This window comes from Elaeis guineensis, chromosome 4, assembly GCF_000442705.2.
Source record: "Elaeis guineensis isolate ETL-2024a chromosome 4, EG11, whole genome shotgun sequence".
Classification (NCBI taxonomy): Eukaryota; Viridiplantae; Streptophyta; class Magnoliopsida; order Arecales; family Arecaceae; genus Elaeis; species Elaeis guineensis.
Genome location: NC_025996.2, coordinates 17,118,275 through 17,190,208, shown reverse-complemented (window position 1 = coordinate 17,190,208; position 71,934 = coordinate 17,118,275). Strand labels below are relative to the sequence as shown.

General features: G+C 39.4%; 5 protein-coding genes across 15 annotated transcripts; 2 read left to right on the top strand and 3 right to left on the bottom strand.

The window, feature by feature from the left end:
• Positions 1-18,799: 18,799 nt before the first annotated feature.
• Positions 18,800-27,730, top strand: LOC105043635 (putative glucuronosyltransferase PGSIP8). Its single transcript, XM_010921256.4, is given in 6 exon segments — positions 18,800-19,424; positions 21,969-22,227; positions 25,987-26,188; positions 26,386-26,533; positions 26,781-27,100; positions 27,103-27,730. Coding segments are annotated over 6 exon segments (1,425 nt in total). The 5' UTR covers positions 18,800-19,149; the 3' UTR covers positions 27,324-27,730.
• Positions 27,731-28,899: 1,169 nt separating this feature from the next.
• On the bottom strand, positions 28,900-42,499 carry LOC105043636 (uncharacterized). 6 transcript variants are annotated; one of them, XM_010921258.4, is made up of 6 exons: positions 42,104-42,494; positions 41,963-42,022; positions 41,768-41,877; positions 30,772-30,840; positions 29,303-29,354; positions 28,900-29,225 (listed from the first exon to the last, which is right to left on the bottom strand). In XM_010921258.4, the coding sequence occupies exons 1-6, from the start codon at positions 42,416-42,418 to the stop codon at positions 29,118-29,120; spliced, it is 714 nt and encodes a 237-aa protein (XP_010919560.1). In that variant the 5' UTR covers positions 42,419-42,494; the 3' UTR covers positions 28,900-29,117. The 6 variants fall into 6 exon arrangements, with proteins under 6 accessions (XP_010919560.1, XP_010919559.1, XP_010919563.1 ...); XM_010921257.4 differs by having other exon boundaries at positions 41,768-41,880; positions 42,104-42,490; XM_010921261.4 differs by lacking the exon at positions 30,772-30,840 and having other exon boundaries at positions 42,104-42,496.
• A 2,630-nt stretch (positions 42,500-45,129) lies between these two features.
• LOC140857175 (probable pectinesterase 68) lies at positions 45,130-47,115 on the top strand. The gene is made up of 5 exons (XM_073255730.1): positions 45,130-45,553; positions 45,669-45,858; positions 46,134-46,340; positions 46,456-46,694; positions 46,896-47,115. The coding sequence occupies exons 1-5, from the start codon at positions 45,309-45,311 to the stop codon at positions 47,050-47,052; spliced, it is 1,038 nt and encodes a 345-aa protein (XP_073111831.1). The 5' UTR covers positions 45,130-45,308; the 3' UTR covers positions 47,053-47,115.
• Positions 47,116-47,247: 132 nt separating this feature from the next.
• Positions 47,248-53,372, bottom strand: LOC105043637 (peroxisome biogenesis protein 19-2). Of its 6 annotated transcripts, none has more exons than XR_012140688.1 (7): positions 53,136-53,372; positions 53,007-53,052; positions 52,614-52,938; positions 49,194-49,510; positions 48,583-48,958; positions 48,101-48,428; positions 47,248-47,567 (listed from the first exon to the last, which is right to left on the bottom strand). XR_012140688.1 is itself a non-coding variant. In XM_010921262.4 (5 exons), the coding sequence occupies exons 1-5, from the start codon at positions 53,173-53,175 to the stop codon at positions 47,522-47,524; spliced, it is 774 nt and encodes a 257-aa protein (XP_010919564.1). In that variant the 5' UTR covers positions 53,176-53,370; the 3' UTR covers positions 47,248-47,521. The 6 variants fall into 6 exon arrangements, 1 of the variants encoding a protein (XP_010919564.1); XR_012140689.1 differs by having other exon boundaries at positions 48,271-48,428; XR_012140692.1 differs by having other exon boundaries at positions 48,583-48,963; positions 53,136-53,371.
• A 2,377-nt stretch (positions 53,373-55,749) lies between these two features.
• LOC105043639 (uncharacterized) lies at positions 55,750-68,899 on the bottom strand. Its single transcript, XM_010921264.4, has 2 exons — positions 68,188-68,899; positions 55,750-57,716 (listed from the first exon to the last, which is right to left on the bottom strand). The coding sequence occupies exons 1-2, from the start codon at positions 68,833-68,835 to the stop codon at positions 56,040-56,042; spliced, it is 2,325 nt and encodes a 774-aa protein (XP_010919566.2). The 5' UTR covers positions 68,836-68,899; the 3' UTR covers positions 55,750-56,039.
• Between the last annotated feature and the right edge of the window lie 3,035 nt (positions 68,900-71,934).

The window sequence follows — 71,934 nt, the reverse complement described above, 5'->3', positions numbered from 1 at the left end:
CTCCATTGAGAATAGGATGAGAACCTCGTCCTGACCTGAGCTGAGATCGACTACGTCAAGAATAGAAGGAGAACCTCGTCCCGACGATGACAAAAACTCGACCGCCCAACCAAATTGGATAAAGAAAAAAGTTTCCTCAATGGCACCTCTACACTTCTGTGCGACCCCCCAAAAAGCAAGGGGGACCCTCACTCGAAAAGAGGAGAAAAATTAAAAAGGAAAGCGACGAATTATGCCGGCAACAGACAAAAAATAAACCACACCAAAGACCTAAGGAATCTCGTCTCAACAAAGACGGGAAGTTCCTACCAAACATCCCTGGCCTCTAAGAAGGCTCTCGACACAGGTCAAGAAAACAGCGACACCTTCGAGGTAATGCGGAGTTCGGACCACCAAGCTCGAGCCTACGGTCATGGACGATGAGAAAAGCAAATCAGCGTGGCGATGACTGGGCACCTCCAAACGACGTCAACGTCGGACAAGTCAAAAGACAAAAGAAGTTCGGCGGACGATAATTTAATACAATACGTGGACGAGGTAACACAAAATCTCCTTTTCATTCCATTTGCGAAATATACATCACGAAGCCCAGAAGGCCAAAGGAAGAAAAGCAAAACGACAAAAGCAAGACAAAACAACAAAAGAGAAAATGTATGCATGGAAAGACGGAAGGCCAAAAAGAGCCCTAGGGAAGCTCTGCTCCTTCCGACCTCGAATTATCTGCTTCACCCCTTATGCAGGACTGCCTCAGATTTTCAACTTCTTCTTCTAGCTCTCTCTTTTTCAGCAGCGCGTCCTGGAGCGCCCGACGGAGTCGCTGGCTTTCGTTCTCCGCCTCTCGATGCCTCTTTCTCAGGACCTCAGATTTCGCCTCCGCGTCCTTGACGGCCTGCTGCTCGCATGCCAGCTGGATCTTCAATTGCTGCAGCTCAGCCGTCCTCTCTCCAAGGGCGACAGAAAGCCCTTCGGCAGTTCTTCTTAGGGACTGGAGTTCATTGAAATCTCGAGAAGAAGCGAGCTGAGCCCTGTCAGCCAGCTGCCCTTGAAGACGGGCGACTTCGTCGGTCGCCACCCTGAGTCTCCCTTTATATTCATCCACCTGCCTGCGCCAGCCGGCCCGATGCACGTCATAGCTCACCTCGGCATCCTGAAGCTGCTGCTGAAGGTCGGAGACCTTCTTCGACCACTCTCGATCGCCGTCGGCCCGAGCCAAGAGCCGGGACGAACTTCCCTCCAGCTGGCCAATCCTCTCCTGCGCAGCTGACTGTTCCACCCTGAGAGAACTGATCTCGGCAGCTTGAGCCCAAATTCGATCGCTGGCGCTCTTCTTGTGTTCCTCAAGCTCCTTCGTGAAGTTCGCCTTCCTCCGACTGTACTCCATGATCCCCTTCACGTAGAGATTCCGAAAGCGGGTGGCCTCCGAGGTGGCTTCAGAGTAACCCTCCCTCAACCTGCGAAGCTCGCCTTCCATCTTCTTCGACCTTTTTGTCAAATGAAGAGCTTCCTTCTTCAGCCGCTGGATCGTGGACTTCAGCGGAATTTCCTGGGGCAGGGAAAGTGCTTCGGCAGGACACTACCATCGAGATACAAAAGCGTCAAGGCACGTCTCATTGCAGAAAGAAAAACAAAAAAGGGGAAGGAAGAAAGGAGAAGCCATCCACGATGAGAAATTCGACTTTATTGAGTGAATATTTCTTAAAGACAAAAAGAAAAGAAAAATTACAGTAAAAAAAAAATAAAAATACAAGGTCGGAGGTCTCAGACCTCTGCGGTAGGAGTTGGGGAGCTCGGTGTCCCTGGAAAGGGGGCTGCGGCAGCAGTAGCGATAGGAGAGGGACCGGCCTCATCTTCAGACTCCTCGCCCAAGAAGCTGAGGTCGAGCTCGAAAAATTTTCTGGCCACCTTCTCCTAGCAGAGCTCGAACCCCTTGATGAATGCTTCCTGGCCAAATCGGACGTTCAGGTCTCTCATCTCCGCGGAGGCCTTGAACTCCTCTACCGTAAGAACCCTAGCGTCCGAGACCAGGACTGGAATCTGCTCCGTCAAATTGGCGACCTCGGCCTCTGCCTTTCTCACCACCTCCTCTGAGGTCTGCTTCTCTTCCGCCCGGGCCTGTTTTTCTTTCTCCAGGGCCTCTTGGAGGGTAACTACTTCGGCGGCCTTTTCTTTGAGACGAGCGACTTCGGCCCGGTGATGCTCCTCTGTCTGGATGACGTCCCTCCTCGCCTGGTTCGTCGCCTCGATGTTGGCAAGGAGCTGGTGCCCAATCTACAAGGGCGGCTAGGGGGTCAGAACAAGGGTCGAAAAGCCAATTAAATGAAGATTTGTTTACCTCGAGAAAGGATCCCAGGGAGTCCCAAACCCGCTGCTCAGGATCGGCGCGGTCAATCTTCTCGACGACTTCGGGCAGAATGCAGCCATCGATCAGTCGCTTGATCAAGTCCCTGTCATTAAAGGGATTCTCCGGCTCTTCTTCAGAATCAAGGGACTCTTCAACGGTGGCTCGGCGGCTACTCCCCCTACGGGCCACCGACTTCCTCCTCATCCCCCTCTCAACTCCGGGCGCCTCCGTGGAACGGACCCCCGAAACGGGAGCCCCAGTCGGCGAACTCCTTGAAGAGGCCTGAGGGGCCGTTGGTTCGGCGTCCGAAGGAACGTCGATCGCGGGAGCCGCCTGGACAGGCGCGACCGGGCTCGTCTCCCCCACCTTGGCCTTCTTTGCTAATCCGGAGGCCGTGGCACCTTTTCTTTTGTGGGCCTTGAGGCCCCTGGCGAGCATCCGTGCTGCTTCGGCGTCCATTCCTAAAAAAAAAAAATTGAAAATTAGTAATGGGGTGAAAAAGGAAGAAGTGACACGCAAAAAAAAAAAAAGGAGAAGAAAAGAAGAGAGAAGAGAAAGAAAGAAAAAGAAGAAGGACGGAAGAAAAGAAGAGAAAAGAAAAGATGGAGTACTCGCAGGATCCTGGGGGCTCAGGCTGATGTTGAACAAAAATTGCTCCCTCAGAAGGTTGGGAAGGGAGGAGCAGAATAGTCAAGAAGCTTCCGGGTGGCCTGGAGGTCATCCTCCCCCAGGCTGGGAGCCCGGCGGACAGAGTCCCTCAGAGAGCCCCAAGGGGGCAGGCCCAGCCTCAAGGTCGAGCAGTGGACGAAGAGGTATTTACTCTTTCAGTTGTGGATTGAAGAGGAGGCACCTTTCAGCAACCCCTTCTTGCCAAACTGAGGGGACAAGTACCACCAGTCCTTTGTCGAAGGGTGATGCTTGAAGGTATAGAAATGCCTAAACAGAGAGAGGGACGGCTGGACCTCGACTACGTGGCAAAGGGAAAGAAACCCTATCAAAAACCTAAAGAAATTCGGAGCAACTGAAGCCAAAGAGACATCTAAGAAGCGGAAGAGGGCAACAACAAAGGACGGAAGCCAGAGTCCGGCACGAAACGCCTCCTGATACAGGCAAAAACGATCGGGTGGGGGAGTGCTAGCCCGGTCGGAGGGGCCAGGAAGCTCCAGGTCGTACTCCGGAGGAACTCCATACTGAACCCTTATCAGTAGGAGTTCATCCGGAGTCAGGGAGCAGGGAATGGCGCTCGGTGCAAAAATCGAGCGAAGTCCAGTCCCAAATGTGGGTTCGTCTACAAAATGAGGGTCCTGGGGGGCTGAGACGGAAGAACTCCCTGAACCGCTAGAGGCGGAGGTGCCGGAAGATATTTCGAATGACTTCAAACGAAGACCCTAAAGATCCCAGAAAAATCAGATGGGACAAAGGACGAGAGGTTGCGGGAGACCAAATCGGAGGAATACGACAGAAGAAAATGGAAGAGACAAGCCCCCTAAGAGGCAAGAAGAAAAATGAAGGTCCTGGGACTAACCTAGATCGCTCTGGAGGATGCGGAAGGGCGAGGACAGGGATGACTCGAAAGACGCCTAAGGCCAAAGAAGACGCCAAGGAAGGTCAGGCTCTCGAAGAAAAGGCGGATACCGATAGAACTTTCAGGCAGAAAGACGGGTTTAAATAGACCCTGGGATCCGGCGCCATAATGATCGCGAATCCCTCAGGCCGACCCGCGCTCGACGCGTGTCCCACTCGCCTCGACAGGCGGCTAAAAATGGCTGACAGCTGACGGAGCCATTACTGCATCGTACCTGGGCCAACGTACCAGTGGAAATTCCGAAAGGTCCCTTCAAATCGCCCCGATTCGAAAAGACTCCAGCACGCGCGCATTTAATGCCAAAATATCAGGGGGCGATCGTACACGGGATTCAAGGGGATAACTTCGGCTGCGAAAATTTCTCTGTACTTCCTTCATTCGAAATTCGAACTCGGAAGTAGGGGGACTGGTGTTGGGTATAAAATACCCCCCCAGCCAAAGTTCGTGATGGGAGTGACCCTCTCGGGATCCAACTAACTTTCGACCTCCGGCAACGTCTCTTCAAACCTTCCAGACGGTTGAGCCTCCGCCACACTCCCAAGTTTTGTCGACGAGCAGGACCTCGCCAGCGTCGACCGGATTCTTCGCGACGTCCGGACTCCTACGGGAGCCAGATCCCGTCTCCGACTCCAGCTACAGGTAAACTTCGACCGGACTCCTACGGGAGCCAGATCTCGTCTCTGACTCCAGCTGCAGGCAGGCTTCGTCCGGACTCCTACGGGAGCCGAGCTCCGCCCGCGACTTCACTTACAGGTAAACTCCATCCGGACTCCTACGGGAGCCGGACTTCGTCCCTGACCTTGATTGCAGGTGGACTTCGACCGGACTCCTACGGGAGCCAGATCTCGTCTCCGACTCCAGCTGCAGGCAGGCTTCGTCCGGACTCCTACGGGAGCCGAGCTCCGTCCGCGACTTCACTTACAGGTAAACTCCGTCCGGACTCCTACGGGAGCCGGACTTTGTCCCTGACCTTGATTGCAGGTGGACTTCGACCGGACTCCTACGGGAGCCAGATCTCGTCTCCGACTCCAGCTACAGGTAAACTTCGTCCGGACTCCTAGGGAGCCGGACTTCGTCCCTGACCTTGATTGCAGGTGGACTTCGACCGGACTCCTAGGGAGCCAGATCTCGTCTCTGACTCCAGCCACAGGCAGACTTCGTCCGGACTCCTACGGGAGCCGAACTTCGTCCCCAACCTCAACTGCTGGAAGGCTTCACCCGGACTCCTACGGGAGCCAGATCTCGTCTCCGACTCTAGCTGCAGGCAGGCTTCGTCCGGACTCCTACGGGAGCCGAGCTCCGCCCGCGACTTCACTTACAGGTAAACTCCGTCCGGACTCCTACGGGAGCTGGACTTCGTCCCTGACCTTGATTGCAGGTGGACTTCGACCGGACTCCTACGGGAGCCAGATCTCGTCTCCGACTCCAGCTACAGGTAAACTCCGTCCGGACTCCTACGGGAGTCGAACTTCGTCCCTGATCTTAATTGCAGGTGGACTTCGACCGGACTCCTACGGGAGCCAGATCTCGTCTCCGACTCCAGCTACAGGTAAACTCCGTCCGGACTCCTACGGGAGTCGGACTTCGTCCCTGACCTTGATTGCAGGTGGATTTTGATCAGATTCCTACGGGAGCCGGGCTTTGTCCCCGACTTTGACTGTTGGTGAGCTTCGTCCGGACTCCTACGGGAGCCGGACTCCGAGCTCCACTCAGACGGGTGGCTAGCCACCTCTCCCCGCCAGACACTCCAGCCGAACTTCGGCCGACAGGCCTGGGCCCACTGGTGGGCCGCGCAATAGCCATGACCCTGCTCCACCTCCTGCAACAGATTCCGCGCGGCTCCATCACTCTCTGGCAGGCCGCAGTAACGACCACCACACTGCTCCACCCCCTGCGACGGATTCCGCGCGGCTCCATCACTCCCTGACGGATCGCCATAATGACCACGATGCTGCTCCACTCCTTGCGATGGATACCGCGCGATTCCTCCCACCGCCTGGCAAGTTGCGACAACGGACGCCGTTCCACTACCCGCAACCGACCCCACGTGGCACGTCCCGACGGTGGCCACGATCCCACTCCACTGCTCTTCGCAACAAACTCTGCCTGACTCTGGGCAGCCCACTGCTAGACGGTTACGGATATCACTATCAGTCTGCTGCCTCCTTTCGCCTATAAAAGGGAGCCCCAGATACGTTATTCTCGAGCTCTCATTTTTATCTAGAAACTCTGTTAAAATTTTCGTTCGAGCACTCCATTCTTGTTGAGGCAGAGAACTGACTTGAGCGTCGGAGGGTCTTGCCGGAGCAACCCCACCTCCGGTTTAGACTTCTTTTGCAGGTCCCGGTGGCGACCGCGACTCCAGCTTCTCCGGCGCAAGCGGATTTTTGCACCAACAGAGCGTATTTTGACGGTCTAAGTATGGCATCTAAAAATGATATCTGATCTATTGATCCTCGATAGTACTGGAGTGACGTACTCATCCGTTGGATTTATCCATATGGTAGGGAGGGAGCCGTCTATTCACTCAAACTCGATTTCGAATCGAATATTTTCTAATGGGAGTTGAAATTCTATGATCACACTCAGAAGCGGTAGATGCATCCGATCGGCTCCCTCTAATTTTTTTTTTTTACAGAAAAAAAAAGAACAGTTCCAGTACCTTTCAGAACCAAAGTTTTAGATAAAATCGACATACTTAACGTACAATTTTGATAAATATTTTTTTTTTTTGGGTGAAAGATAAATGTTCCTTTTCTCTGGTATCAACATAGCTCATTGATCCATCTTGGCTCCTTTATTTCTTGTGCTGCTGCTGCCTGGTATAAAATTAGCGGAAGATCGCGGCGTTATTTGCTGCTGCATGTGACCGTTGCGCCGCAATTCTAGGTTTTGACTTCATATTGTATATTTTTGGACGAAAAATATGTACTTGAGTCATATATGACCGCTAATGTACAGCTGCAGGGAGTTCACATGTGGGTGGTGATTTGGCCCATGATAGATTACAGAGAGATCCAGATCATGTTTGCTCGGAGAGATTCGGAAATCAGAATGAAAATAAAAATAAAAATAAAAATAAATAAAATGAGTCAATTTCATTTCAGCTCTCTGATTGGAGTGAGTCTTATTTTTATTTAAATTATAAAATAAAATAAAAATAACTCATTCTTTCAAAATTTAATTCTAATTTTTTTAATATTTAAATTTTATTTTGATTATAATTTTAATTTCGATCACGAATAAAAGATGTCAAAAAAAAATGATCTTTATTGCTGTGTTTGTTTGCTCTATTCATATTTTGTGTCACCTCATGGCTCAATAATAATACAAATGGACATATATAATCCAGTTGTTGCATTATTTTCTCAGTTTTGGTGGATCTGCATTTGAACAATATGGAATGTGAGAAAAAATGATAAGAAAAAAACAAATGCCAAAGCTTGCTCAGTTTTTCTACATGCCATGGAGTCGGCTGGTTTTAGTCAACGCAAATGACAAACTTCTACCGACCTGTCATGTTTTCATAATTAATTCCACGAGGCTTAATTTAATTTCAAACCAAGAAAATGGTATTTGCCATTCGATTCCTCTTGAGAAAAGTAGACATGTCGGTTAGCGGAGAAAATAATGCGTGGTCGTGGTTTGAGATGGTAGTAGAAATCAGAATAAATTAGAATAAAAATTAAAATGATGATATTTTTTTTAAATTTATTTGATTCAGGATCGAAAATGAAGTAACAATTAAATAAAAAAAATATTTTTTAAAAAATCAATGAAATAAAAAATTATTTTTAATTTATTTTTAAATAAATTAAATAATATTGAAAAGAGTCATGATTAAATTATAGAGAATTAAGATATTCTTATTCTCTTTTTAAATAAAAATAAAAGTAAAACTTCTTCCAACTTAATGGCTGGAGTGAAAATAGCACCAGCAATTGAAAAAAAGAAAAAAAATGATGGCTCCATCTAGATAGCGTCTGCAATTGGCCCGTGCATTGAAAGCGCCATCTCACTAACCGCGGGACTGTGTGCAACGAGTCCAAGTTGATTATCACCGTCAGCATCATCATAGCTCATTTTTATGAATGATAACTTCTTGTATCTTCATGTACTTTAATCTAACAGATGATCAGCTTAATTGGTCGTCTCTTTTCATTTATAGTGACATGTAATTTGGAAGAACAAATTCTTTAATTGACAGCAAGGAGTGGACATAGCATTTAGCGGAAGTCTAGAACTTGGCCAGTCCGGACGATTGATGCACTTCTCTACTTCGATATCATGAGTTGTAAATCCTGCTTGGATTCTCGTAACTCTCCATGTTTGACAGGGGAGTTTCCATTAAAAAAGGTACGAGTTGGTGGTTCCGTGAGTCGGTCAACAGGATATTGTGGCATGCCTGCACAACATGAGTTGGCTTGGGCAATAGAAAACCATGCCAATTAACTAGGCTTATGTGAAAGGACCTTGTTGCCGCCAAGGAGTTGATCTGGTTGAGATCGTCGAGCTGGAGTCAAACAGTGGAAACACGACGGTCACAGCATGACTGGATGAGACATCTAAGAGAGGTGTTGGCACCCGATTCTTGATCAACCTCATAAGTTAGATCCTGTAAAATTATCAAAGATTAAAAAATTTATATGCTAGAAAATTTTATGATGGTGGACCTTCGATGTTTAAATCAATCTGTTACGTAAGCAAACATAAGAGACCTGAGCTCTCAGAAATAATTTAACAGTGGAGTCGAGTACGAAGTGAAATACATCCAAGATGGACAGAGAAGATAGAGGTCTAGTGGATGTCACGTAGAGTATGATGTGTTCTAAAAGGATCAGAATTGCTTAGAATTTTGTCGAAAAATAGATTTAGTTCATATAAAATTAATTTTTGAGAGAAAATATGTGAAGTAAGTCTTTAATTAGAGGATTTTGGAACGTTTGATATTTATAGGAAAAAATGAATATCTGTTGTCTGAGGAAACACGAGATATATTCTGATTGTCAGATGATAACGACTTTGTATGTTTCAAGATTTGTTGAGATTACGGATTTTACTGTACGGAAGAGTGAAATAGTAAAATTGAGGGCGATCGATCATTTATTGCCTAACGGGTCAAAAACTTTGTACCTCTCAATGAAGACGCGTGCTGGGTTACCATTGATCGTCTGTGCCACGATGGATGAGACAATTCTGATGTACCAGATCTCATCAATAAAATAAATTATGCTAATTAGTATAACAAACACAACACTAACTGAGGTAAGTCTACTTAGCAATAGTAACTAGTTTATGGTAATGAAATTTGACCGGATGGAATTCCACCAAGCAATACTTGATGGTACCATCCTCTGCTACTCGGTTAAAAAGGTACAGTACGATTCCGAAATTAAAGTCAGCTCCCAAGAGATTGAAATATGTAATGTAGTCGTATCTGTGCACTAGATGTGCATGTCACTAGATGTGCCTACGCACTAGATGTACATGCCACCGGAAATGCATGTCACTCATCTCAATTTATAATAAAAGATCGGCATTGAAAGTGAGGTCTTGTTCCATTTGTGTTATATAAATCTTTTTTTTTTTTTTTTTACATCCATTTGTGTAATATAGAACTAATCAAGATTAATTAGTAATATAAAACTGATGCAGAGGGTGTGGGGCCATGGTCGGCGACGATCAGATCGCTAAGATTTTATTTTGATTTCCAAGTCCGACTCGGTCCACTACTAGTGCCCTCGTGGCTTTTTGTTGGCGTGCGTGACAAAGTCACACATCCACGAGCTGGTCAATAGGTGCAGAAGAGTCCGCAAGCTGTAGGTAATTGGAGTCGCTGGATGCCATCCGAAGGCAACGTCTCTCTCAACACGCATTCGAGGTGCGAACAGACCCCCCAACCTCTCCTCTTAGTGGCTGTTTCCGCATCTCCACAACGACCATTCTTTTATTTGCTTTCATGAGCGCCTTTCTTCCCTTCTTCTTTACCTTGGCGCGTCTCTATCCGGGGTCGGTTCTGTCAGTAAAATATTTTGGAGAGGTGGACCAAAGTGATGTGTACTCCTGCACCTCAGCCATAATAATTCTCAAGCTTTAAATAATGCTGTGTTGGTGCTTCTAAGAAGCAACACTTGCTGCATATCTTATTTATTTTTTTGAAACCAAAGTCTAAGCTTCTCCTTAGTTTCTCTTCTTTTTAAATGAAATTGTTCTGGTATATCCAAGGACCAACTCCTACTATATATATATATATATATATATATATATATATATATATATATATATATATATATATATATATATATATATATATATAGTATTATTTGGTGCCGATCATAAGAGGTGCGAGGAAAGCAAACACATTAGAGATAATCTGTGCACCGAGCTTATTTATATTCTTCATTTTATTTTTTAATTACCAAATCTAATGGTTTTGATTTTAAAATATGAGATATTATTGCTAACCCTTCTTCTTTTTTTTGGGGAGATTGGGAGAGAGTCTTAAGCTTAAGCTTGCCCTATACTTGCTATTATCAGGCTGACCAATCTTAGTACTCATAGAACAAGAGGTTCCGAGTAATAAAAATATAAAAGGAGAGTGACTCGAAATCTTTTAGAGCCTGTTTTTTTATGGATAAATATCATGAAAAAATTAATCAATTTTTTCATCGACCAATTTACTTATGTTCTCATTCTTTTTAAAATCAAAAAATTATTTTTTATATATAGCATTTACCTATGAAATGAGAGAAAATTTTATCCATTTATGGTTGACTAAATCATTTTTCTCATCAGTCAGTAAAATAGGTATTTAATTTTATTCTTAAAATATCCTATCTTCATTTCTAATACTTCCATCATTCAATGTCCAATAACTTAATCATCAACCTTCTCTAAATCTATAAAGTATAAAGAATATTGTAAAAATTATGGATAAATTTTAGCAACTTATCCAGAAAAATAGTAATGTAAAAAAATATAAGTAATAGATTTTGAAATCATTTTTTCATATACAAGAGAATCTGAATAATTTTTTTTTATTTAAATATTATTTAAAAATATTTATTTAAAAATATATAAATTTTTAGATAAATTTTTTATTTATAAAAAAATAAATATTTAGAGTAATGTCGGCTTCATTGTGGCAAGCCTTATATGGAACCAAATGAAATGAGCCTTCTATGTCCCGCTTGAAAAGGTTATGCCTTTCCTTTTGTGGTGGGCTTTAGAAAATATATTGCTTTTTAGATTTAAGAGACCCCTCCTGCAACGCCAAAGAGTAACGACTAGATAGTGTAACGTGCCTGGGGCTCGCATATCATTACCCATCCGACATTGGCATGGTATAACCAGTTGAATGCCATATATATACTTTTCTAGCTGCCCGCGAAAACTCCTCCATTGCGTACAATGCTACGTTGCGCCGATCTAATATATATATATAATAAAAAAATAAAATAATCAAATAAACTATTCACATCAGCAATAAATTTTCATCCATTAATATAATATGAGTCAAAATCAATTTTTCATATGCTAGATATCAGAATTCTCCCATCTAACCATTCTTTCAGCATTAAATGTAAGTATTATGTCATTAATGGGTGACATTAAAATCTATTTATGTTTATTTAATTAGATGATTAAAATCTGTTGTTATTAATATTTAAAATATAAATAAATATATTTTTATTATTAATTTAAAATATTTTTTTAATAAATTATTTTTTATCATATAATTAATGATTTGATTTTATAATTCACATGTAACTCGTTTGATAAAAAATTAATATAATATATAAAAGAAAAGTCCTCATTTTGATGGCATCGTTCAGGATAGAGATAATTTTGCTGGAGACATATGGCATCGTTATCGGAAGTAGTGCTAGCTGTATGCTGGCGGCAATAAATGGTATTAGATTATACGTTATCGATGGCAGAGTTATGTGTTACATGAAAAGACCTACTATATGCTATATCGAAGGCTTCTTATATTGTTGTTGGCGAGGATTTTTCTGTTTTTCATAAGTTTAAATTTTTTTTGATAAAATTAAATTTATTAAATTAATTTAAAATAAATAATATCTATAAAAATTAATAAATAAAATATTAATAAATACAGTAGAAGCAACTAACAATATCGTCGATAGCATTAATCTGATATGGCAACCACATATTTGCTGATATAAGAAATATTTCGACTGACCTCAAGATGATTTGAGATGGAGAAGCTCGATATGATCGACCTCGACATCTCGGATATAGACAATTTAATAGCATGATTAATCATTATTGCATGATTAAGGCATTTATACCTTCCGAAGAAGATGGCTAGCTATTGCGATCCACTTAAGCCACAAACCAACTGTTGTATATAGTTACTACATGTACCGCTTATCATGAAAAGAACTACCAACCTTCTATAAATAGAGAGAAATAGACGGCACCCACAGAAGGCTCTCAAACTCCATTCCATTGTCCTCAAGCTCTCTCACTCTTTTTTTCTCCTTTCCATCGTTTTTGAATCCTGACTAATTTGAACATCGAAGAGTTTATCATCGAAAAAAACTCAAATAAAAAAATTTCTTTTTAAATTCAGCTATCAATTAGGATGCATCAGTTATCTAATCGATCTTAACTCACTTCGATCTTCCCAAACTCAACTTGATTTTGAAGTTCAGCAGTAACAATGGCCATTCAATTTGTAGTGCTATTTGTCCGTCTATAAACATACGTGACTTCAAAAAAAAAAAAAAAGCTATCAAGTTTATCAACTACAGATTTTAGCTCTTATCCCTTTATTCAATATTATAGGAGAATTGGAGTAATTCTATATTTATAAAAAATGGTACATATTCATATAGAAACTAATAATGTTATAAATTGGATGAGGACATATATGATCAATCACACATGAATTATATTATAGGCTGCTATGGCAATATTCCGTTGATCTTGTGTATATTTTATTTTTTATTTTTATGATTGCATTTACACTATATTGTTATAATAATAAATCTGATTTACTCTTAAAAAAAAAAAAGAGCCGGATTCCATAAAGCTTAAGTACTATGATTTGAAGGCTCTATAAATGACAAAGGAGGACGTCGAGAGCATCAATACGCTGACCCCACGGCACCCCAAAGGCTAATTAAGGATATGGATAGACGTCTGAAATCGATGGAGTGGAAACAATCTAGATAATACCAGCACATCGGGAGACGACAGATAACTGATATCATCGGTCAATAAAACCAAGACGAGCGAACTGATACCGCTATACACCTTTACCGAGCGTTACTCCAAACTCCCCACCTTCCAACACGTGCCACTGCATCCATTTCATTGTGCACTCCTAAACAAAGCCAAGTTGTTTGATATAAAATTGTGAACCCAACAAGCGTAAATACGTAGAGCTTGGTGTTAGGATTCCGCCACCAACCACGGTGCATCGAGGATTCAAACCAAAACTGGTAGGTGACCAGATCCACACTGGAGCGCTCTCTTGAACGGGTCACAAAGTCTCCACTGTACTCGCCCTCCGCGGGCCACGGCACGGAGGGGGTGTCGTGGGACAGACGCGTCCCAAGACCGGCACCCGAAAAGACGCCCCGCCGAGTTGCTCTGGGCCACACGGCAAACAGTCTTTTCTCTCGGGGACAGTTTGATTTGCAAATTTTTTTTCAAAAAATTATTTTTTAAAACTAAAATTTTAATATATTCATTTGATCCTAAAAAAATAATTTATTATAAAATAAATTATATTTGATTGAATATCTATTTTTTTAAAAAAAATTATATAAAATATCTATTATACTTTTAGTAGATGTAAGATCATATCTTTTCACTCATAAAATTTATATAAATATTAATATAATATTTATAATAATATTAATATAATATTAATATATTATAATATAATATTAGATTATAATAATTTATTATGTTAATATAATACTAATATATATTAATAAAATATTAATATTTTAATATAATAAATTTATTAATATAGATATAAATATTATATTAGTATAAATATTAAAATAATATTAAAATATAATAAATATTATAATATTAATATTATATTTATATAAATATTAAGATAGTATTTATATAATATTATATCACTATTCAGTATTTTATCTTAACCATCCATTGATATTTTGTAAAATTTTAGTCGTTGATCTAAAGAAATATTTTTGAAAAAAACAAAATAACATCATTTTCTATCTCATAAAAAGTACCAAAATCGACTTCGTCCATGAATTTTTGCTTCTTATAAGATATAAAAAATGATTTTTTATAATTTTTTTTTATTTTTATTTATTTTTTTAAGTTCAACCAAATAAAAAACCTCCCGTCCACTTTTCAAGAAATATCATTTTTTTCCTCCACTTTCTGTCAACCAAACAGGTTCTTAATTAAATTAATATTTAAATAATTAATATTTAATCGTAAAATATAAATTGTTGCAGGAAAAATAAAACAAGCATGGCATGCCTAATTACTCAATAACCAAACATGTTGTGGATGAGTCTATTGAACTTTAAAATCACTCACGAGCCTTTAAACGTCCTGTCTCTCTATTCATCAATGTTTTCATAGGTCCTAAAAGGGAAGAAGTTATTGGTTAGATCCTTGGCAGACAAGACCGCATTAAATCATATAACCATGTGATTTTAGAGTCAGTCAAGAATTCTTTTTCTCCTTTTTTTTTTTTTTTGATAAAAATATCAGGGGCCAATATTTTAGAGGCTGCAACCACTCAATATTCAAAATGTGGGCACCAAAATACACATTTTTTTTTCACACATTGGACTGAAAACTCTTAGTTCACGTCCTCTCTGAAAACATTAGATGCAGTGAGAAAAATCTTAAATTTTGCAAGGAGCAATCATCAATGATTTATTAGAATTTATCTTAAAAATTATACTAAAATTGTTGATAATCGTATATAATAAAAATAAAATATATCAAATAAATATAAAAATAGATAATATAAAAAAATTGGAGAGGTATGCTTGGAATGAGGCATGCAAGTACACAGACTTATGGATAAATTTGATCCTCCAACAGGTGTATGGCAAGGTTGTCTCGGAAGTACAATGAATCTGACTCAAAATGACTCTTTTAGTTACCCAAGAAGAAGAGAGAGTAAGAAAAAGAGGAGAGAGAAAAAAAGCTCTCCGAAATTTGTAAGAATAGAAAGAAAGACCTTCGGAAGAGAATGTCTACTCATGCAAGGCTTGATCGATCTTGTATCCGAGACCATAGATCTTGAACCTTTATATAAACTTAGTTTAGGTAAACCCTAGAGAGGTCCCTAATGTCCTCAATGGCTATCTCAATAAATGCTTTAATGCCTATCTCAAAAAATGGCCCTAAATGCATAAGATCCAACTGATCCTCAAACCTTTGGACTATAAAATGCAAGTCTACTTGCATTTAAACATACAATGTGGGATTAAATTTAAACCTTTTTCAAAAGAAAACAAGAAAATTCTCTGACAGTCCCTCACGAAATGTTTAAATTTTTAAAGTGAGTAAATCATAAAGAAAACTTCTACACCACCTATACTATATGATAGATAAGGTGTCTAATGGACTTGAATGTCACTTGGTATTGATTGTATTCATTTGAAGGAGTTAATAACCTCCATTAGTGTAAAATTACCTTGATTATAACTTAACTCTCACAAAATGTTTGATTAGGATGGAGGAAGAGAGTCAGTTAAGACTTAAATTTTACAGCTCTTAAAAAGTTATCCAATCAATTCGGTTTTTCAAAGGAGATCTTGCATCCGGTCCATATTGGCATTGTCAGTTCCATACTTAGTATCTAGGATATCCCAAAGTATTTCATTAGTAGTCTTGGTTGGAAGGTAAGCATCATAAAGAGAATTGGATAAAGCACTAAGAATCCTATAACAACAATAAAAGTCTATTTCTTAAGGGGTTTTAGTTTGATAACCAGAAAAACATATTTCTCACAAACTTGTGATAGGGGCTATTTGAGAATTTGGCAAACAAGAAGGTGTTCTATTATGTTATGCAATAACTGAATTGCATAGCTAGCATCTCACTTGGCTTTACCATCTCTTGAAAAATAAGCCATTGAATTTTTCAAATTTGATTTCCTCAAGAGAAGCCATTTTATGGTATATGTGTTGATTAATGGTTCTGCACACACAAGGTTCTTAGGATTTAGTCCTAATTTGTTTAGTATTTCACTAATAGGTTTCAATAAAGTACACCAAAATTTTAAACTTAAAGCTAAAAAAATAATAAATGAACTAATTAAAAGGAGAAAATCTATTACATTCATACATATAATAAGGTTCAATTTATTAATTTTATACATTTAATATGCAACAAATATTAATAATGTTGGTGTTAATATGCCTAGCTACTATTGGAGTTCAAAATTTCATGAGAAACATAAATTTCATCAGTGAAGTTTTTTATTTATTCTAATTTATTATCTTGTCATGTTGAATTTCAAACTAATTGAAAAAAGAGCTATATCTCGCACATCGTATGGAATTGGTGTTAATGGATACTAATATCAATTATGGAAGTTTCTACATGGAGGCTCAACTTGAGCATAATTCTATATTTGTCATGTGAACACTAGTATTAATAATGAGAGTTTTGATAGGTAATCTTTTAAGTTCAATACCTAACATGCAATTTAGCTATTGCAATCTTCTATTCACTAGAGTTTGTCAAATTGTTATACCGTATTTTAAGAATAATTTGGGAAAAAAATTGTACCTTATGTATCATCATATACTAATAATTTAAATGATAACAATAATAGGCTGAGTATTCCAAATTGTATTAAATAATAGTATATATTTTAATTAATGTAGGATAGTGGTTAAATACTATACACACTTCAATATGTAGGATTCATAATTTTGAAATTAAGTTATTAAAATATAGTAAAGTGTACTATAGTGTTTTTGAACAAAGTATTAAATATTTTATATAAAACAATAATATTATAGTGTGCATAGCAAAAATAACAAAAGAAAACTAATAAAATTAGATTTTTGCACAATTTTCAAAATAGTTGAAATAATGGTTTTAATTTGAAGAAGTATTTTAGAAATTTCTGCGCCATGTTTAGAATATCAGAAATAAGGAATTTATTTTAAAATTTAATTTATATATGAATTTCACAACTGCATATTTTAAGAATTTTATTTTAAAAATCTGAATTAAAGTTTTTCTGGAGATTTCAAAGCAGGTTTTAGCATATTAACTTTAAAATCTAATTAAAAAATTCAAAAGGCCTTTAAAACTAATTGAACTTTTCTTTTAAAAAAATGTGTAGAGAGTGCCACAAAAAATTGTCAATAATTTTTCATTGGTAGAGCCGAGACGAGGAGTGCGGCCTAATTAGGCCTAAAACTCTATTAGTCTACTTGCATTTAAACATCCAATATGAGATTATTAGTTAAAATAGATTTGGACAATATAAGGTACTTAGAGCTTAAAATAAAGAAAAAGAAAGAAATTCAAGAAGATAGAAAGAAGGAAAAATACTACATAGATTTGTATGGTATAGTCATAGGTATACATCCATAGATGAGGATGGAGTAAAGATTCTATTATGATAAAAAAAAGATGGAGTATAGGAATAGAGTTGCCTCTTCGAACCTAATACACCTTGTCTCTCATACTTTCTCAAAATATGATAAAAATTAATATATATTAAAATCAGATTGGGTTTCATATTGTCGAGGCTCTATCCTTATATAGTAAGCGATCGACTTTAAACTTGGGCCTATCAATCCAAGCTTTTTGCTACACCATAAATCTTACAAAAAAATTTTCAATCATTTTTTCCCTTTTTTACCTTCAAATTTATCGATTGATTGATAAAGGAGGATGAATCAACGAATTCAAAGTGCACTAAACATTACTAAATATGAGATTTAGATATTTAATTTTTTTTAAAAAATAATAATTTTTTTTAATAAAGATCTTTTTCTTGTAGATAAATATCATGAAAAAATTGATTAACTATCCTATTGACTAACTTACCTTTATCCATAAAATAAAAAAAAATTTTATCCATCTAGAAAGTGGCCAAATTATTTTTCTATCAATCAATAAAGCAGATATTTAATTTTATTCATAAAATACTCTATCCTTATCCCAATCATCTACTTTTTCAAAATAAAAATATAAAAGATATTATGGATAAATTTTAGTAGCTTATCCAAGAAGATAGTAATGTAAAAAAAAAAATGAGTAATAGATTTTAAAATTATTTTTTTATAAAAAAATATAAATAAATTATTTTTTATATAAATATTGTCTGAAAAATATTGATATATAAAAATATAAATTTTTAAAAAATTTATCTATAAAAGAACATATTCAAATTTTAACCTTTCTTATTATTGAGAAAATTGTGCTTAATTCAGAAGTGTGGCCACACAAAGCAAACCCATCGAACGTATGGTATGCTCTGCCTCTTGGAGTCGACTTCGTTGGTAGGATATTTTCATTTATAAATTCTGAAATGATGGGATCGGATATTTCATCCTTCGTAGGTTTGGAAATTGGGCAAGCCAATTTTCTGAAAGGAGAAACTCGGCAACTGTCTGCCGAGGTCTCTCTCATATCAAGCGATGTGCCAGGTGGAATATGCACGTGGCCAGTTCCTGTCTCCGGTGACACACCCGACAGTCTTCCTCATCCACGAGGCAAGAGAGCCGAGCGGGGAACCCGCCTCTTTCCCCAAAAGATAGACGAGAACCGGATAGATAAATCCTTCTTATATTAACCCATAAGATTGGTTTTGTTTTATTTTATTTTATTTAATGAATCCGGTCTTTTTATTGCTTTCTTTGGCGCACTTCCTCGATGCCGCTTTTCCCGTGGTAGCCAAAAAAGACGCGAACCCACTCTCCCATCATCTTCTCGCCCATCATCTCTTCTTATTCCCTCATTCCTTCTCGCTCTCTCCGGTGAATCTCCAACCGCCCCCCGGGCAATGAACTCCGACGGACTCCGCTGAAACACCGTCGGAGGCCATCCGTCGCGGCGGGGGAGCTGGCGCTGTGAGGCGGCCGAGATCCGGAGTATGGGAGGGTGAGAGAGGGAGAGCGGAAGAGGAGATCCGATTTCTGCTAGCCCAGGGATAGGGTCTTGTACTGCTTTCACGCTCTCACCCCTCTGTTCTTGTTCGCGAGATTGGTTTCGAGAAATGGAAAACGGGAGGCGGACGCGGCTAGGGTTCTTGTGGAGGTTGGTGGCGGTGGCGTGGGTTGCGGGCGTGGCTGCGACGGCGGAGGCGGCGGAAGGGAGGCGTGGTCCACTGCGGCACGCGTACGCGGCGATGATGTACATGGGGACGCCGCGGGACTACGAATTCTATGTGGCGACGCGGGTGATGATGAGATCGCTCGCGAAGCTCGGCGTCGCCGCCGATCGCGTTGTCATTGCTTCAGCCGACGTCCCGATCCGATGGGTCCAAACCATGTGAGCCTTCTCATTCTCACCCCCTCTCTCCACGTTTTAAGCTCTCCACCTTTACTTTTCCCCTGATATCCGCATCCCGGTTACATCTGCTTTCTGTTCCGAGTTTTTTTAGGAGCGGATTTAGGTTTTTGCCCACTTTTTTTTGGTACATTTTTTTGTTGGGCGCATGTTTTTTCCCCTTTTTCCAAACAAAGAAAAATAACGAAGTAGACGCCATGGACATAGGGGCGATTTTTTCAAAATATATTATAAAAAAAGGGGTTTTGAGGGGTTATTTGCAGCTATCGGACGGTGTGATCCAACGGCTAAAAAGATTATGGCAGGAGGGGATGGCCACGGCTCGATGGATGCCGCCTGATTTGTCTTTTTCGTCTTCGTCTTCGTTTTTTTTTTTTTTTTTGAATTTTACAAATTATATTTTTTCTAATTTGATTAATGGTAGCTGTTTGCCTGCAAGCGGGGAAGACGATGACGAACCAGTAGAGCTATGTCTCGATTACTTTCCCGAATTACCCGATTATTTATTCCTTCTCCCATGTTCCCTGCTTTATTTTCGTTTTAAATTTTATAAGAAAATGGCTCTTCGCTTCCGAGTCCGACGATTTTGACTTCTTGTTTGCTTGAAAGCTGAAAATATGAAGACGCGTTCTTTGAAGGAAAAAAAAAAATTATGTTTCTGAATTCTACCCATAATTTTTCCCAGAACAACATAATTGCCAAATCGTACCCGATTTATTGGGGAGAAATTCTCCGTTACTACCCCATGTTTGCGAATTGTACCCCCGTTTTTTCACGAAATAACATAATTACCAAATCGTACTCCTTGCATTGGGTGGGGGTGCATTTCTTCTCAACTACCCGACCGTCCGCAGCTTGCTGCCACACCAACTGGTTTTTAACCCAGTCTCTTGGCTGTTCTGCTTTCGGATTGCCAGGAAAGGATAGGGTCCACGTTGTCGTCATATGATGGATCGATTGTTATAAATATTGGACTGGTCGTTCATCTAATGGATCGTCAACAATGTCGGACTGGTGGATTGATAGAATATTCTTTTTTATATGAGAAAGAAATGGTCGGATTTGAATGATCCTTATTAAATTGAGTTGAGATGGTCGCAGTTAATTGTAAATCCAATTTTAGTTTCCATTCTAATCTCAATTGATTTGGTTGTTAGAAAATAGTTGGTGCATTTATATGTTCATATCTTTTCATGTATTCATGTAACACTAATTGTAGACCATCAATATTTGTCAAGATTTATGTCATTTCACCTTTTGAGGGAACTGTAAATCTAATTGAAGTAATCAGCTCGAACAAAGGTAAATAATTGTTTTGTTTTATCTAGTTAAATTAAATGTGGAAGAAGCTATTAAAAATAGAATCATATGGAATACAAACCTTGATCTTGGTCTGGTTCGAAGGATGTAAATAGGTGGACCTGTGCATCTAATTTTATATTGATCTTGGCTGGAACTGTTCAAAATCTTGGATATGCGTTGCCCAGATCCAGTCAATGGACATCCATAGATGGAAAGCACAATCTCATGTCTTTTCTTGGACCATTCAAGATCTGGGATACACTTTGCCCTGACCTAGTCCATGGACATCCATAGATGGAAAGCACAATCTCATGTCTTCCCTGTGCAAATTTGATAAATTTTGGCAGTTATAGCCTCTGTGCAAACTTAATAACATAGAGAGAGATTTTAAGTATATTGTTATGCTTTTGCTCCATGCTTGACGATCTATTAATATTACTAGCAAACATAGCTTTTTGGTAGGGATGGCAATGGGTAGGGTTTGGGTCAGGTATTGTACTACCCATCCCCAAATCCGAATTTAATACTCTATACCCAAATCCTATCCGATACTTGATCGGATAAGAAAAGAGATATCCATCCCCATATCCAACGGGTTCGGGAATACCCACGGGTAACCCATTTCCCCATACCCAATCCACACCCACCTCATGCCTATCCCATACCCAAAAAAATAAGCAACCAAAATAATTTTATGCATGTTATCAATCAAAACAAAATTATCAATTCAACATAGAACATAATTTATAAGTTCAGATTTATAGAAATCAAACATAGAAATAGAATTACAATTCAACATAGAACATATAAATAACTAAAATAATTTTATGCATATTATCAACCAAACAGAATTATCAAAACAGAATTATAAACATATATATTCAGGTATGGGTTCGGGTGTTATTCATACCCGTAGGTTCGGGTCGGGTTCGGATTTGGGTAGAAAACAGCATTATCCATACCCTATCCATATCCATACTACAGTTTTTGAATTTTACCCAAATCCGAACCCAAATCCGATCAAATCCTATTTTTCGGGTTTGACCGGATTTGGGTAGGGTGCATACCCATCAGGTCGAGTCGATTTTGCCATCCCTATTTTTTGGTGAGTTAAGACTTAAATCTAGAGGTTGATGAGACTCACAACACTTGAATTTTAATTTGACGATTCAACTTCTTTCTTAGTGCTCAGGCATCTGATGTATTACCAACTCATGTTAACAGGAAGGAGGAGGATGGGTTGAAGGTGGTTACAGTGGAGAACTTGAAGAATCCATATGAGAAGCAGGGCAATTTCAATTCCAGATTTAAACTGACACTTAATAAGCTGTATGCCTGGAGCTTGGTAGCATACGACAGAGTTGTCATGCTTGACTCTGATAACATCTTCCTCCACATAACCGATGAGCTATTCCAGTGTGGGCAGTTCTGTGCTGTTTTCATTAACCCCTGCATCTTCCACACTGGCCTCTTTGTCCTTCAGGTATAACCTCTAATTTTTAATTTGCTCCACAGCAAATTTAATTTGACAAGTGTCAAAACTTTCTTTTCCCTTTAGGAATGTGGATCTCATGAACTTATTGGTTTATCAGATTTTTCGGAATAATCAGATAAGTTGCTGTTTGGATTTGTTGGACTTGTATAATTGCATGCCTATGCTTGCCTTCATATACTTGGGTTTTCTGCTCCAGCTATGGATGTGCCTACCACTCTGCCTGCATGCCTTTTGGCGCTTTAAGTCTCTGAATTACACTACAAATAAAGTCATTTTTTATAAAAATTTCCCAACACCAATTTAAAGTGATTGATCATGTGATAATTGCTTACTGTTCGTATAGAATCTGTATGATCAGGTTTTGAATAAGTTTAAGTAAAATTGCATCCAATTGCAAAATCTTACTTTGAAGGTGAAACATGATCCAAGCTTTAGCATGACAACTTTGGAAGCATGCTTGTCGCACTGACCACAGCCTCCATCTATGGAGGGTGCTGACCATAGGGAGCATAGCAAAGATGAGGGTGGGGGTGATAGTTGGACGGTGAGGGTGGATAGTGGTGGTGGGTGGGGTGCTGTTTTATATAACTTGAAGAATACATAGACTTATGGAGCCATTTGTAAGTTTTGATAGTTATAATATTTAACATGTTAAAAGCCAATAATGGAATCCTACCAAAAAAAGTCAATAACACGATAACTTATTTAGCTATTTCTTGGAGGCACAGCTCAATTTGTTTCTATGAGGGGTTTAAGCACATGGTCATGAGCCAGCTTTGTGCGTGATTTACGCTTTTACTATTATTAGATGATTTTGTTATAGACAAAGTAATATTAGGATATATCTTTAAGGATAGATTTTGTATTTGGTGATTTAGTTTATGCTAGGTGATCTTACTAGATGACTTATCGAGTAGCTTTAAAATTCCTTCCACTGATTTTGTAAACAGGGCAATGCAACTAGTGTTACCTAGGTACCTGGCATGAGTTCCAAGGGCCCAAGTGTCCTTAAATGTCAGAGATAGCATCATCCAAAATCTAGGCACAGGGACAGAATAACATAGATACGTGTATACCTACTGAAAAAGGGAAGAAGAGATATATATTCTATGTAACAGACATTAATAGAAGTCATGAGTTTTTTCAGGTTCACATTAACAGTGCTTAAGATGTGTTTAAATACTTAAGCTGATATTTGAGTGTGATAGCTTCATATTTAAAATACAAAGACACTTTGCTTAGAATGTCTAGTATTTGAAACCAAGAGACCTCTCCATTACACTCCAAAAAAAAGTGCATGTGCCAGCACTTTCTGCTGATATTAGTTAACACTTTGAAATGGATTGACCAATCATGTCATGTTCTGCTTTGCCATGTCCAAGTGTCCCGCAACTCTTCTATAAACTTTAAAAGTGGAATGTTGAGGTAACACTTTGAAATGGATTGACCAATCATGTCATGTTCTGTTTTTCCATGTCCAAGTGTCCCACAATTCTTTTATAAATTTTAAAAGTGGAATTTTGAGGTAACACAGGCTGCAACCATCAATTTGTTTGTTATTTGTATTACAATTGACGGAACAATAACATGAACTTGCAAATTTTTTTCCTGTATCTCTGCTTCCACTCATTTGTAGGCTTATGTTACTCCCTTTTGTTGGCTTAAGGTTACCTTACGTGCTGCCACAGATTTAATGAATTATTTCTTTAATTGCTTCTATGTCAAATATTGAATGGAGAAGTGTTTTGTATCTAGTCCATATGGCCAAATGTAAGCTTGCCATGAAGATATACCTTTTAGCTGTCTACTCTACAAATGAAGACTGCCCAACAAATTCTACATTAAATTGCCATGTTGTGGATTTACTGATATTAACATTTAAATATTCTGAAGAGCCAATGACTTACTTGGCTCTGCTGCCAATGATCCCACAACTGTCAATGATTTACTTGGCTGTGACTTGAAAATCCAGAAAGACTATGAACCACTTATACCCTCTAGGGACTTATGCAACTAACTACTTTCTGGCAAACTTTCCAAGAAAGCATTGCATTAAGAGGGGAATGCGTAGAACAACAGCAATGTGAACTTAATATGTGTCAGTGCATGAAGAAGTCTTATTCATCTTTCAAAAAATAAGATCAAGACTGAAGGCTGTATGCAGGCGTTTGAATTTCAGCAAGTGCCAAAATATCTGGGCTTTCTGCTGATCTATGCTAAGTGTATATGAGAAGATCTACATACACTAGGAATGTGTTGTGTGCTGGAGATATGGTGATCCCAGCTCAGAAGAATGCATTCAACCTTGTATTCATCTGGATTTTGTGTACATAACCCTTTTCATCCTGTTCTGTTCACCATCCATTTAAAGGTCCTCTTATGGGTGAATATTTGCATTCAAATTTTAGGGACTTGATAGTGACCATTGTAAACTCATTATTGGTAGACACATGATTGTCAAATAAATCATAATGGAATGAGCAACATTTCAACCTTAGGATGAATATGCATGGGTTGCATAGCCAAAGGTAGCTTTGCAAGTGATAATCTATCAACTACTAATATTAGGACCAATATTGTAAGTATCAGTATCGTGCCTCATCCCTGTATGTATACACTCCCATCGCCCACCGCCCCCCCAACCACACACGCAAAAAAAAAGAAAAAGAGAGAGAATTTAAAAGAAAAAACAGCCACATACCAGTATAGACACCGATTACTCCATATGGTTTGGTACTTAAAAATGCTGATTAAGACTGATATTCTATGAAGTCTTATCTTTTTAGGATTAATCATGCCCGAAAGATCAGGTTTCATGTACAATTGGTAATCTCTGAAATTAGTATCATCATGCCTATAAATATAAGGCATATGTGTACATTGACTTTAATGCCTCTCAAAAAAAGGGGTAGCGGTTTGTAACTTAAAAAAAAAAAAAAAAAAAAAAAAAAAATGCCACTAATTCACCACCATTCCACCAGACATATTTAATACATTAATTCATAAGTGAATGTAGTAATCTTGTCATGAAGAAAAAAAATTCTCTAACAAATGAGAGAGATGATGGAGACCCATATGACCTATTGTCATAAGGACAAGTAATTGGTCAGCCTTTTCACACCACTATATGTACCTACCAGCTTAACAGATCTAATTTAAATAGGTTCTTTCTATGGGATTATTATCATCAAGTTCAAGGCGGACTTCTAAATGTGGAATCATTCCAACTTTGGCAGTTGCTGGAATCTGTACGGTGAGGCATAATTAGCAACAAGCCTTTTTTTTTTTTTTTGCCTATTTTTGTCCACATTTACATTGAATGGTTTTGACTGGTAAAGCTGGTACCAATATTCTGGATGTCAAACTCCTATGCTATCAAACATCTTTATTTGGAGATGAGTTGTTGGATCAGATTAACAGCAGAAACTAAAATATTTAGGAATCCTTTCTGGGACTAGTCTTGAAGGCCACTAGTTGTGCTTATGTGAGTGAAAAGATCAAACATTTCTTTAGTTCAAGAACATATTAATTCACAGAGTCCAAAGAATGAATGCCTTAAATTCAAGAAAAATTTCGCTGATGCTTATTCATGTCCCCTTTTGCTTCTCTCTCTTTCTATAGCTTTCCAGATTCCATTACTGTCATGCACTCTTTTTCTAAGCTTTTAGGCAACTATGATATTAGAAAGAGGGCGAACTATGAAATCTTTCAATTGTAATTCCCTGCTTCATTTTTTTCATTTTGCAGCCTTCAATGGATGTCTTCAAGGACATGCTTCATGAGCTAGCAATTGGGCGTGAGAACCCAGATGGTGCAGATCAAGGCTTTCTTGCCAGTTACTTCCCAGATTTGCTTGATCGGCCAATGTTTCATCCACCAGTGAATGGTACCAAGCTTGACGGCACCTATCGACTTCCTTTGGGATACCAGATGGATGCTTCTTACTACTGTAAGTCTGATAACTGCTGCTTGGTTCCTCTCTTGTCCACCATGTTTCTGTAAATGTCCACTAAATACACTTCGGAAGCTCCTTTGTGATTTGTTACCCTTACATCTGACTAAATACTGAGGTTTCTCTTGTCATGCCTTTCTGTAGTTAAATTTGTGCTTTGCTTTTATAACATGATAATATTATTTGTTGTGCAGACCTGAGTCTTCGATGGAGCATACCCTGTGGACCAAATAGTGTGATCACATTCCCTAGTGCACCATGGTTGAAACCTTGGTACTGGTGGTCCTGGCCTGTCCTACCATTGGGCTTATCATGGCATGAGCAACGTCGAAATACCATAGGGTAAGCAAAAGCAAGCATCTGCTAGCTTGTAGGCTACACCCGTGCACCTAGGGAGACTGCATTAAAACCAAGCATCTTCCGCTTGGATAGTTTAATCTAGTTATTGAAATCTGAATGGACTTGGCATTAATCAGATTGTTGACTTCCCTCTTAAAGAAACTTGGCATGCTTGATTAGGTGTAGTTCTCACAAGTTGTTTCATTCCAAGATTTGGTGTGAGAATTTTTTTTTTTTTTTTTGTGAACAGGTATGGATCAGAGGTGCCTGTGATACTCATCCAGTCAGTAATGTATATCGGGATCATGGCACTCACTCGGCTGGCACGTCCTAGCTTGTCCAAGTTATGTTATAACCGGCGCCCTGAGAAGAATTTTGCTGTTGTACACAGCATGCTCAAGGTGGCAGCAACATGGTCCATATTAGCTGCATACACTGTTCCTTTTTTTCTCATTCCCCGAACAGTGCACCCACTTCTGGGCTGGTCCCTCTATATGCTTGGTGCGTCCACTCTTGCTTCAGTTGTGATCAATGCTTTCCTGCTGCCGCCACTCCCAGTGCTCACACCCTGGTGGGTATACTCGGTGCACTTTTTGTGATGGCATTCCCTTGGTATTCGGATGGTGTTGTGAGGGCTTTGGCAGTGTTTGCCTATGCCTTCTGCTGTGCTCCTTTTGTGTGGACATCATTGATGAAGGTAATGGCCTCGTTACAAGTCTTGCTCGAGAGGGAGGCCTTCTTTCCAAAATTGGCAGAATCCACACAGCTGCCCGAGTTCAACAAGCTATATTGATAAATGTGGATGAAGTTGCGATGGAGGTGATCAGATCGGCAATCTCATACATTCTGATGATTTTGGCTGTTTGCTTGTCTCAGCTTTGTGACACTATGAGCAATTATTTTTATTTCAATACCATACGAACAGGACTTCTATGGCAAGAATTGGGGATTGCAGTATCCTTCAGGAGGAGAGGAGGGAAATTGGAATGGGTTATTCTGGTTTCTGGTAAAATAGAGAATTTGTTATAATTCGTTTATTTCCTCCTCTTGATATGGAAAAAATTCTCGCATGGATATTAAAGTATTAGGTTTTGTCAAGTCCCTTGATCCAAGATTTAATCTAACTGTACTTGTACCAAAAAATTTCGGAGCCCTTTGCAGCGACTGTGTAGGTATTAAATTAATGATTTCATTCTATAAGTTTTGGATGGGTAAGATTAATCCTCCTCTCTGCAATAAGATTCACCTGACTAGGGTCCACACAAATCGACCCACGTTACACAGCTAAGAAAATATGCAAGGCAATAATGTATCCAATGTAACGCAAGATATCTGGTGGTTGTGTACTGTTTTTTCAGGCCTTTATTAGATCAATTGCAGCCTGATCAAATTGGAATTGGGCAATTGCACTGATTCGGCTGCACGCGTTGTTCCTATACAGAAGTTGGGCTCTCTGGAACGGGCTAGTTGCAGTGTATGATCGTATACCTTTTTAGTACAGCCAGATTGTCAGCATACATGTTTATTATACATTTAATTTTAGAAAAAGAAACATAGCAGCTAGAACAGAATTGTTAAGAACTGTCCTCATCTTGATGTCTTGACATTGGAATATCCATGTATTATGCATTACTTCCCGTGTTCTGCATCAATTTGCAATTGCTTGGTCCGCTGTTTGGAGACGAGAGGAAGTTAATAGAATATCCATCTCAGCTCAAAAAATTGATTTCTTGGTTAAACTTGACATCGAAATCCTACTATGTTTCTACAAATATGTTTTAAGGCAATTTAGATGCCTAGAGATTTCCATCAAATTATTTTCAACGGACAACCGTCGATTGATGCTCTTGCATAGGGTGGGAAGTTTATTTTGATGAGATGGGATTCTCTGTGGTATTTTTTGTTGCATATGGTTAGATGCCGAACAGCTATCCAAACTGTCTAAATATTTTTAAAATTTATATATATTTTTTTATTTAATTTTTTTTTGACATGCCTACATAAGCATACTAGCATTTTACGGTAGCATTTTACGATATTTTTTAAGTACCACAAAGAAACTGGGCCCTATCAAAATCTCCTAACCATTAAAAAAATATCCTAGTGTGATCAACTAAACACCAAAAGTCAAGCTTGTGTGATAGGCTATTTCTAATCATCTGTTTTAAAATGTTCTTAGTTTCACGCAGATGTCTGATGCTTTTTTTAGTTGATTATCAGAGACTACAGGGAGGGTTTTTTTCTTTCCTACGCAGATCTGCTATGGAGAGTGATCGCTACCTTGTTTTTCTGTGTGAAACTTAAATACGAATCCGATGGATTGGAGAAAGGACTTTTGCTCACATTATATACTAGATAATCCATCGACGAAAAAAAAAATATTGATAGGCATTGCCATTTTTCAAGTAAGAGGATACAATTTGCAGGCATATTATAAGGTCAAGCCTCAAATTTATTTGATGAACTAATCACCAGATGTTTACAGTAACCTTCCACAACCTAGAACCTATGTCGGCAATGGAAGTGTCTATTCCTTTTTTTTTTTTTTTGTCACTTGCTCACCATAGAAAGTGCTTTCTGTTAAAACTCAATCTTGACAGGAACCCTTTCGAAGCATTTCTTGTAATTCCAACTGCTTAGGAACAACTAGTTCAGCTCCACACCCTGACATTGAGAAATATCTCTCAAGTACCATCTGCAAAAAGGCGATATAAAGCAGTGAACAAAGTGCAACACTAAAGAAATAATAAATTATAAATACATTATGCGTACCATGGCCGAATAGGCATCAATTTTCCCTTGGCGAGCAGATCTCGTTAGGCCCCTGAAAGAGAAAATTTGTGAATTTCCACTTTGAGAACAGTCCAGAGCGGCATCTTCCATTTATATCATCTGATATTGTTATTGTGGCTTAGACAACCGTGATGAAAACATAAACTACTTCATACACAACTAACTGCGCTTACCACAGCAGCATCATGATCAGGATGCGTTTAACATCACATAAAGAAACAAAAACTAGTATCCCTGTCAAACAAATGATTGGTTACGTCCTCTTTCATGAATCCTCTAAATAGTGATAAATGTGACATATTTTCATAGTACTGTTAACAGGATGAATTTTCTACATTTAATAAGACAAATGAACGGAACTAAGAAGTCAGTGAATTCTGTAGATGGAAGGTGTTGATGAAGCATCAGAACCTAATAACAGTGGAGCGAACATATATGATTCCAACACCATGTTCTAGAATAGAAAAGGATCTCCACCATCAGAAAGGTTTGCAGAGCAAATAAATACAAAATGATTAGAGTTTAATGGACTGCATGTTGGGAATACAGCATCGATTGTAGGTGGCGGTGATTTGGGGTGAGAGGATGAGGTGTTATCACACAAAAAAGGAATGAAAAAGGAAAAGAAATTATTAGCAAGATGCTAAAAGGACCTCATATTTTGATTATAAAATTAATGATCTAGAATGAGGTTTGATGATGAATAAATACAAAAGCTAGTAACTTTGTTGAGAACGACAGCAACTGTTTCCAAAAGCATGAATAGAATGGACATGTTAAGAGAGAAACTCTCATATCGGGCATAAATCATGGGCATCTATTCAAGTTGTGTGTTGAAATACTATGTGAGAAACTCACATGGTACTGTTTACAGGATGAATTGCTTAAATTTGATAAGGTAAATGCACGGCAGGTAACAGTTAGCCAATTCTTTAGATGGAAGATGCTGACAAAGCATCAGACCATAATAACAGTGAAGCAAACAAGTTTCAGGGTTCCAAAACTATGTTCTAGAATAGGAAAGGACCTCCACCACCAGAAAGTTTGCAGACCAAATAAATTTAAATGGCTGTAGACACTTGGGAATAGGGCACTAATTATAGGTGGCAGTGATTTGTCATACAAAGAATGTGCGGGCAAGTTTATTTAGTAGAAGACAAGAAAATCCAAATTAAGTTGTTTCCATAACCTTATTCACCACCATCAAGTCTGGTCCTCACTGATTGTGGTGCGATGATGAGTTGATGTCACACAAAAAAGGGATGAAGAAAAGAAAAAAAAATTATTTGCAGGATGCTAAAAGACCTCATATTTTGATCGTAAAATCAATGATCTAGTTTGAGTTTGATGATGAATGAATGAAGAAAAAGCTAGTAGTTTTGTGGAGAAAGACAGCAAAATGTTTCCATAAACATGAATACAAAGAATATGTTAAGAGAGGGACTCACACATCAATCATAAAATCAAGGGCATCTATTGAAGTTCCATGCTCGTCCTGCAAGTAGACTCTCCAACCCCTGCACCGCATAATCTGGAAATTAATACTCTATCTCATGCAAGTACAGGATTATTCAAGAACACTGAGTACACAACAAATTTTTTTTTCCTTTTTTTGAGCAAATACAATAGAGTTGCTTAAAAGCAGCTAGTAAGTCATATAATATTTGAGTTATCTGCAATGGAAGCTGTTGGAACAATTCAACCAACCTCCGATTCCGACTCTAAATCGACCTCATAGACACAAAATGCCGACTAACAATCAGTTGGCCGACCTACAGTCGGCTATCCTCAGCCATCGACCGACTTAGCCACGACAACTCGGCTAATCTTAGACCAATATCCATCGGCATATCAGAGTTACCGACCGATGCTCATTCGGATCTCCATGACTACTACCGATATACGATCATTATTACCGACATACAATCGGCTTACCTGAAACTACCAACGCAGGAAGCGCGTAATGGTCAGAACATGATCCGTGGCGGGTATAACTATCCACCCCACGATCACATGATGCCGGAACGTACGGGACCCACGTGTCTAACCATTACAGACGGTTACCAACTACTCATCTATAAAAGAAGGTAAATGAACAACATTTGGTAAGGCAATTCTGGACTGATACTCTGCCATTTTGAATATTCTACCTGCTATTCACCACTCCCCATTGACTTAAGCATCGGAGGGTTTCCGCCGGACACAATTTCGATCAGTGTGGACATCTTTTGCAGATGCTCCTCTCTGACGACGGGCGCAACAGGAGATTGGCGCGCCAAAAAGGAGGACGGGATACGAGCAACCATGGCTAAGACCAAAGCTTAGCATTCAACGGGATCCGCGAGGCAATCTTTCCGCCAGGAAGATATTCCTCCTCCTCCCCTATTGGCAGAGCCCAGCTCTTCGCGTCTTGTAGTCACTACGGATGCACAAATTGCTGCCTTGATGCAGCAAATGAAGGTGTTAACGGAGGCAGTTTACAGTCTCTAACAACAACAAACACAACAGCAGCAGCGACCGTCGGTGGAGGAGCCGGTGGCTCATTTAGTGCTGTCTAGACATAGTTGTCGTCCTCCATGGCATTCACCCTCTTCATCTTCAGAACAACAGCCGTCTCGGCATTCTCACCGAGTCGAGCAACCACGTTCTCGGCATTCTCGTCACACCGTCCATCCTTCGCAGTGATCTCCTTCTCCTTCCCATGTACATAGTATCAAGAAGGAGAAAAGGCCGCGTGAACCTTCTCCTTTTTCATCCTCAAATTTTTCGAGGGACTTTACCCTCAGATTATCTCAGCAACGGCGGCTCGATGACTACGAGCGCAAATTCAAAGAGATCGACCGCCAACTTGCCTGACTTCAGATGGAAGGTCGGAATTCTTCCAGCGACTATGACTTCCACATTGCCCAACCTCTCTCTCAGTGCATCCTAGACGAATCGATTCCATCTCGGCTTAAGATGCTGCAGATAGAGCTATATGATGGCTCCACCGATCCAATTGATCACCTAAAAGCTACAAGGCTCTCATGATGATCCAGAGGGCAACCGACGTCCTCCTATGCATTGACTTCCCGATGACTATTCGGAAGGCTGCTCGAGTCTGGTACTCTGGACTGCAGTCAGGGAGAATAAACTTTTTTGAGCAGTTCGAACTTCTTTCGTGGCCCATTTCAGCACCAGCCGAAAGATGCCGCAGACCTCAGACAGTCTCTTCTCCATAAAGCAAGGTGAGACAGAGACGTTGAGAGATTTTGTGGCTCGCTTCAATGCGGCCATAATTGAGGTCAGGGACCTCAATGAAGATATGACCATATCGGCTATGAAGAGGGGTCTGAGGAAATCCAGATTTCTCCTCCGGATCTATACTGAACTTTTGGAGCACGCATACAAGTATATCCGCACGGATGAGGATGCTTCTGACCGGCATCAAATAGAAGAAAAAAGTCAAAAAAAGAAGTAGAAAAAAAGTGAAACCCCGACCGAACCAAATTGGTCAATTTGCCAATAAGCGAGCTTCACCTCGACGACGGAGTCCAAAGCCAAACAACTATGGCAGGTATGACTCCTATACTCCTCTTTCTGCTCTCCATGTGCAGATCTTGATGGAGATCGAAGGAGAAGAGTATCTTCGACACCCTCCATCGATGAAAATGCCACTGAGGAGCCGTGATAGGAAGAAGTACTGTCGGTTTCATCGTGATCACAGTCACGATATCGAATAGTGCATTCAATTCAGGAACGAGATAGAGGTCCTGATTCGACGTGGTTATCTCAAAAAATTTTGAGGAGATTGCCCGACTCAACCTCCTACCGACCAACAGTCTCAGTCACAATCTGAGAAAATGATCAACAATCGACCAACGACGGGAGTAATTAATATGATCTCTGGGCGACCGAAGGACCGAAGTGCAACTTTCGAAGAAGAGTCGACGAAGAAACGACGACTTGATAATGTAATTTTTTTTTCAGAAGATGATATCCGGGGAATACAAACTTTCCATGATGATGCTGTCGTTGTCTCAACGATGATGGCAAATTATGATGTAAAAAAAATTTTAGTTGATAATGAAAACTCAACTGATGTTCTTTTTTACTCGATTTTCTTCCAAATACGATTACCGACTGATCGACTCAGAAGAATCTCAACGTCATTAGTCGGTTTTACTGGAGATGCAATTACCGTGGAAGGAGAAATTACTCTCCCGCTAACTGTGGGAACAGATCCACAACAAAGTACTACTCTCCTGACATTTACAGTCGTCCAAGTTCCATCGGCTTATAATGCCATACTTGGACGATCTGAACTTAATGCTCTGAGAGCAGTAGTTTCAACATATCATTTACTGATCCGATTTTTAACAAAAAATGAAATCAGAAAAATACGTGGAGATCAACAACTTGCTCGACGTTGCTTCCTGATCTCTACAAAGAATAATTGATCTGAAGACTCTTTGTCCGTTGATAAATTAGACCAAAGAGAAAATGAAGAAAGGAATGAATCAGCCGAGCAACTGATTTCCATCCCGCTAAAAGAAGAAGATCCTGAGAAGACTGTTCAAATTGGATCGCAGTTGTTTAATCCGGAGTGACAACAACTGGTAAATCGACTAAGAGCAAACGTCGATATTTTTACTTGGTTGGCAACGGATATACCAAGAATTCCTCCAGAAGTAATAATCCACTGGCTGAATATTGATCCTAAAGTTAGACCGGTGAGACAAAAGAAAAGATCTTTTGCTCCTGAAAGATAGAAGGTCATCGACGAAGAGATCGACAAGCTCCTCGTAGCTGGCTTCATTAGAGAAGCTAATTATCCCGATTGGCTCGTCAATGTAGTGATGGTAAGAAAAACCAATGATAAATGGAGAATCTGCATTGACTATACAAATCTAAATGAAGCTTGTTCGAAGGATAGTTTTCTTTTGCCAAAGATTGACTAAGTAGTTGATGCAACTTCGGAACACCGACTCTTAAGCTTAATGAATACCTTTGTGGGCTATAATCAGATTCGGATGGCACCCAAAAATGAGGAACACACTGCCTTTATAACCGACAAAGGCATCTATTGTTACAAAATAATGCCGTTCGGTTTAAAAAATACTGGAGCAACTTATCAACGGCTAGTCAACAAAATATTCAAAGCATAAATTGGCCAAAATATGAAAGTCTACATGAATGATATGTTGGTGAAAAGCTCTCAAACTTCTGATCATGTTCGGAGTTTGGAGGAAGCCTTCGGCACACTTCGACGACATCAAATGAAACTGAATCCGACTAAGTGTGCATTCAGAGTAATTTTTGAAATTTTTTTTTGATTTCTTGTGTCACAACGAGGAATTGAAGCCAATTCTGAGAAAATAAAGGCTATCATCAATATGAAGCTTCAAAAAGAGATACAACAACTTAATGGAAGGATCATCGCACTAAGTCAATTTATCTTAAGGTCGGCGGAAAGATGTTTACCCTTCTTCAAGATCCTGAGACAAGCAAAAGACTTCTCATAGTCGGACGAGTACCGACAATCCTTTTTCGAAGATCTAAAAAGATATCTGGCATCTCCACCACTACTTACAAAATCGAAGGTGGGAGAAATTTTGTATCTCTATTTGGCGACTTTGACGGAGGCAGTTAGTTCAGTACTCGTCCAGGAGGATGAAAACCGAATTCAACGATTTATTTACTACACTAGCAAAGTGCTTCATAATGCCGAAATAAGATATTCAACGGCGGAGAAGATGATCTACGCTTTAATCATATTATCACAGCGGCTTCATCTATACTTCCAAGCACACCCTATTGTTGTCTTGATGGATTAGCCATTGAAGGCGATTTTATACCGACCTGATACTTCAGGTCAAATGGCAAAGTGAGGAATGAAACTCAGCGAGTTTGATATTCAATATCATCCACGTCCATCGATGAAGGCACAAGATTTGGCCGATTTCGTCGCCGAGTGTACCATACCTGACAATAATCCTGAGGATGAATCCAACAATAAAATAAAGCAAGTTGAAACTCTCGAGCCCGACTTAAAATAGGTGTGGGTGCTACATATTAATGGAGCATCCAACGCATAAGGCAGTGGAGTCGTTCTCATCCTCACCAATTCCGAAGGGATTGTAATTAAATATGCCTTTTGATTTAATTTTAAAGCTTCAAATAATCAAGTCGAGTACGAAGCTTTCCTAGCCGACTTGAAAATTGCCAAAGAACTTGACATAGAGAACCTAAAAGTTTTCACCGACTCAGTTGATTAGCGGACAAGTCAAGGGCGAGTTTGAAGCTCGAGACCTCGTTATGATGAAGTATCTTCAGAAAGTGAAAGATCTTACATCAACTTTAAAATATTTTGAGATCTCTTATATTTCAAGAACGGAGAATGCTCGAGCTGATGCACTTTCTCGACTTGCAACTACTTCATTCAACTTGCTGGATCGGATGTTCATCGAATGTCTCGAACAGCCGAGTATTGACAAAGTCGAAGAAGTGCTACAAGTCAATGACGAGCCAAGCTGGATGGACTTGATTGTCCAGTACTGACTGATGGAACTCTACCTGCGATCTTTCAAAAGCCAAATGACTAAGATGGATGACCTCACAATATATTTTAATAAATGGATAATTCTATAAAAGGTCATTCTCTCTTTCCTTACTGAAGTGTTTGAGACCAGCGGATGCTGACTATGCACTCCAAGAAGTTCACCAAAGAATTTATGAAAATCACTTGGGGGGCAAATCTTTGACTTATAAAGTCTTACGACAAGAATATTATTGACCCACCATGAAAAAAGATGCAGTTGGACTTGTCCGAAGATGTGAACCATGCCAAAAGTATGCTAATATACAACATCAACCGGCCAGTCAGCTGATATTAATTGTTGCACCATGATCCTTCGCACAATGGGGAATCGATATAGTCGATCCTTTCCCTCCGGTATCTGGTCAGAGAAAGTTCATTGTAGTTGCTATCGATTACTTCACCAAGTGGGTAGAAATTGAACCTTTGGCATAGATCACTGAAAGTAAGATGAAAGACTTCGTTCAGAAGTCAATTATATGCAGATTCGGTCTACCACACACCATCATCATCGACAATGGTCGACAATTCGACAATCAGAACTTTAAAGAGTTCTGTACGAAATTTCATATTATGCACAAACTCACATCAGTCGATCATCCACAATCTAACGATGAGGTGGAGGTAACCAACCAAACAATTCTATATGATCTCAAGATCAGATTGAATGAAGCTAAAGGCCTCTGGGTGAAAGAACTGTATCCAATCTTATGGGCATATCGGACAACTCGTATACCGACGGAAGAATCGCCGTTCAACCTAACCTATGGAACAGAGCCAATGATTCCACTTGAGATCAGATTGCCATCAGCAAGAATGAAACAATATAATGAGCCAAGCAATTCAGAATGTCGAAGAGCCGATCTAGACTTACTTCCAAAAGTCCGACAGCAAGCTCAAGTTCGGATGGCAGTATATCGACAAAGAGTAGCCCGATATTATAATGCAAAAGTTAAGCTGAAGTTCTTTCGTATAGGAGATTTGGTCCTAAGAAAAGCAGAAGTTTTAAAACTTCTGGACTAGAAAAAATTATCTCCAAATTGGGAAGGACCCCACAGAATAACCAAAACACTTCGACCGGATGCATATCGACTAGAAACTCTTGATGGAACAATTATTCTTCGGACTTAGAATACTGATAATTTGAAGATATATTATCAATAAAGTTGTTCACATATACAATGTTCAGAATGAAACATTGGAATTCAGAATCGTGAAAGCTTCAGTCAACTACATCTACAAAATGACATTAGGCCGATAAATAATCGATTAATTTTTACCGATCACATCTCGATTTTTCACTGTAAAAACTGACATACCGACAATATTTCAATTTTTCTATTGTAAAAACTGACTCCAGTCGATTGACTATTTATGCCGATTTAGTTTTAACTAAGCAGAATATCATGCCGATTCAACCCCGATCGAATCGAAAATACACCGACTTGACTACGATCAGTCGAAGGATATTCGACTTACCACTATCTATCAAATATCTAAACATATCGATTTGATTACGGTCAGTCAAAAGATATTCGACTTATCACCATTTATCTAAATGCCTAAAAGGCGTATAAGGTATGTCAACTGACACTCGACTAATGGACAAATGCTACTATAATTATTATTGAACATCTGATTCACAAATGGATAATCGATTGTCCGACTATGATTCCACAATATTGAAAGTACAAATATGAAAAGAGAGTTTGTACATAGAAAATTTTTCTTTTCATTCATTAAAGAGAAGGCTACAAAATTGGACCCAAGGTCCAATTACAAAATTTGTCTGATTACAAAAAGGAGAAAGAAAAATGTTACACCGATCATCAGTCCGTTTCTTCATCATCTTGCTCCGATATAGTCTCGATAGTTGGAGCAGATCCTGATGCAGTTGGTGCATCTCCTTCAGTCGGTGCGGTACCCTCTTCAGCAGCCTCGTCTCCCGAACTAGGAAGAGCGACGCTGCTCAAGTCTAAGTGCGGAAATAATTTTCTGACCACATCTCGACCGTCCTCGTATCCGACACAGTAAGAAGTGAATCTGCCGTCGAGAATCTTCTCCTTGAATTCTTCCGAATCCTTGAAGTTCTCGATAGCCAGACTCAGGGCGCCTTTCGCCGACTCAGCTTCAACCTTCGCAGAGGCCAATTCTCTCCATGGTGGCCCGATGCCTTCTGCGTTCCGCTTTCAGCTCCTCAATACATCCATCCCTCTCTCTTCGGAGCCGACTGATGGAGTGCTTCTTGCTCCTAATCCGAGATTCGACAGATATGATATTCTGATGAGCCGACTCAAGCTTGGCTCTAGAGCACTGTAGGTCGGCTGTCATACGGGAGATCTCTTCCTGAAGCTTCTTCTCCCGTTCAATTGCCGTCTGGAGTTGTTCGACCGCAGCAGTCTTTTCGACGTTGGCGGCCGCCACCTTATCCATCCATGATCGACGAAAGTCGATAATTTTTTGGTATCCGCTCTCTAAAGCATGCATATCGTGCGCCCAATAAAAAAAGAAAAACAAGTCAGATCAAAAAAAAAAGAGAAGAAATGTCGGAAAGTTATCCCAAGTATCATCGGATAAAAGGAAAAAAACATCTCGGACATCGTCCAATTCTTCCTGTTCTCCTTATCAGTCGGGAGAAGAGCAGCTTCGATGAGTCGTCTAGCCAATAATAGATTGGCCAGAGCCAACTCACCGAAGCCAACCCACCGACGGGGATTTGGATGTCGAAGAAGGTGGGAAGACCTGCGAACGACCCATCGTCGGCAGAGGTTGCCGGCGCCTTCCTCCGATCTCCAGTCGGCGGTCGGCGCTTAAGACCGCCATGAAGTCATTGCTTGACTGCGCCCAAGACCGCTCCGCTGGGGGAACAACTAGCGCAGCAGCAGATTGTTCGGGTTCGGTCGGATTGCTGATTCGGTCCGAACCCCCACTGATGGAGCCGCTGATGGTTCTGCCGTGGCCCCTTCGTCTCTCACCGTTCTGACTCCAACGGACGGTGCATCAGTTGGAGGAAGCATTGTCAGGGCCGACAACGCTAGGACTGGCTCGGGAGCTACCTCGACGAAATGTCGGATTTCCTTGCCGGTACCAACGGGATGTCAACCTGACTCTTTTTCGACGGTCGGGAAGATCCAGCGTCAGTCGCTGCCCTCTTTTGGCAGCATGCAGGCAGATGTCGACGGTCGAAACTCATGCCCTCATCTGCATAGCTGCAATCAAAAAAAGATCAGTACAGAATTTAAGAAACAAATAAAAAAAAAGTAAAGTGACCGACTATGTTATACCTAAAGAAGTTACCGAACTAAGTCTGATATCATTGAGAGCTTGTTCGGTCATCAGGTTTCGCTGCAGTAGAACTTCCATATCTTTCAGTCGGAGGAAGTCTTCCCAATCAACAGAATCCACCCGACTATTCTCGTTAGGGCCGGTTCTCAAATCGCTCCAACACGAAGGAAAGCCCCAAAGAGATGAAGAAGAAACAAAGAAAAATTCGTTCTTCCATCCATGAATGAATGATGAAAAATCGAAGATAAAAGAAGGATCTTTTCTCGAATTGAAAAATCACCAACCATTGGCCTTAGAGTGAGGATGGAGAACAAAGAAAGCCCGAAATAAAGGACGAAGATCAGTTGGGATAAGATGACATAACAAAGCAAAACTAATAATCATCCGGATAGAATTCGGAGCCAGCTGAGCAGGACAAAGACCGCAATAGTCAAGAAGATTTCGGACGAACTTTGAAATCAGAAATCAAAGATCGGCCTGAAGGTCCTCGACATAGAACGCAACCTGATCCGGAGGAGAAGAGTTCACTCGACCATTCGGACCAGAAGCGGAAAGCTGATATTGCTTCAGGATATAGTACTGTTCCCGGAGCCATTCAATATTGGGCCCAGATAAGGAAGAGATTTTCGTCTCCAGACCTGAAGGAAAATCATCGGCTGGATTCTCCGACCGACTATCTCGAGAAGATGAAGCCTTCTTACGTGCCATTGAAAATAAGAACCAAAAGAAAAAAAAAACCTTAAGAGAAGGAAAGGAAAACTCGATCTGGAGCTAAAGATGATGCAAGGAAGAAGAAAACTCGGAACGCTCCTAACACAGGGGCAGAACCTTCTGTCGCAGGGAAGAGTGATGAATGCAGAAGTAAAAAATCCAAATGAAATGACTTTATATATTTATGACCCCTCAACGATCCAGATGAAGTCACTCAAATCAGGATCTCTTCAGATGTCGACACGTGGCTACATCAAGACCAACTATTGATCGAACGGTTCGATGCACCTACTCCCAGATCATGCCACCTCACCATTATCTACGTGAATAACACCGAGCCATGACATCCAGACACATGGTCAAAATCTACTAGTCAGAATCAAATCGTCCGGATTTTCCGGATGTCAAATTATTTTTCCGAAACGACATCTCAATAATGATCTCACAGTTATCGAAATGACAAAATAGCTGGAAACTTCTCATATTTCAAAAATCATTAATGCCTACCGTCGAATCGAGGCTTGAGACAACACGTGACAAACTTCCTTCGTCCAACATGACAGATCACGTGACAACATGCATGTCCGACTATTTTGAACTTGGGAGTGAGGGGCAACTGTTGGGACAATTCAACCGACCCCCGATTCTGACTTTAAATCGACCTCATGGATACAAAATGCTGACTAACAATCAGTTGGTCAACCTACAGTTGGCTATCCTCAGCCATCGACCGACTTAGCCATGATAATTCAGCTAATCTTAGACCAATGATCATTGGCATATCAGAGTTATCGATCGATGCTCATTCGGATCTCCACAACTACTACCGACATACGATCATTATCACCGACATACAGTCGACTTATTTGAAACTGCCAGCGCAGGAAGTGCGTAATGACCAGAACATGATTAGTGGCGGGTATAACTACCCACCTCACGATCATATAATGCCGGAACGTGCGGGACCCATGTGTGTAACCATTACAGATGGTTACCAACAAATCATCTATAAAAAAAGGTAAATGAACAGCATTTGGTAAGACAATTCTGGACTGATACTCTGCTACTTTGAATATTCTATCTACTGTTCACCACTCCTCATTGATTTAAGTATCAGAGAGTCCCTGTCGGACACAATCCGATCAGTGCGGACTTTTTTTGTAGGTGCTCTTCTCCGGCGATGGACGCAATAAGAGATTGGCCGCAACAAAAGCCTAGGTTAAACAAGAGAATGATGTATCGAGATAGGTGAAAGAAGCTAGTTCAAGAATAATTTTGACAAGTGCAATGCTTTAAGGCATTCATCATTGCAGCGAGGACATTCCCAGTCTAGGATAGCATTTGAGCAACACTGCATCAAAGTGTTGAATAACACGAACGATATCTTGTATGGCATAAATGATCTCTTTATACCATGAAGCATTGCACTTTGAAAAAGAAAAAACTCATCATTCTGATCTCTATCAAAAGTTAAAAACACATGCAAGTTCCTGTAATTAATGTTTTGAGTACAGAGAGAGAGGAAAAAAAAAAAAAAACATGTCAAAACTACGCTCCAAAGAACTCTAAAGAGAGCTAAGATCCTGCAAAACAATAGGCTAACAGGGATGAGTGATTGAAGATATGATCAATAAAAAGGTCCCAAGTTCCGTCAAGAACTCTGTTTGGACCACATTTAAAGGCATCAGGGTTGCTCGGCATCACACATTTAGTCTTTTTTCTTCATTTCGTTGTTTCTTCTTATGAATGGTTTATGGATATCCATCGTTTTACCACTCGAAAAGAAACGGAAAGAAAATAATCATGGATAGAAAAAAGAAAAGGATATGAAAGTACGAATGCGTAAAAAAATTAACCATCACATCATTCACCTCTCTGCAGCTCGAACTGCAAGCCTTCCTGCCATGCTCCGGACCTTGTTTGACTGCGGTGTTTCCTTCCCATCACGGGACTTCGGAAGCCCGATTATAAATTCGTCGACCTCCTAGCCAAAACCATCAACAGAGAGGGAAGAAATCAGTACCAATTGCGAAACCTTTTCTTTTTTTTTTTTAATGAATTTGGACCTTCTGTTCGGCAATTTCAAGAAGGCGAAGCTCAAGCTTCTGGCCCCGCAGCTCCAATACCTAATTCAATCCAAATCAAACCCTAAAATTGGAGGGATAAAGCAAGAAGAAAGATCAAAACGAGGATTTGAGAGTGAGTACGGTGAGGGGGCGAGGGAAGAAGCCTTTGCTGAGGGCGAGGCCGGTGCGAGAAGCACCGAGGTCGACGCCGAGGCTGAAGCCGCCGGACCAGCTCGGGTCGCTCTTCCGGCGTCGCGCATTCGGCAGCAGCTCTGCTTCCAGTTCCGCCGCGGCTGCCTTTTGGGAGGAGGAGGAGCACGACGGCGGTGTCCAAACCCTAGCCCTAATCTTTCGAGCGGAAGAGAGCCGAGACTCTGTGCACGATAAGCTTATAGTTGGGCGGAGGAGGGGCGAAGGTGGAGGTCTTGCGAGCGTCCATGAGAGCCGATGTTGCATTTGCCGCCGGTAGTTGGGATAAGATACCGCAAGAGCCTAATGACACTAGTTTTGCCTTCCATCTGTGTACAGAAAAGACTAAAAGAGAGCGTGTTATTATGTTAAAAGGCTAACTAATGCTGATACATTGGTGCCACCCAGGGTTATTCGGATGGTGCCACTCATTCTGTCATTCACTATTTTGAATCTCTGTTTAGGGCAGTGGCAAGAGGACGAGGGCCCAACTCTGGCTGGAGTAGACCATTAAAGAGTGAGGATCCAAATCCGGAAAAAGTTATTATTGTGCTGATAATTATGTGAATCACAATTTTGAGTTATACCACGTTTAGCACTAACTAACCTCTTCTTAAGCTTAGGCTTTTTTAGGTTTATTTTTTATGGACATCCGATTTTCTTGAAACCCATGCATTTTATGTCCAAGAGGAGGTTCTGGTTGCGGTATATTGTGACCTAAATTGATTATCTCAACCAGGTGGTGGGAAATTTCTACATTATAAAATTCTTATTTCTCATTAAAAAGTGATTTTTTTGTATTACAGGTAGCACCATACGAATTTTAGTTTCGTAGCTTTTGCTTGTATCTCTTGCCGAAGATTTTTATCTTTTGAATTTTTTTTAATCCTTGTTTTCTCAAATCTAAGCAGTTTAAGCTAATTATTCAAACTGATTGACCATCCGATATAGCAGGGAGAAATTGGTATGATTTATAGGACTTATGTGATATAGAGGGTCGGGTTTATTTCTTCATTTTTTTTCTCATATTTCTTAAATTAAATGAGATTAGTTATAATGTTTTTGTATTGCTATTTTTAATACTTTCTAATGTATGAGGCTGAGATTATGAGATACTATAGTATGGAGTCACCGGGCTAAGCAGGATTAATGAGAGACCCAGACATTCTACTTTGTATAACAAAAATATGAAACAAGATATTCTTGGATAAACATGGTATTATATGAAGATATTCTTGAAAAAATTTGCAACCAAAAACAAAGCTCTCACTAATGTGATTAAGATATTGATGTCTTTATACGGTTTAAAATTTTGATCACTCAACAAGATAGAAAAGGCATGGTTTCAGCTTGATAGATTTTTCAATTAGCTTTGAGCAATGCCTTGATAGAAGATAAGTAATATAAGACCTTCCATGCGACATAATAAAGATTCAATGTCAGGATCCTCATCGCAATGAAGTGGGAGCAACCACTGAGAAGCTATTTATTTGCAAGCTTCCAGGAAATCAAGAACCACCCCTTTGAACTGCTGTAATGTTTCCACTTATTATGAGATTCTCTTACTCGACGTTCTTGTATCTGTACTTGTGTGCTCATTCATTAACTCAATGGATCTGGTTGGGCCACTACCTCCCCATTTTCTCCCACCCCCCACCCCCACCTTTGAATGGATTAGCGTTAGAGCTGCTTTAGAAGCAAAATTATATTTTGCAACTGATTTCATCTAAGCCTATTCAATGTCTATACTAGAACATAGTTACTATTTCAATATCATTTATTGCCATTGAAAAACTTCTCTCTTTTTTGGGAGGGGTTGGGGGGGGTGGGTGTTGGGGAGGAGTGGGTTGTAAAATATCAAAAAAAAGAAAAATCCAGAAAAATTGCTGTTCATTATCTTAATAACTTGAGTTGCTTACTGACTTGGGATTTAATATTTATGCTATTCATCTAAACATAATGATTTTATATTCAAATTTTTAGACCTCTTGTATATACTTGATATATAGTACATCATTTATGTTATTTACTACCATTCTCTGTTATAATGGTTTATTATTATTATTGCTAATACCCTCCCATAGTTTGATATAAGAGCAAAGCTGGACAAATTACGGAATAGCAGATTTCGCTGGATGCTCGGTACGGCTTTGCGTCGGCTCGACCACCAGGCTTAGAAACAATCGCAGCAAGCCGAACGTTATAACATGCGGGCCCTACGCTAGCTTGGCCTCCGAGGTTTCTCTCGCACGTGAAGAACATCATTCACTGGTCCTGTCTCTGCCGGCCCCACCAACAGGGATTTCCTTTCTCTCCCCGCTGTCATTCTCTTCCGATACCTCCCAACGTTCCAAACGGCAATTTAAAATTCCTCACCCCATGACGATCCCCCGCTCTGCTCCAATCTCACTGCTACCATACAAAACACTAAACGCCATACTTCCTCCCATCTCATGTCTGCACTCCTTAGATGACCGTTGCCTCCCTTCACCTTTTCCTTCTCTCGTGCACTACCTATCACCCCTTGTTCCTAGGACTATGTGCATTGGGTTCTAAACTCTATAACCTAAAAGGGTCTCCTAAGAACAAAAGCAAGAAAAAGTCTTTGACCCTTTTAAAATCGAGCCCGCTTGGATAAAGGATCCGGCCTTTCCTCCCTAGCTTTCCTATCCTACTTTAATTCTAATTCTTTATAAATCTAAGTCAAATCATTTATGGACTTTGTTATATTTTTTGGTTACTCGTTGTCATAAAGTGAGCGAATGATTCAGGAGGGAATATGATCGAAGCTGCCGTTTTCAAACCAGACACTGCTCTGTGGACTGCATGGTCCACCCCGTGTCTTATCCTTGTATTTTTTGGGCCCCACGTTTGGCTGCCAGCTCAGCTTGCTAGCTCACAAAACTAGAAAAAGTATTGACCGTTGGGCCGGCCAACATGCCAAAAGAAATAAATGCCTGCCACTGGATGTTATCATTCTCTCAACGAGGCAACACCGTCAGCCGCAGCTTCATTCTCGTTTCCCATTTGGCACTTCCTTTACTCCCTTTAAATTCCTCTAGATCTTGGAGAGCTCATTATTTGCACCAAGAGTCACTTTACCTCCCTCTGTTACTCTTCCTCTCTCTTAAGATTCCTATTACCATCTTGTTCATCCATGGGAATTCTTGCCTCGCTCTTCCTCTTCACCTTCCTAGTTCTCGCACCACATACCAGTGCATGCGAGTCCAACTCCACCACCAAGAAGCACCATCACCACCACGTTGGGCCAACCGGCCAATACGCGCTCGTGGTCGACGCAAATGGCTCCGGTGATTTCTTATCTGTCCAAGAGGCTGTCGATTTTATACCAGAGAACAACAACAAGCGTGTTATTATACAGATAAATGCCGGCAGATACATGTAATAAATTCTTCATTGTTCTGCTTATTTCTTCCTTTTTTTTTTTTCTTTCCGAAAACAAGCTCTTAGTTTGTTTGTGTTATCCTTGCAAATCTTTTCTTCCATGGTGGATTAGAGAGAAGGTGACCGTGGCAGCGACGAAACCATACATAACGTTCCAAGGTGCAGGGAGAGACATGACCGTGATCGAGTGGCATGACCGTGCCAGTGACAAAGGGCCTAGTGGGCAGCAGCTACGGACTTACAAAACAGCTTCAGTAACTGTTTTTGCTAATTATTTCATTGCTAGAAATATCAGTTTCAAGGTGAGTGACTCATATTCCCTGTTCTGATCATTGCTCTGCTTCGTCCGAGCGGCAAAGAGCGATAGGCTGAAGTTTGTTCGCGAGGACAGTAATTCTTGCCCCCTACGTCTTCTTTCTTTTATGAAGGATCATGATTCCAGTTAGTGTCTTCTTTATTTTCTATTAAATTTCACAAGCGTGCTCCTAGTCGATGATAAGTGGAAAGCAAGCATATCTTGTTTAGATGAAAATGGCTAATAAGATTACTTGTTCACGCCACCTTGAACCACCAACAGAACTCAGCTCCAGCACCATTGCCAGGCATGGAAGGATGGCAAGCTGCAGCCTTCCGCATCTCAGGCGACAAGGCTTACTTTTCTGGCTGTGGCTTCTACGGCGCCCAGGACACACTCTGCGACGATGCCGGGCGGCATTACTTCGAGGATTGCTACATCGAGGGATCCATCGACTTCATCTTTGGCAATGGCAGATCCATGTACAAGGTATGTGAACCAACACCACATTCCCAATTATTAAGTTTCCAACAATCGGTTAATCATCTTGCTTTCAAGTCCTACAGTCTTTTGCGGTGCTGATGATGACCAAAGCATATTGCAGGATTGCCACCTCAACTCCATCGCACAAAGGTTTGGATCCATCGCAGCACAGAACAGGAACTCCCCCTGCGAGAAGACCGGCTTCGCCTTCGTGAACTGTAAGGTGACAGGCACAGGGAAGCTCTACGTGGGGCGCGCCATGGGGCAGTACTCCAGAATCGTCTTTGCCTACACCTACTTTGATGATGTGGTCATCCCAGGCGGGTGGGATGACTGGGACCACGCCAGCAACAAGAGCAAGTAAACTCCTCCTTTCATTCAGTATCATAGCTACTATGACAACTATAATCGGCTAACATTTTAACTCAAGAAGATTTAGTGTCCATCTTAGAGAAATAATAGAGCTCTGAGAGTTAAAGGGTCATCGACATTGATGAATAATCAGCATCCTTACTTTGTCTACCGCGTAGTCCTGAGTACTCTGTTTTGCCTTGGTTGCAGGACTGCCTTCTTTGGAGTCTACAAGTGCTGGGGTCCAGGTGTCGCAGCCGTTCGTGGTGTTGCATGGGCTCGAGAGCTTGATTATGAGACTGCGCACCCCTTCCTGGCCAAGAGCTTTGTCAATGGAAGGCACTGGCTCGGCCCCTCAGATTTCTGAGAACAGCCCTCTGATAAACTCCAAAGATTTGTTGTGCCGACACAATAAAGAAAACAGATCGACCGATGGAATAACAGATACACTTTGTAAGTTGTTTAACAACATCACACGGTATATAGATTCCCGTAATATCTATAGTTGTTAAATCATGCAATAAAATAACAGACTATTATTTGGTTCCACGGTATCCATCTGTTGGTTCTGAACAGTCCGACAATTGGATGTCGAGCTTTTCCTCTTTCGATGTTTTGTCACATGTTACAATGTAGCAAGCAACTCAAATGGGGCATTACAAACCCCGAAAAGACTACAAACTTGAAATATTAACATGGTTAAGTAAGCTACGCTGATAAAATTTTTCACGTGAAAGAATGGAAGAGGATACCAGACGTTAAAGTAAAAAACTTTTGTTCAACATCCCAAGGGAAGAAGAGCAAAAAGTTTGATAGACTGAGGGACGATGCCCAATTTACATTATACAACAATTGGATGCCGACTGGAGCATCTCCGGGGATCTGCAAATGAAAGGCACAAAGAGACCACATTAAAATTCACAAATATGCAATTCCAAAAGCAACACATGAAAATCCTAAGCAGATTGTTGGCAAAATAATGAGATGCATATCAAGTGACCCGTCTGAGACAAACATAAGATTTCATCAAGGACATGCATAATTGGTGATGTAAGGAGATGTTTTACAGCAATCCTGTATTAGTCAAAGCTCGGTGGTAGATGCAGAACATGGTCTATGGTCTATCTCTTTCAAATGGTTTGACCAACAAAAGTAACTTTGTTAAACTAATGTTGATATATACCCTGTCCTCTGATGTAACAGATATATTGGATGGCAATCGATCAGTCAAAACGATGCACAACAGCATAACTTGAGATATGAGCATTACTTCTAATCCAACTGATAATATTCAGATATTGATTCGTTAAGAATTTAGATGACTATAGTTCCCTCATCTAATTACCTATTAATCCTAATACATAATTTGCAACTATTACGTACAAAGTTCTTAAAAAAAAGCTAGCTCCACATACCCTAGCTTCAGACCTGTACAAGCCGTGTTGTGGTATAGAATGGAGGACATCATTAGTCCCATATTGGTTGTAAGTCGAAGACTTTGGCTTATATAGGAAGGGACATCCTTTTCACGTGAGGCACTTTTTGAAGGACAACCGTGAGGTCCATGGGTCAGAACGGACAATACCTCACGTGCCGAGCCATAATCCCTTGACCGCAATAATGGTACACCAAGTAGGGGGCCACCCCTGCAACTGTGGGGCTCTTTCCGTTCGTACACCGATCTGTGGTAAAAATAAGGAGGGCATCTTCCATCCATATACAAACTCCCCTTTGATTGGAGGGCTATGTTGTGGTGTAGAAAGGAGGACATCATTAGTCCCACATTGATAATGAATCAAAAGAGACTCTAGATTATACAGAAAGAGACCATTTTTCTCACGTGAGATATCTTTTGAAAGATAAAATCGTGAGGTCCATAGATCAGAATGAACAATACCTCACATGCCGAGCCATAAGCCTTTGGCCACAACAAGCCGCTTTTGGTATCTTCATGCTTTTCTAGTTCTCCAAACTGGAATCCACCTATGATTCATCAGGTCCCTCTGGCTTGTTCAAACCCATCTTAAAGGTGCTCCTACCGTAAAGGTGCTCCTCCTAACTTCTTCTACTTGCTTGAATCTAATTCTGCTCTTTCTAATAGAAATGCAGTTCAACACAAGCCTTCTACTTCCACAGCCTCTTTGAATCTCCATCGTGCATATTCATATCATCTCAACATGTTAAGTCAGTCCTTTAGAATGATGCCAGTATATATGCAACCCACAGAAATACAGGAGCAACGCACATGTCCAAGATCAAGAAAGAATCTTAATCTGATCTATGACACATATAAAAGTGGATATAAAAGGGAAAAAAAAAAAGGTGCATCACATTTCCATCCATAACCAATATCTAGGACCAGAAAGGTTTAGCCAGTACTTTAGAGCCTGTGTTATGGGTAAAAATATCCTAATATTTTATCAAGAAAAAGGCCAAAATAGATATTTTCTGGTGCTATGAACATGTATATTAGAATGCTATGTAGTCGGAATTTAGAATAGCACTCACATTTGGCCCAGATTGTTTAGATCAAGATCAGGAGCAAGCTCTTGAACAATATCATTGGGAGGTTGGCCACATTCCTGCATTTTCTGCATGAGATCAACAATCTTAGAGAAATTGTTAGGCTCATTGTCATAAACATCATTCAGCTTTAGTATGAGTTCATATTGGCAATGATAGTGATCGTATTCTTCCTGGGTCAATCTACTTTTGTGCTCCTCCAACCACTTTGGATATCTTTCTCCAATTTCCTTCATAGGTTCATGGAGAATATCCTTAGACAAAAGTTGTTGCATCATAGTTTCAACAATAGATTCCATGTCCTATATAACGGGAAAATCAATGTGTCAGAAACATGATAATTTCAAGCCAATATACCAATAAGTTAGAAAGACTCAAGAAATCAAAGGAATGCTGCACAGCCTAACCTGGAAAGAATAAAAAAATGAAAAACCTCCACATCCAAAAGGGAATCTTTCATTCAAACAGAATAATAGTGCTACAAGTAAATACCATTTCTCTGGAGGCTATGGAGTACATTTCTTTTATTTAAAGGCAAGATATTCCCTTTTCTATTGATGTTAAACAAGAAATGACTAATTGGATGATTATAGGTAAGAAAATAATGCTTTAATTATATAATCTACACCCTCTACTCATCACATATGCTATCACTGTAACTGTGGTATAGAATATGACATTTCAAAATCAGGTGTGTGAGGTTTCTTTTGCCATGCTTGTTACTTATCAATCCATGGTGCCGTGCATATTAACGCAGGATAGTTGAGTTCAAGTAATAACTTGCCATGACAAGTCTCTGACCCAGAAAACATAAAAACAGACGAGTAAACTTTTCCATCTCCATGATGATCCCAAAATATCCTATCCAATTTCCAACTAAGATGTAGAACTGCCTAAAGCAACACAAATCTTTAATTAATCTTCAAATATTCATTCTCATCCTTGTTGGCAGAGTAACACCTCAAAGCAAAAGCCCATCAGAAGGAATGTAGTTTGCTATATAATTAGACAATCATGGATACATCTAAATGAACATATAAAATGTAACTACTAAATATTTGCTGGTGCAATCTAAAACAATGAAAGGGCACTGAAGTCTCGATACTGTTGTCAATTCATTCTGCTTTAAGATTTGTTGGTTGAACTTGACTGAAGTTATATTAATTGCATGAGTAGTATCATTCCCATTAGATCAGGGAATATTTGTCAGTTGTCACTGTCATATTCACTGTAGCAAACAGTGCCTGTCTTGTCAACCATCTTTAAAGTACCAGAAGTTAATTGGCATTCAACCAATTATAAATAGCATCTTGAAGCATAATGCTATCCCAGATAAGTAATCTGGAATTTTTTAAGCACTAAAGAATTGGCACTGTTCCATTTGCCTCTACAGAAATGGAAAATTTTGCTCATGAAAATCATAAAAAAAATCAAATATGCTGGTTTTGGGACATTATGACCTGTTTGAATACTATAAAAAGTGTTGCTTCAGCAGGCCACTTAAAAGAAATGAAACATACACTTTGAAGATTACACAACAATAAAGTTAGAATTCAAGCCTCATCAATTCCTTGAAAGACCCAAGACAAAATCCAGCTGAAGCATTGGATTACAGCAGGCCTGCAACAGAAGAACGAGGTGGGGGGGGGGGGGGGGGGGACTATGAAATATTCTATGTTTCATACTTGATCTTATATACTTCTAACAGTTCAACTCATGGTTTATCTGTTCATCTTTTAAAAATAAAAGATTCACCTCTTTCATAAAAATGAAGCTCCAGATATTTTTAACACCCTGAAAGTTCCATACGTGTGAAATATCCACCACCATTTAAGCATTGCCTTCGTACAAATACCAGTCCTATTGGGCATAATGTAAGCAATTTGGTTGTATATTTCTTGCCAATTTAAAGTTAAAATATTAGAATATTGGTATTTTATCCCATCATGAAATACTTGACATTATTTGACTAATTAAAAAGCTTGTCAGGGTATAATGCTCGTGGTAATGCTGAAAATCCACTCCTATCCCACAGTAACAAGACCTCATTAATCAATCCTCCAGTCTGTGTTGGTTCATCGTAGGGCTCAAAATCATCAAAGTAGTACTTGCCCAAAGCAAAGGTTATCATCTTAGGTGCTAGTCTCACCTTAGATATTGGCTGGAGGTTCCCAGCCTGCATGAAGTTAATGGTTTATTGACTTCCAAGTCCCAAGATCTAAGCTATCTGATGTTATGATCTCTATTTTGTCTCAATAAATCCTCATGCTGGCGAAGATGCTGCTACATACCTTCCCGCCAAGCACCCATAGGATACACTCAATCTCATTCATATGCTGATATCACCTCTTCCCAGCAAGCAAAGACTCTTAAGGATGCCTAGAATAGTCATAGAGCTTATTTGTTAGATCAAAGATGTCAGGAATCATATAGCAATAACTATATCAGTATCAAGAGCTTCATTTCTACTAATTAGCATATCTTTTCCTTTATAAACTTGTAGTCACTGTAGATATTCGCGCCATGTTAGACTCAAACCAGTAATCCATAAACTTCGTTTTTCTCAAGATCATGCATGTAGTTGCGGACCCAAAGATCAGAAATTCTGATAGACCAACATGTACTCTTGATGTCAGCTCGCCTTAGATCATTTTTGTCCGTTGATGCATACTTGTTTCATATATACCTTGTCAATCTTCTCATGACTACGTCCTTTCTATGGCACTATAATTAAAAGTGTGCTCAGAGTTTCCTGAGGATTGGAGTTACATATTAACTCAGAGAGAGAGAGAGAGAGAGAATTGGAGTTACTTAAAAACCTTAATTTGGCTTGAAAGACCTAATGAAGCCCAGATAATTGTAGGTTGATACTAGTAACACTTCTTTGCAATTATATTGCCATCCCATCGTTATCATTGATGAGGGAAAAGAAAAACAATCTCATATTAACTAACTCAACTGCCAGGAGAGGAAAATTTGCTGGGTATACCGTTCTGGCTCTAGGAAACGTTTTCCTTCCAATACAAAAGAAAACATCATCAACTAGAGTTTCATAAACAACTTATGCTAAAATTAACCATTAGTTAATTCAAAACCAAAAACTAACGTCTCCAGCTCCAATTGCTATCGTATATAAGCCGAAACCAACCTATATAATTAGATGGAACTAGTACTGAATTCGAAACATACATTGGTTCCACCTCACCGAGTAGCTCCCTTAATCTAATCCACCTCATACACCACCAGAACACCATCATAAAGACTAGATAAATCAAATAAATAAATATAAAAGGCACAAAATCTACTTTCTTCTTGATGTAAAAGACTTCCCAATTACCAGAAACCAAACATCCCGAGAAATTAATCTATTAAGAAACAAACTAACAAACAAAACATGACCCAGACCTGAGATCCAGCGAGCTCCTCGAACTGCTTGACAAAGTCCTCAACCATGGCCTCCTTATCCAACCCATCCTCGCTTCTCGGGACCGCGGCGGTGGCCGACTCCAGCCCCCGTACGGCCTCGCGAGTCTGCTGAGTCAATTTCTCGAGCGCCTCGGAGGCGTGGGATCCCTTGGGAGGAGCCCGCTGCTTCCCCTTCCCCCTCGCCTTCAGGTCCGGCAACCCCATCCCCAATCCCTGTACCGAAGAAGAAGGAGGCATAGAAGCCCTTCCCTCTCCCCCACCACCTCCTCCTCCTCCTCCTTTCCCATCTCCAACACCACCGATCCTGATTATAGATAGGAATACAATCAGACCAATTAAAGATTGGAATTGGATGGAAGAAATAGGGAAAACCTTGGAGAGGGAGTAAGGTCGAGCTTGGTGAAGTCGTCCAAAGCGCCTGGAATAAAGAAGAGAGAACGGATAAAGGAGAGTGGGTACTAAGGGAGAAGGGGAAGACCGAGGGAGAGAATAGAAGCATACTGTCCAGGAGTTGGTCGAGATCGTCGGAGGGGTCGGCCATGGAATAACGCTGGGATATCGTAATCCGACTAGAAACGGACGTTTGCTTGCCGAGAGGAGAGGAAAGACCCCGGCCACGGCAACGCCTCCGCTTTCGGAGGTATGCTCTCAAATCTCAGGAATATCTATATGGCACCGCTCGGCTCGGGCTCGGGCTCGGGCTCGGGCTGGCCTTGAATCCATACCCTGATGGTGATGGGTCGGGGATATATCTTTCGTGCGGCATTGACCTTCCTTCCCTCCGAGAATGTGAAGGCGGATGAGTGAGGACCTTTAACATTTGCGCGGTGGTCGATCATGTGGACATACATATATCAATATTATATACATATTTACGCATATATAACATTAGTTTAATTTATATATATCTTTCATGTTAGGTTAAAACATATCACGTTTTAATCCATTATTTAGGTACTAATACTTGAAGTCTTATGTATCTTTTTTTTTTAATTTTTAATTTATTATTGTTATATGGTTAACCATCCAGTATGTATTATTCATGATTTAAGTTTTGTAGCATATGTAAGATGTTGTATTAATAAATTTTTCAAATCATAAATTCTTCGGATTAGCTAAATTTTTAAGATGTATTGTTTGATATTTGATAGATATATGAATCACTTCCAAGATATTTTATTAATAAATTTTTCAAATCATAAATTCTTCAGATTAGGTAATTTTTTAAGATGCAATATTTGATATTTGATAGGTATATGAATCACTTCCATCCAATCAAAATTTGATTCATATTTTTATTATCCAAATCTAAACATAAGTCGGTGCTTCAATGGATTAGTGACAAATAAAAGTTAGATTCAAAATCTTCAGATTTATTAAATTGTAGACCAACCCAACCGATACACTCCTAGCATACCACGGGTATAGTAAGACTATTGTCTACTATCACTTTATGTTCTTTGATTAAATTAGACCTTCATTGTAATGACCTTAGTTTTAAAAAAAAAGATCGATATTATTTTTGCATAATATTTAAAAAATTATTTTTTTCAAAAAATAATTATTTTTTCATGCGCTAATCATAGCAAAGCATCTCTTTGAAAATTTTTTGAACCACTTCATAAACATCATGGGTATATTTGTTTTATTTTAGCACGTAGCATAACTACAAATGAATAAATAAAAACTAAAAAAAAAAAAAGAGAATTTCAAGTTAATAATTAATCTTGCCATTTAAAAGAAACTTTATAACTTTCGCTGAGAATTACCCGGAATAAACTTGCAATGAGCCAAAGCAGAATATTTCAAGCCGGTTAGTGTGAGAACCGATTCTTTGAACTACCGTCATGAGATTCTCATAAAAGATTTCGAGGAAAAGAAATTAACGATGCTATCTTAAAATATCTGGCATCTGAACCATGTAAACTCCCAAACATCACTCAAGATTTCAGATCATGGGGCCGATCACTAAATCTTTGGCCTTGTTGAAGCAGTAGAGCAACAAGATCTAACATCTAACAGACCTTAAAGTGCTTTTATACGAGACGACGTCCACGAAACACAAACTAGTATTTAGCTAGCACACATGGTGGCTTTTTAGTTCCCTAAACCTGGGGATGTAAACAATCTTTGGTAGCACTCAACTGGGAGATAGAACAATTAATCATGAAGAAATATTAACCAGGTCATCAATCTAGAGTGTGAATTTAATTTCCTTCTGGGTGCAAGAATTCAATCCAGAATACTTCGTAATCACATCATGTAAAATGCCCTCAATGACATTGCATAAAGTACAATATGCTTAAGTTGTGGTAAATAATTAATCTGATGCATTAATGTGAAGGCTACCAACTCACGAACTTGCTGGCTTCTGGATTGCCAAGTCAGGGCAGGTAAAACTACTACGCTTTGAAGATACTGAGACTATATGTTATGTTACTGGAGGAATTATGCTCCATTTTGAACTAAACCAAGGGTGGTTCACCCATAAACGAAGCATGTCCGGTAGGTTCGTCGCCTGTGTGACTTGCTGCATCGATGAAAGTACCAATATTCCATTCAAACAAATTCTCTTCTAAGTTGGCTGCACAGCAACCATCCTGCTCAGTCCAGGCTAAAATAACCGAAACTCAAATAGCAATCTCCAAAATCAACCATTATGATTTGCTTCCTGAAAAGATTCCATGGTATAACAGCTGCACTCTAGCAACACTTTAAAAAGCAGCTTAAATTATATTAAAAAAAAAAAATCTTAAAGTCTCTTGTCCTGACTGTGCCCTCCCTTCGGCCCACAAACATTTCTCATCATTTGATGAGTACCAATTACAAAATTTTCTAAAGCAAACACATTATCATTTCAAGCTCAGGGTCAAGCTAGTTACACTAAGCAGAACACCTAGGTACTTCAAAAGCTGCATGCCACTCAGGCATACCATCAGTTTTAATGGTGTGATGATCTTGAGTCGCACAATTTTCTGCTACTTTCAGAAAAAGAAATCCATGAAATGCATATGTAAAGATATAGGATCAATCTAGAATTTGCTAGAGGTAGCCACTTTGTTTGTTATCTATGTGTAGATTAAAGCAAAGCATCCCAAAAAGGGCAAATCCCATGTTAAAGTCATGCACCAACTTATCAGGAATATTATGAAGATAACCAACCAAGAACCAAGATCCTGCTTATACAGTTTGATAATTCTTCTAATCATCAGATCTACGACCCTGAACAGGATCCATTGACCAATTGTACAGTCATAAAATTTGATAAAGCTTCCTAGTTTCAGCCAATGATTATCCATAAAAACCTAATAAAGCACAAAAGATTGACCAGATGGAGAAACCGGATGGACCCAAGCATTCCTAGCAGTTCACTGGGAAGCCGTGTCAACCCCACTGCCAGGTTCTTTAGCATTGGCTCCTCATCTCTGGCATCAAGTCCAGGCAGAACAACATTATCACGAAGGGCCGCCCCATATGCTGGAAGAGTACCACATCTTCAGTAGCTGGGAAAGCAGCACCCTCTTGCATATCAGCAGTCTCCGAAACCATAAGTGATTGACTAGGTTCCTTTTCTTCAAACTCAGAAACAGCAGGAAGCAACTCAGTAGGTTCCTTTTCTTGGAACTCGGTAGCAGCACTTTGCCCTTGAATATTCATGGTTACAGCTTCCAGGGACCCATCTCTAGGGATTTCAGTATCCGGACGTTCCACACTTTGCCCAGCCTGAGACACCAGACCTGGACCTTCAGCTTCTGTAGCTTGTTTGGCCTGATTACCCGGTTGAAGCCCATAACCTTCTACTTGCAGACCTTGAAGCCCATAAGCCTCCTGCTGGAGCATCTCGTGACTTTTAAGGCCATAGAACAATGGCTCTGGAGCTTGATGTGAATAGGTCGTTGGTTGATTTGGAGGAATATAGACACTGATGGGGCCATAAACAGTATCTTGACCTTGGAACCGCTTGATCCGGGAAAGATGTTTTTTCCCGGACAAGTGGCACTCAAATACAGCTGAAGTGTCACACGTTACGTTGCACAATGTACACACCCTGGGCTGCTCCCTGGGACGCTCAGGACATTTTCTCCGCACAGCTTCAAAGCTCCTCAACCGCTTCCCACCTCTACCAAACCTCATCATCTTTCGCTTTGGACCACGCCTCCTTTCATACCTATCATAGCCATCCATCCTTGGCCTCCTTGTGTGCCCCTCCATTTGTGGTGCTTCGGCATGCAGTGCATCTAACGGCACTGCCTCAATTCCTGCTTCCCCTTCCTTTGCACGCTCAGATTGTCCATCAACATTGTTGCTTTGCATCCCAAATTCCGTTTTTTGCTCCACTGTCACAGTTGCATCTGGCAATTTTTCTGATGAAGCAGAGGCCTTACTTGTTTCAATAACTTGGTTAGAAAAGTCTGCAGCTGTCATGTTTTCAGATGCAGCAGAGGCTTTATTCACTTCACCAGTTTGATTGGGCAGGACAGCAGATTGTATGTTTTCTGATGAAGTAGAAGCTTTTTTTACTTCAATCACTTCAGCAGGCTTGTTTTCTTCAGCCTTTTGGAGGACTATCTCAGGCTTCACAGGGACCTTTGCTTGTAAGTCAGCCATGAGTTTCTGTTGAGCCTGTATCTCTTGAACTCTCTGCACGGTTCTCTTGTGCCGCTTGCCATTCTTGTGTTGCTCCAGAATTTCCAAGCTGTTGCAGTCCACCCTACAGATATCGCACCAGGCGATAGGGAGAAGAGAATGCCTTGCTAGCATGGGAGCTGGCACTGCAGCTGGTGCATCAGCCTGTGATGGTACCTGTCCTGGTCCTTGCTCTATTTCTGCTACTGATGAAGGTTCTGTGACTGATGCTGGTGCAGCATTAGGTTGATGTGAGTCAGGAGCAGACTGCTGGAATCGCCTGTTCCCACCCCTGCCCATTCGTCCTCGTCCCCGTCCTCTACCACGGACAAGAGCAGCTGCTCCAACATCTTGCCTTGGAGGGCGGTGGCCAAAATTGCCTCGGCCATCACCACCACCTCTAGAAGGCCCACCACCCCTTCTTCCACCACCCCTGTATGGAGAACTACTGCCACCCTGCATCAAGGCTCCAAAAGTTTTAAAATTTGATGACGGACAAGTGATGTATTACCGAAACAAAAAAAAGAATTGCAACAAGAACTGGTCTGAGAGGGACTTCACAAGTGGCTTCCCTCACCTTAAGCTACAGCAATCAAGGTCACGATAGTCTACCATGAGAGAATTTAAATCTGTTCCAAAGGCATCAACAAGCAAACTTTGAAGTGTGCCGTATCATCGTACATACTCATACCAAGGCATACAAAAGGTATGTAGCAGTATATACCATGCGACACCACCTTAAAATCGACAACTAAATCAATGCTGCAGGGCACACAGCAATAGATACCATGCCTATATATGAGTGGCACAGCTGCGTACACCATGGTACTTCAAACCTTGCCAACAAGCAGGTCAACCTAGCTTTTCTAGAACGTGATCCACAATCAGACCAAGCACAATATCTACAATACAATTTTTCTACAGTACAAACACCAAACCAAGCCAAAAGTTGGAAATTCACCTGGAAAGAGATGTTTGAAACCATTATCTACTATCGAAGTTGTTATAAGACTGGCAATCCAAATTTGATACCCGGTATTAGAAATAACAAATAAGTATGAGAATGGGAGCGAAAACCTAAAATGTTCACAGTATCAATCAGAGTGGGCATGAATAACCACAGTAAAAAAAAAAAAAAGCTGATAAATAAAACTTTGATGACTAGCCGAAGAGAGAGAGAGAGAAAAAAACAATAGAACATCGCCAGGAGCAGGACAGGATTGATATGAGAATCAAAAATGGATGTGACATGCAATCAAGCACATCAGATATTAACATTTTGGTTAGAATATGATATGGTTGAAATAAAATGCATGCACTTTTAGAACTCTTAACCCATTCCTTTATGCAGTGAAATTATCTCTCATAAGAAAACTAAATCCAAGGAAATAGAAAATCATGAATATACACCAAAAAAAGAAGTGCGGAAATGGAGGAATAGGTGGCTGCCATGTTTGGATTATTAGATTAGCATTTCAAGAGGCAAAGACTATGGCCCTTTTTGAGATCGCTATTAGTAGTAGAGCTTTTGTTAGTAAAGTTTTTGGAAGTAGAGCTCTTGACAAAAATAAAAAAACTGTTTTGCCCTTTGGCTACAACATTTCTAAAGTATTTTGGAACTCTATCACTTGTTTCATAACCAAGCTAAGAAAGTGCTTTTAGTATGACAAAATGACAAAAAGGATGTTGCATAGTGCTTTCAATTTTTTAGCTCTTTGTACCATCAAGAGCCGTTATTATAAAGTATTTTTAATTTACTATTTTTTTTATTTCAAATAGTATAATATGCTATAATACAACATAACACATAATAGTATAATGTAATATAATATTGTACAGTATAGTGTCATAAAATAAAATAATATGATATAATAATAAATTATAATAATATATTATTGTTATATTATATTTAATCATATAATATAATATAATATAATATAATGTATCCATTGTTAGTTAATAATTATAATACAAAAGGTTGATAAAAAGTATTGCAATTACTATTATTATTACATATTAATCTATTATATATTATAATATTATTTTTACATTAATATAATGTAAAGTACTGTTAATCTATCATTTATATATGTTATTTTAATCCAAATATTATAATAAATATTGTGATTGTTTTGGGTGAGGGATATTTTGGTCGCACAAACAGCTTTCCGATGGGCTTTAGAAAGCACCTTACAAGAGAAGCTCCAAATTGGAGCTTTTGCCAAGTAGAGGTTTCTCAACTTTTGGAAGGACTTTTGTCGCCTTCAAAAAGCAATCCAGAATAGGGCTTAGGTCTCTTATCAGCATACAAAGGAATCAGCAAAACAAATATGAAAAAGGAAAGAGAGTGTAAACCATCGAGATAGTTTACAAAAGATTTCTTAGGCAAAGGAAGTTTCTTCTATCAACTAAGGAAGCATTTCATTGTATGACCACATACAGGAAGATATAGTTAAGGTATAATATATGGAACAAGCATTTCTTCTTTGAAACAGATATCACTAAGCCATTTCATTTAATAATAAAAATGGAAAAACAAACAGATGATTAACAAAAAATAGAATAATGGAATCCTCTCGAGATTGGTCCTCATTAAGTATGCAACTGAATTTTTCAACTGTTTTTGAAGATAACAGGAAAATTTGCATTCTGAATCTTTAAAATAAGCACCATTAAAACTTATCAGCACATCACACCAATGTCAATAAATGAATTTTCCATTCACACTCGAAATGGCAAGCTGAAGCTGAAAACTGCAACAAAGAACATACAACACATCTATAGTCCTCTTAAGAAATCCGAAAAGATCCACATTGTTCATCACCTGATGATAAATCAGGTCCTGAAACATCCAAAGTATCAACCACTACATACAGCATTACAAAATAGCCCATGATACTGGGTGTGCCTGTCTTGGGTTCAAATGCATGTCTAGCAATGACCAGTAGAAAATCATAATGCTACAACATGCGGCAATACATGTTGAGGAAAGAACTAATGTACAGACTATGCACATACATGTTTATGCATATTCCTGGGGTGTATCCCAATCAAGTTTAATTGAAGAAACTCATCTTGCAATGATAGATTGAATGTAACTCCATTCCTTTGTGGATCAATTTCCACTTATTATACAAAAGTTAAGCTAAATTGGCATGATTTGAAGTTAAAAAATAAAAGGAAGAAGAACCTTTATTCAGGGATCAACCAACAAATGAAAAATATAAGGTTCAAAACTGCATATGTTTTTTCTTATTAATTGAAATTATACTTTCTGACATAAGATCGTTTTACAGTGCCCAGTAAAAGTTCATGGATATAAGGAACAAAAGTTCAAGATTAAGCAGACAATAATAAATTCACTAGATTTCTTGCAAAGAAATTTAATGAATCAACAGAAAATATGAGTCAATACCTTGACTTTTTGCATACATTGTCAAATTCACAGATATGCCAGTCATAAAGAGCAGCAATCTTTTGTATTCAATAATTTTTAAAGTTATAAAAAATAGTTGAACATGGAAAACATAAACAACAAAAAATGTCTGAAATTTTATTTGTAATGAGGTAGTTTGCTGACAAGGTTTGAAAACTTGGTTTTGGTTTTAGTTTCAATTTTGACCGGCCCCATGGAATTTTTGTTGCAAGTTTGGTGGTTTTGGATGATTCGCTCCAAGTTTTAGAGTCTCAATTAAAAAAAGTTCACAAATTTCTTACAAATTCAAAACAAAAAAAAACAAGAGGCCAAGAGAAGTTACTTTATAACACTTTGGAGCATTTTATGTCAGCTTATTTATTTTTGTAATTTTGACTTACGCTGAAACAAATATTGCATATAGGTGAAATTCGACCACACTAATATTTTTCATTACACACGCACACCCATATTATTTACTTGTTGCACTTCATTAACTAAAAATTCACTGTATTTAGCAACTATGAAGCTTTTGGTACCTAGTTCGTTCAATATTCTTTTCATTTTTTTTCATAAAACCAACAAGCAAATTGAATTTTGGGCATTTCTTTCTCATATTTTTAAAATTAAGTGACTATTTAATTAAATTCATGGGGTTACAGAATGTCATCCATATTTTAAATAAAAAATAATCCCCTTGAAATATCTTGTAGTTGTTGAAGTTAGTCTCCATAAAGTACTATAATAACGGTCATTTTGGAATTCTTGGCCTGTCAATCATCATGTTTATTATCTATTCCCACATGTAACTCAAGAAAAGAAAGAAAAACAATCCCAAACTTATACCATATAGCCTATACAAAGAAACGAACTAAATATGATAGGAGATATTAAAGTAAAAAACAGTAAAGTCCATTTAAAATTGCTTTCAGTCAGTTTCAGCAGAAACTAGATTAACCACTAAACTAGACCGGAACCGGTTAGTTCCAGCCAAAATTAACCAAAACCAATCTGTTTTGAATAAAATGGTTTGGTTTCAGCCAACACTTAAAATTTTGGATGAGGATACAGTCAATGGTAATTGCTACGATTATGGTAGAAAAAGCACATGTCTGTTCTTTTATCGTTTTCTTTCTCTCAATATATAAATGGAATGAGTTTTTGTGTCTTGGGCTTATTTGCTAGAGTGCTACTTTACCCCTTATTGTGAAGATTCAATGAAATGGCAAGCTACATGGTCCTCCAAGTCTCCCCCACCCCATATCCATGAGTAGGCCCTACCATGTTGGAGTGAGACAAAGTCATCTCATAGGAGTAAACAAGTGTTTCATCTGATAACCAACTGCACTGATAATTGAGCATGCGTGCCTCAAGATGACTTCAAGCATGACAAAGATACCATAAAAAAGGAATAATGCACGCCTCAAGATGACTTCAAGCATGACAAAGATACCATAGAGAAGGAATGAGGGGAAATGAACCTTGCATACCAAGGCATATACTTCTAAAGGAAAATTCCTTGAGTGTCAAGAGCAAGGTTGGCCATGCTGACTCGTATCGACCATATCGTACCATACCAATAAAGGATAAGTATGGTACTAAGGTTTGGTTCGGTATGAGTCAAACTAGTCTATACCGGTCTGAATGGAGAGAAACCATCCCATATTGCCCGGTATTGTCCAATATCAGGGTGTGTACCATATCATACCGACATGCACCGCATGATTTCGTGGGTTACCATAAAGTAAGGAAAAAGGATCAAGAGCTATCTCAGTTTAGGATGTGTACCATATCGTACCGACTGTATCATATCAAACCAATAACATGCTGGTATTGGTAATGTAACAGTACTGTACCTGATACTGAGATTGTGGATTGATCAAGAGAAAAGCTAAGCAATCAACGATGAACTAGATATTCTCAAAAGTTTAATTAAACCTTTGGTTGCAAGATCTTACTTTTGCTACAAAATTTCAGCACAATCAATCCTTTACCGAGGTCCATTAAACTCCACTCAAAACTTCAAATCTTAAATTCCTAGAAATAACACTTGCATCTACAATGTCAATTTTGCATTTAAAGTAATTCCCGCATGATAAAAATTAGCCATGGAATGCTAGGTCATCCTTCCTATGACATTCTCGCATCAACCAAGGCAAGTTATCCCTTGCAAAAATCACCTACAATGGGGGCTAGCATGTATTATAAGCATTAAGCACTCCAAGAAAAAACTTGATGTTTTGTGAAACATCTGTTCAAGCAAGGTGCAAGTCAATGTCATAATCAAAGTTATAAAAGACAGGACCAAAGTCATACATAAAATGCATTATAAAGCACCCCTCATAAAGAAAACATGCAGTATGCAACTTTTGTTTTGGGGTGGGTGGGACTTCACAATTATAATGCAATCAAAAGCTTTGTCAACCTCTAAAGGAAAGAGGGAGAATGGAAGAATGATATTGTCCAAAAATTAATGATACAATTTACATTGAGACGACCCAGCTTTGCCTTGGCAAGCAAGCATAAACACGCCTACATGCATCCATATGTATCTTAAGTTACAGCACCTAGACAAACCTAGCAATTCTTCTGTTCAAGGAAATACGGAAAAACGTATCTTACAGTAGCTGAGAAGATAAAATCTGAACCATATTTATAAGCTTATGCACTCTACAGTATTTATCCCACATGCTTTTTAAGTATGCATTCAGCAAGATGTCTCGGTGTACTAAATGTAACAAGAACTTGCAGCGTTCTATTTTGCTTATTACATAGTCCTACATGTCCACATGCTTAAAAACATCGATGCATTTATTTTTGTAATTGTATATCATCAGAAAAATATAATCATTTTGTCACAAGTAATTTCAGTATTCTGTTTTGCTAATAATCATAACCATGCATGTCCAAATGCTCACAGATTTTTATGTTCATTTTTGCAATTGCAAGTCTTAAAAAATAGTCCTTTAAAATCCTTAACCCTGTTTCAATATTTTAAACTGCTATGAATAACTAACCTGCCAAAAGTGATAATCCATGTCAATTTAGTGAAAATCCTCAGCACAGTAGGGGAAAAAGTTGCTCAGCCTCTCAATGCTAATGAGAAGGATGCTTCCAAGTGCCTGAGCTTATATTTTGTCAAAAATTTACTTCCGTAGTTTTGGAGAAAATTTTGTCCAGCACTGGTATCAAAGTCTATATTGTTGCATACTAGAAATAAATGAGGATTTTTTGAAGACTATAGTAACATCTTGAAACTTCAGTACTTCACCACTGCTAAAGCATGACATAAGTGATCAAAATTTCTTTATATTTTCAATATAAATCCAGAAAATAAACGTCTTTATATAAGAAAAAGAAAAAGTGCATGGTTCCTTTAACAAATATGGAGCAAGAGTCATATGTTACCATGGATAACCAGGGATTAAAATGTTTCCTGTTACAACATGCGTTCTATGCCACATTTATTTGTTCTTCCAATTTTCCATTTCCACTGCACCATCAATCAATTCATGTATTGATATGGATGTTGCAATATATTATACACAGGATGATGATGAAATCTTTAGTTTCTCCTTTTTCTCTCCATCTTCCAGCATTCCACACGTGTTTTTAGAGGAGAACATGGAAAATGTCTCAAGGGAACCCAAGGTAGAACGCATATCCACATTAGAGAAAATGAGAGGGGCCCAAACACCATTATTTTAATCCCTGATGAAATTATCCACGGTCTTCAACAACTTCCAGGAAGGAACCTTAGGCATCGAAAATCAAGGAACTACAACATTAAACAGTTAAGGAAATTTTCGTACCTATTTTTGGCGAAGGAACTTCAAACAGGAAGCGAATCCAATGAGCCAATGTGAAACACTGAGCAAGTAAAGAGAGACGAAAGCACCAAATCAACTTTCCTTTTGTAAAAAGAAAAAGGACTTAGCATTTTCAATGCCAGAGGCATTTCTTGATATCTAATCTTCAGGCATCTATCAGGATCTGAAAAGAAAGAAGTAGAAAAACCTACTTGTCAAAGCTAACGCTAACCATAGAGGGGAAGTTTGGTTGCTGGTATCGAAGACTAAATGAGAATTAAGTGAGTATAAACTAGGGATTTTGGGAGACTCTCATAATATTTATTTGAAAGTATCATGAGAATCTGCTATATCCATACCCGCAATTGGTAAACAATCCAATAATGGGTATTCTCACTGGCTGTCCTCATTTACTGCATGAAAAACAGCTACACTATGTCCCTGATATTAACAGCACAGTGCTGCTAATGATCAGCAACCAAGCAACCCCTCAAAATCTCTCAGAATATGAGTCAGGTATCAGGCATGACACCTGTTTATCTGCTAAAATGATAAGATGTCTCAGTTATCCTCCACAGCCAGACAAATTTGACAAATTAACTCCAATGGTGGCATGCTACATGAAAACATAGAATAACATTCAAAAATCAATGTCTCCAAACTCAAATGAATCTCAAATTAGGTCCTAGGACACAATAAATTTGTAGGAGGACATGGTTTTCCACTCAACATGAAACTTGCAGGAATGAAATTCCGGTTGGCAAATGCTATTGCTCTCATAAATCAAAATTAGATGAGGCCAATCTTGAACAGAATATACCTCCACTAAAGCAGATATATTGGAGCTTACATGTCAGTTGTACTTGTAAAACTTGGTTGTATTCTCTTTCTTTCTCCTTCAAAATTAATATGATCTATCTTTTATATGGTATTTTTCTAATATTTTAACTACCAACGCATGGTTTAAAATCATGTATATTCCATTCAGAAACTGCTAGATGCACCACTTTACTGATTAGCCCCCAAACACAAGTTGAATTAAAAGATAGAAACTTAAAAATTGCAAAATGAAGTGCAAATTTATCAATAATTGGATATCCAGCACAGGTAGGCTAGCAATCAAGCTAGGTCTGGACCAGGTCATGCAAGACCTGGATCGAAATCAGATTCTTTTCAGATAATGATGATGATGACCCTCATGCAGCTCAATAGCTAACCAGGTTGCAATGGGTCCATGCAATAACTTTTTGGACGCTTTTGGTCATTCAGGCAAGACCTGGTCATGCCTTCATGTTTGGCTCCAATTTAGGTTTGGGCCCAATGCAACAAAAATTCATTTTGTGGCCAAACAAAAACTAATAATCACGATAGCAAGTGGATTAATATAAAAGAATGGAACTGGTGCAGGATGCTGCAACTAATATCATTGACAGATATGAAGTTCAATCAGACTTGAGCCTTCAACCCATCAATAATTGAATATTAAAACATAAAGCGGCACCATCTTACACTAAGGACCAAATTAACTACCTTTTATGTTAGTCAGGTGTGAAAATAAGAATGCAAGAAATCAGGAACTCAAAGGAAAACCAGAAGCATGTAAAGCAACCAACTTGCCTCACCTCACATCTTTATGCTACCATATCTGATTATAGGAAATTGGGTTAAATCAACCAACATAGCCTTCTTCAACATAATCCGAGACACAGCACCTGCAGAAGCATACCTAGGTCCACAAACAAAAAAGACGGAAAAAAGAAAACAAGATGCAATCTTCTCAAAACAACAATTAAAAAACATAGAAGAGGTAATCTTTCCAGAGACCGTCATCCAAGATAAGTTCTTCACTTGTTCGGAAACTTCAAATGGAGGAGGTGAATTGGAGGAAGGGAAAAATGGGGAGTTAAGATAGTTGAACACTGAATCAAGACTGCTTTTATCATTTGAACATACTATCTGAAAATAGGGTGTGCCATGATGTGAAATGAGATCAAATTTAGACATACATTTAAATCACTATTAGCATCTATTATGACAAAAATGAAAGTGTTTGGATGCCTATCCATGCTATATAATTAGCATGCCTAGCTGACAGCCTTTTAGCGCAGGGGACTGCAAAGGGGAGGCAGAGTGAGAGAATCAAGAAATAAAGGGGAAGGCAGGAAGCTAGACATCCTGCAATCCCTTGGATTTAGGACTAGGCAATTACTTTGGAGATCATGCCCCTAGTCAACTATTCACGCTAGCAAAATTTTTCCAGCAACATCTAAAGCAGAAGCCTGGTGTCTAGGGATAGCATGCTAGGGCATCCAAATGACCTATAAATATTAAGCTTCTCTAGCTGAACATAAACAAAAGAAATGAGATATGCCCAAGGGAAATGTTGCATATGCCCTTTAAAATGTAATGGAATGCCAAAGTGAACAGGCAAGGCATATCCAAGGATTCAAGTATCATTTGCTCATGCCGGTTCGCTGACCCACATGATTCGCTAACATGTTGTGGCATGAAAAAACATGTCATGCATGCAAGTTATGCACTAGGAAGCCAAATCACCAAAAATAATAAATAAATAAATAAATAAAAGGAAAACAAAACAAGGAAAGGTAAAAGGCTAGCATTGTGAAATGCTAGTTCAAGTCGATTGGTACAGACAACATGCAAAATGTGGAAAAGCAGATGGCCATACCAATGGTTATATCATGCTCGTATCCAGCCACTATGATGCATAATGTAAAGCAAGGAACAGTACATTATAGTACCTTAATCTCTGGCTCTACCTGCTAAGCGCAAGACAATCCTTAGTAACAGAAGCTTCACCAATGGCCCAACCATTCACACTTTACTACAATCCCATCACTTTTAGAAACATTGTGAGAGTGAATACAATAGCCTTCAAGCTATACATATGGAACTACAAGTAACCAAAGCTAACAAGATCAATTCATCATCCTTAAGCTATAATAAATTGGAGATCAAGAGCATAGCAAACATAGTTGCAGAACCGTAAGTGCTGCAGAATAGTTAAACAGAAGACCTATAGGAGGTCCATATACGCTGTCACAAGGAATGGGGTCAGCATCAAGCACATGCAGCACCTTCAATGAAATCAATCATCAAACTTTAAGATGATCAAGCTAAAAGAAATATGGTGCCTCACTCCCCCAAAAGGTCATATCCTTGACAGAGATTGTTTTGGTGGATTGAATGCACCATTTGTTGCACTATGAAGTAATCATCTAAACATGTGACTTGATGGAAACCACCATCACCAAGCAAATACATGCTTCCACAGAAGTCTGAAATTTAAGTCACCACGAAACCTTTCCTATTCATGCAAAATAAAATAAATAAAATAAAATAAAGAGAGACATTATTCAAAAACTACTCAAAGAGAACTTCTGTACGACAATGGGCTGCTCGAATATTAAACGAGAATCTTCCTAAAGAACCATAAAAGATAAAGTAAGACAACTTCAGGAAGCACCCGAAGTTTAGTTTGAACAGAATTAAGGAAGTTTCGTGTCTGCATCGGATTCCGTGTTTCCCTTTTTTTAGAAAAAAAAAAGGGGGAAAACCAAACAGATGAAAAAGAAAAAGAAAAAAGAAAAATAGGAAATAACTCCCAATCTAATAACTTAACAATTGGCTCTAGAAAAACCCTAATCGAGCAATAGAGGAAAGAGTGTCAAACAGCGCATACCCCTCGCCTGATCAAGGCCGCCCCGTGCTGCACCGGCTGGAGTTGCGGGGGATGGGGCTGGTGGTGGGGATGATGAGGATGATGGGGCGGCGGCGGCGGCCCACCATGCCCCATCATCCCCCCGTTCTTCCCATGCCACGACCTATCCTGCATCCCCGCCATCGCCCGCTCGGCCGCGTCCATGGTACCCGCGAACTGCGTCAGCTGGGACAGCGCCGACACGGCGGCGGCCGCCACGGGGTTCAGCCCCGGCGGCATCGGGTACGAGGCCTCCGCCGACGTCGAAGACGATCCCGGCGGCTGCTGCTCCGGCGGAGGCGGGTACCCATGCCCGCCAGCCGGCGCGGCGATGGCGGCCGGATGGTGGTGGGGCTGCGGCGGGTGGATATGGGAGGGATCGTGGGCAACGGGGACGGGGTCGGGATGGGCGGCGGGGGGCGGGGGGTGCTGATAGGCGGAGTAGTCGTGGGGGTAGTAGTGGTGGTAGGAGTGGTGGTAGGCGGAGGGGTCGTAATGGGGGTGATGGTAGGAGGCGTAGTAGGCCTCGTAGGCCTGGGCCTGGGCGGGGTCGTAGGACTGGGCGGCGGCCTGGTGGTCTGGGGGCGGGTGCTGCTGCTGCTGCTGGGCTTCGGGGAGGGCGTACTCCATGGTCGCTGGGGAATGGAATGAGACGGACGACAGACGAGAGGGGGTCGTGAATAAGGCAATAGATTTGGGAATTTCTCGCGTAGGGTTTTTATTTGTTTTTTCCTGGGTCGGTCTTTTGTGGCTGGGTTGGTTTAAGACAGACCGGACATCAGAAACGCTGCTTAGTTGGGTCCAGAATCCATTAATCTGGACCGCTTGTATGATGGGGTCGGTTAGCGGAGCAGGTTGATTTTGGCCGTCCAGATCACAGCGGGACTGTAGGGATTGCATTCATAAAAACTTACCTAAATGCTACCTACGAGGATGCTTGGTTTTCGTGGGTGCCGAAGGGCTGGTTGTTGACAAGGTTTGTGGAGAAAAATGAATGAAAATATATTATATAAAAAATAAAAGGATAAATATCCATGTCCAAATCTTCTATGATGTGCTCTTTGATTTTTATACATGGTCTAACAAATAATCAAAATAATATGAAAGATTAAATATGATATAATAAAAAAAAATATCAAAAAATCTTTGGCGCAAACAAAAATGAGGGTAAGAGAGAGAATTCCGCCAAAGATTTAAGCAAATTAAATGGTAGAAGGAGAAGATAGATTGATGGATATAAAATTAAAAAAAAATATTTATTTAAAATTTAAAAAATATTTTTTACAAAATATGTGGAAAGCGGATTTGATGCATTTAAGACATGTTGGGTAAAGAAGAGAGACTCCTGCCAATGAGAAGTAAAAAAATATTTGATTGAAGTTTTCAAAAGAAAGATATTGACAAAAGATGTTGGTATGGGAATATAATTTTCATGTTTTGTTGAAAAGAAAAATTTATGTAGAATATGAAATTTTGAAATTCTTATAAAATAAAAAATTGAATTTTTTTTTTAAAAAAATATTTTTTTAAACTATCAAAAAAATCTATAACTATAATGAACATTTTCTCCATCACAACACCTCAAATCCTCATCCATCATGATTTATAACCAAAAATATCTTAAACCATCATTATTTTTTATTTGCAAACAATAGTAATATATAGAATATGATAGAATTTTTTCTTATATTAAAGATATAATAGATATTTTATATAATTTTCTCATAAAAATAGATGCTCAAGCAAACACAAGCCATTTTGTATTAAATCGCTTTCTCATAATCAACCAAACATTCCAAAATCACTTTCCTAAATATCATATTTTTAGAATTCAACTTTTCATGAATAACAATCCATGAAAGAAAAAAAATTTTGCAAACCAAACACCTCCTTATAGAATGTTTCAAAATTCAAAAATTGATATTTTGATAAAATAGAAATATTAACTTTTTCCTAGATTGAGGATTTTTCATGCTATCGCTATATATAATATTAAAAAAAAGAATGCTTGGCTAGTGTCTGAGAAATAAATAGGTTGATCATTTTTTTTTTTGCAAAATATATTTTTTAGGAAGAAATAATTGAATGGTCATTTTCATTTTGTATGATGGTGAAATTTTTTTTCATAATTTTTCTTCAAACCATGTAAAAGAAACTGGCAGCGGATAGACATCCAACAAAAAAGAACTATATCATTATCCAGCACACCATCCATTACTCATCAAAAAGCATCGCAATTAGTCTAGCAGATAAAATATCTCAGATCTTTGGTTAGAAATATTCCCACTGCTAGCTTCCAAAATCTTGCCTTGACAACTCTTTTGCATCTTTTCACTTGCAACATTGCAATTCTCCAATTGCGTAGTCATTACGGCATCATAACCATCTATTTGGTACTGCTACCTGGTACTTATATCAAACTTCCATCCAGGGTAGAGTTCTTCCCAATAGTGAGGATCATTTGCTTCTACAACTTGCTCATTGGCCAAGACATAACATTGAGCATTTTACTTTTCAGGATATATACTTGGATCAGTAGTTGAATGTTCTGTAAAGAGAGATTTTCGATTCTCAAACCCGTCTCATTCTCAGTGAAGAAGTGCACACTAAATCCAAATGCACACGAATCAAATTGCTACAAATCACATTGAATGCACTCGATCGCACCTCCTTCACGCTAGTCCCCTTTGATGTATTGCTCTTTCCCATTGATGAACCTAGTAATCCGAACCCCATCATTGCCTATTGACTCTACTTCGAACTACACGAGGCTATCCCACTGGCAACCGGCAATGGTGGTAATGATCCAACCTCTGGGCTCTTCTCCTTATAAAATATGCCTACACTGCTCTATTTCCTTATTAATCGTCCTTGTCAACGGCAAATTTGGCATCCTCTGAATCCTCCAATGGTTCACCTATGCTCGCCTTTGTGATTGCTCCAGGAATGCTAAGCTCATTATGAATGAGCCTGTCAAAGAAATCCTCATCCTTTATACCGAAGAAAGGAAATCCTCATCCTTCTGATCCTTGTCAAGGAATGAAGAAGATGGCACTATATCCAAGAATTGCAACAAATTCCCCTCCTCCCTTGAGATGAATGGAAAACGAGCAATCATGGATCTCCTCCAAATCAACAATCTTATATCTTTCCATCTTCTGTCTCTTTTGTCCCCAAAATGACCTAGAAAACCTTCATTGGATGCAAACAAAAATGGTTGGTTTATTTTCTCCCTAATTTGATTAATCACTCTCAGTCGACTTTTGGCAAAGATAGACTTATTATTGAAAATTTTTTTGTGCTCATGAAATGATTCACTATTGTAGAAGATCGGGCTTCAAAGGCATTTTGTGCAAACATGACTTTGAGAAAACTTTTGATAATATTAATTAAATTTTTCTTTTGGACGTGCTGGTGGTCAGAGACTTTTCCGATAAGTGAATCTCTTGGATTAGATCTATTATCTTCGACTTTGGTGGCTCTTCTTGCAAATGATCGTCTGAGCAAATAGATTAAGTGCCGGCAAGTTTGAGACAAGATGACCCTCTATTTCCTTCTCTATTTATTTTGGTGGTAGATGTACTTGCTAGGCTCTTCAAGGAAGTGGGTTTTCTCAGACTTATAAAAGGAATTGGAAATCAGAAGGAGTTAAAAAGTCTTACTAATCTTTATTTTATGGATGATACTTTACTATTTTGTGCAGAAAAAAAGAGAGCATCTTGGCCACCA

Excerpts from the sequence above, each read along its gene's own strand:
- LOC105043636 (XM_010921257.4), bottom strand. The coding sequence starts at position 42,418 with ATGCAACATCGGCTCTCATGGACGCTCGCAAGACCTCCACCTTCGCCC. Across the intron at positions 29,355-30,771 it reads CTTGATTTTATGATTGATGT|GGGCCTAACGAGATCTGCTC; the intron begins GTGAGTCCCTCT and ends TTTCTCTTTCAG. Across the intron at positions 29,226-29,302 it reads TTGATGCCTATTCGGCCATG|ATGGTACTTGAGAGATATTT; the intron begins GTACGCATAATG and ends GCCTTTTTGCAG.
- LOC140857175 (XM_073255730.1), top strand. The coding sequence starts at position 45,309 with ATGGGAATTCTTGCCTCGCTCTTCCTCTTCACCTTCCTAGTTCTCGCA. Across the intron at positions 45,554-45,668 it reads ATAAATGCCGGCAGATACAT|AGAGAAGGTGACCGTGGCAG; the intron begins GTAATAAATTCT and ends ATGGTGGATTAG. Across the intron at positions 46,341-46,455 it reads ATGGCAGATCCATGTACAAG|GATTGCCACCTCAACTCCAT; the intron begins GTATGTGAACCA and ends AGCATATTGCAG.
- LOC105043637 (XM_010921262.4), bottom strand. The coding sequence starts at position 53,175 with ATGGCCGACCCCTCCGACGATCTCGACCAACTCCTGGACA. Across the intron at positions 49,511-52,613 it reads AGGAGCTCGCTGGATCTCAG|GACATGGAATCTATTGTTGA; the intron begins GTCTGGGTCATG and ends CCCGTTATATAG. Across the intron at positions 47,568-49,193 it reads CTAAACAATCTGGGCCAAAT|ATCCCCGGAGATGCTCCAGT; the intron begins GTGAGTGCTATT and ends TTTCATTTGCAG.
- LOC105043639 (XM_010921264.4), bottom strand. The coding sequence starts at position 68,835 with ATGGAGTACGCCCTCCCCGAAGCCCAGCAGCAGCAGCAGCACCCGCCC. Across the intron at positions 57,717-68,187 it reads CGGCCTTGATCAGGCGAGGG|GGTGGCAGTAGTTCTCCATA; the intron begins GTATGCGCTGTT and ends GCCTTGATGCAG.